Below are 72,089 nucleotides of genomic sequence, written 5' to 3'. Positions count from 1 at the left end.
GGGGGTCAGGATGGACCTCTCCAGGCTGTGTTAAAACTCAAATATTGTGCCTTTTTAACCGTTGATAATAGAATTTAGTTAAAGTCAAATGTTCGCAGTTGAATGTTCTATAATCAAACAGCAATTTGAAATGAATGCCAATGTTTTTAGACTGTCCTGTTTTATACACATTTTAGTTGCAACAAAGTCTCTCCTCAAATCAAATTGTTATACTAAACAAAATCTGTGCATATCAGTTACTATATTTATTGTATAGCTCTGAGAGACCCAGGCTTGGACATATCTGTGGGAAAGAGAAGGTGAGAGACTAACGATAGGCTTAAACCAAAAATGGGCTCTTTTTTGGCCAACAGGAAATGATTTTGTAACCGAGTCAACAGTGATCCCATCTCAGTGACGGCTCAGTTCGCAGTACTTAACCTCCACTTTGCTTGCTGGTTGCAGAGAGGACATTTGTTTTTTCCAGTAGTTACCTTCTTATGATGCACAGTCTGTGCCTGGTTTTATGCCCAGGTGGGCAATCTATCAAAGCAGTTTCAGCTGCTCTGGTCTCCCATTAGTTTCAAGTGCTGTGATTGGGGTTGGCTGGGCAGCCACCTGTGCCTGCTCATAGCCCCTCCCTAATCTGATGACCAAGGGAGATTGTGGCAAACGATGAGGAGCCAATGTGGGACAGGCCATCTGCTTTTCCATGGAGGAATTTAGCTCAGTGCTGCACTACAAAGCAGAAAGTTTGAGAAACCACATGGCTATCTGAGAACTGATGGACTCATGTCAGTTTCTAAACACTTAGCACAACTAGAGACTGAGGACAATCTCCCAGCTTTAGTTGTTCAACAATTAGAAAGTTGTTAACCAAGCAGTAGGCATAGGTTTATTTGCACCATTCTTGCAACTGCCTTGTATTTGGAAGTCCCCAAGAGTTCAAAACTTAATCCCTATCTCAGAGTATCAGATTTGGCTTTTACGTAGTTCAAAACCAAAAAACAGGATTGGGAACACTTTGATATCTGATCTTTTATCATAGAATTATCTCAAACTGTCAGTAAGAAAATATGTTTGTTTGATTAATCAACCAAAAAAAGAAGACACCCAAAATCCAAATGTGATCCACTCTGGGATTAAAAGTTTCAAACTCTTGGGCCCAGATTATTGGTAGGTGTTAATCTCCATTTTCTGGTATCACAAGACAAAGGATTTGTTTCCCTGTCCAGCCACTAAAGAGTGATCTGTGACCAGGGTGACCTTGCAGCCCAGCAAGTAAAAGTGCAGGAGCTGCAGTGTCCCTGAACAGCCTTCACTGCTGCCACAGATATGAACTGAATCCTCTTTTGAGGTTCTTGTGCTGTTGTTTCTTCTCCAGCTTGTAGTTGCCGCTCTGTTGGCCCTTCAGATGTAGTTTAGAGTCCTGAAGCTCCACCGTCAGTCTCCAGCAATTGTGAAGTTGCTGGCATTCTGCATGTCCTCATTATCTGTCTGCATCTGCAACATCCTCCACTGCAGATGTCTGTTGCTCGGTCTCCAACTCCCAACTCTGTCTTCAAACTCCTGCTGACGTTTCTTTTTGGGGAACCGCATGTCACAGATGTCCCGGTTGTACTGTATATTCCACTTTCCACCAACACCCTGTACAGCTCTGCCATTTTCAGGAGCCAAGATTTCGTTACCTCCATCTGCTTCTTCATGGCATCAAACATCATCATGGTTGGTAGAGCTGCCATGTACTTCTTCAGATGTAGTCTTTCCAAAGTTTCAGTCTCTAATATCTGCTGCGTTGACTCGCCAGTATTTTTCATCAGCCAACTCCCCTCGTCAGTCTATCAGTGTTCATGGTGATCCTGGCTGGGTGAATGCACAGTGTGCTGGACTTCACTCTTCGCTGATGTCTGCAGAGAGAGGAGTAATTCCTTGCAGAAGTTCTCTCTCCCTTTGCCTGGTTTTATGCCCAGTCGGGCAACCAGTCAAAGCAGCTCCAGGTGCTGTGGTCTCCCTTTTGCTGTAATTGTGGTCATTGGTGCCAGCTGGTCAGCTGCCCCGTGCCTGCTCACAGCAGATTTAAGCTTTGTCAACATATATACAGATATTTTGCTAAACAAACATTTTCTTCAGTCTTTGGCCCTCTCATCCATACGCAAATTGTGTTTTAGGTCACTAAAATGTGTAAGATTTTTTAAAACTCATTCTAAAGTAAAGACTTGAGGTGTGGCCATGTAAACGGTGTATGTGGGAAATGGGGATGTCGCACCTGAATTCGAGCCTGAAACATGGCGTATAAGCAGCAATTCCACCTCGACTTTCCGCACATAAGAATCACATTTTGTTTTCTGGTTCGCCATAGCTTGTTTTTCTGTGATTCATCTTTTGATTTAAATCACTACTGCCAAAGTAAAATAAGCTCATTACGCATGCTCAGAATATTCTTCTCTGGTATGTGACGTATCATTGATGTAGAGTAGACAGATCATTTTTTTACTTTTATGGAGGGGTAAAATATCCGTATAGAAAACTGTTTAAAACTGGCAAAACTCCTGATTTTAGGAGCAGCTTTTACAGAGAATGTCAAAGAGAAATCCTACATGATTCTGAGGAAAGAGGAAACTTCATTTCTACAGGATCCTAGATTTAATCTTGATTTTATTAGTGCCTTTTTAATACTGCTGCCTTGTTGAAGCACTTTATACAGCAAAATATGTATAATGTTTAAATGGATAAGACTTTTGCTTTATTAGCAAAACACCCTGGGGATGAATGTGGTGTTAGTACTGTGTATATAGTGGAGAGTGAGAAAAGGGTCAGAATACAGACGAGTTAACTTGTGTGTTGTAATTCTTTCCAATAATTTCCACATACACTTAACCCATACAATACCTAAATAACGAGGGAGGAATCTGTTTGATTTGAGAATTTGTTTCATTTTCTCTAAAGCTTATACTGTGTCCAGGAACCAGCTGTAAATATAATTTCCTCTATGCATGATTGTGAGGTAGATCACAGGATGAGAGGATGCTGCAGGCATTTTATGACGTGCATATTTATGCTTTATTATGTCTGTAATTTCTATCAAAGAAATCGATGTATCTTTGTCTAGATACTAGTTTGACCATGACAGCAGGCTTGGTAATACTTTGAAGAATATAACAACTGAAAACTATGACACTGGTTAAACATGGTAGGGCCCTATTACGCAACACTAAAACACTCAAAAAGGTGCTATGTTGTCCATATTAAACCATCTCATCACTACCCAAGAATGATGGTTAGTGAATCAAGCACATGTTCTTAATTATGGCTTTGTAGCAGGTAAATATAACATGGACTAAGCAGACACTTGATAAGAACTCTGAGCTGTCCCCCCCTCCTTTTTATGGATAAATGTGGCAAAAGCACTTGCATACTGATTTTCTTTGATATCCATTGCTGTGTCAACCCCTAACAGACCAATGAACCATTACATTTGTATTAAATATCTTTTACGTTTGTGGGTGTTAGAATATTATTGGGGCCACCTTGACCTACTTAGCCTGAATATATGTATATGGGGGATTTCACTTTTCAAACATAATTTGAAACATGTTAACCTTAACTAGGACTGAAAGAATAAGGAGCCATAGATGGTTAGGATAGGAAATGTCATCCCATGAATCACTAAGCTGGAGCTAAAGGTTCTGATTGTTTTTATTTTATTTTTTTAGATTAACCATTAAAAACTAAACTAAACTTGAACTAAATCAGAAAAAGAAGAAAGTTCTTAAACTAACCTTATTTAACTGCCATCTGAAAATCTTAACTGAAATTTGAAAATCTTGGGATCTCAAAATTAGAATCCTTTTGACTTGTCAATAGTCTAATAATCTTATTTTTAGTTTGTGTACACAAAACACTGTTTTGTGTGTCTACATTTGCAGTAATTTTCTTCAAATGCTGCCCACTTTGTTAATGGCCCTCTTCTGATTCATCACTGCAATTGTCAGCTTATTTTTAACTCTTCCCAATTTGTCTTTTGTTCCCAGCCACTGAATAATTACATTCATTTGTTTGCTCTTGTTGAGTAACAAATTCCTATTGCATTTAAGGGCACAACAATGCTGGGAAGATTTAAGTTTAAGGGTTTAAGATGTGGGAGTTTTATTTTCCACTTATATAATTTATATTGAGCCCTTTTCAGAAAGCATGCATTACATCATGTTACATAACAGTTTTTTCCCCAAAAACGCTTAAAAACTTTACTTTCATTTGTGTTACACAGTGAATAGCTACAGCTACTGTAACATAACAGGTTGTATCCAACAAGTGTTTTCTGATTATGAATAGTCAGTCAAGGAAAGGGGATGCATTTAAATATTTTACAATAGACCCTAAGACAAGTCATAAAGCCAAGGCCAATGACTTCAATGTCAGGCAAATCAAACCTCACTTCTTGTAATGCCAACCTTAAGTTTTATGCACACTTTTGTTTGTCTATGTTCTGTTTGAGTCTGTTTTATATCAAGTCATTCATAAGGCTTCTTCACCAACCTGGATTTTTATTGTTTTTTATTTTATAACTTTTACGATTGATGTCAATTCTTGTCCTACTGACTGAAAGCCTATGGGAGTGAGAAACCGATACAGAAATGGCGATTCTTCTCTGGTCAAACACTGTGCCATACCAGAGTTGCCAAGCCCAGACACCACTGCATTGTCTTTTCTCCATTATACCTATCATTAGGGCTGATGGCATGAAATGTATAGAACATGTGCCAGCTGCCAGTTAGTTCTGGTCAAGTGGCCAATATAAATAATGTGGCTTGAAAAGATGTGGTGACAGGCAAATTAAAAGAGAGATTGCATATCTTTGAAGATGTCAGTATTCTTCCTTGACACAGCATTACCACTACAACTCATGTAACCTGTATTAAAATGTATAGATGGTGAAATGTCTGAAAGATTATGAAGATAAGAGTTGAAAAAGTACAAGTGGATTTAAATTGTGTAAAAAGATTCATAAAACAGAATAAAACTATAGATCAAATGTACTATTGTTTGTATTATAATTACTATTGCGTTGGCAGAGGGATATTGAACAGAAATCAGCTGTAATAAAGTAATTTTAGTATATAAATAATTGCTTTGTCTTTATTTTTGCTACATTTTGTTTTGATTACATACATACTACGGTTGCATGCAAGGAGATCAAGACCTGAAATGTACCCTTGTTGCCTCATCTATGTTAAAACTCTTAATATTGTGGCTTTGAGAATGTAGTTCAAGTCAAGTGTTCGCAGTTGAATAATCCAATTCAATAATTGAATCATCCAATTTGAGATGAATGCCAGTTTCTTCCCCTTTTTTGTCTTTTTAATACATACAATTTTAGTTTCCACAAAATGTCAGATGACATTGTATTATGTGCTACAAAAAAAATATTTTTTTATGTGGCAAAAATACATACGGACCCCTGCACCATGGAATTTAAACCGTTAGATTTTCTCTAAACGTTACAATTGTGTCAGTTAGAATATTATTGGGGCGATTGGGGAACTTTCATAATAAATGTGTTTATTTGTTTTCATTTTATTCAACAAATATTGTATCTTTAAATTACTATACTGTAATTGAACCAAGATTAAGTAGGCAATAAATAAGGCGGATAAGATTGCACTGTATCATGTTGTCTTGAGGGAAGAGTGTAGCTTACTGGGGAAACAAAAGCACAAAGTGTTACCAGGCATTCTTGAAGATTTATTTTCTGTAAGTGTGTGTCTTTGTTTTTGTACAGTAGCAGTATTCAATGCATTTAGTTAGAACATCTCCAGTATTTTGTGCTTCCATGTGCCAAAATAACGCAGGCTACTATAACATCCTCTAAAAAAAAAAACAGATGTTCAAATGAAATCAAGAGGGGTGATACGAGGTTAGGGACGTAGTAGAGTATATTTAGGGGTCGATTCTCTTTGTAGGTTGTGGATCCAGTTTCGGATACGGAAACGGTGCGTGCGTGCATGCTAGGTCCCGTCACGTCACATGATTGGTAGTGTTGCCATGTCCGCTATTATATGCGACTTTTGGGCTTCTTTTTCTGTAAGGTTGCTTGTAAAAATTGGTAGGTGCGGTTTTTGTTTTGGGCTTGTTTCTTAAGTGAACTTGCTTTTTTAGGCTTGCTTCCAAAAAATATAATTATTACTTAAACAGTGGTTCTCATATTTCAAAAATAAACAAATATTCCACATTTTATTGCAAGAGTTTTTGAAATGAGCAGATCTACAAGCTCACAACGCATGTGGTCGCTTCTTTTGGGTTTGTTTTCATAGGCCTGTTTGCTTGTTTCACTCGCAAAACTTGGCAACACTGACCGGAAATACATTCAACGTGAAATGTGAGAACAATGTAAACAAATATAGAGCACAGTTTGCATTTGCAACACAACACACACACAGATAATATCACTTTGCCGTCTATTTACAGTCTCTGGTCCGTCGGGGTTCCGTGTAGACATAGTTTTACATTAACACACACAAGGTTAACGATGATACTGAAGTGAAGTCGTTGCCATTCTTTCCTTACATTTACTAAGCACCGCAGTGGAAGTAAAGGGACCAGTCTGAGAAAACGTTTTGTTTCCAGTTCTAGTCAAGCTAACCAAGCTAACGGTAGCTATTATCTCTTTAAAGAAAGGGGACGTACGCATTAGATGTGAGTCAGTGTTTCTGATCATCAAGCTCATTGATACATACGGGGTAAGTGACAGTGGTGGAAAAAAAATATTCACATGTTTAATACTGCAATGTAGAAATACTCTGTTACAAGTAAAAGTCTGGAATTAAAAAATCACCTGAGTAAAAGTACAAATGCATTGGCATCAAAATGTACTTTCAGCAGAAGTGGGTAATGGTAGTTTTGTGATGAAAATAATCTAAATCTGTTAAGTAACAAATAACTACAACTGTCAAATAATTGCAGTGGCGTAAAAGTACAATATTTGCCTAGGCTCTGAGATGTAGTGGAGTAAAAGTATTGAAAATGGGAAATACTCCAGTAAAGAACAGGCTGGGTAGCTTACTGTAAATGGAACCTGATACAGTACAATGAGAAGATATGTTTTATATATACATATATACATATATAATTATCTACATTAAAAAAAAAAACATTACTGTCATTATTGTTAAAACATTGCATTTTGCTTCTTGTTACCTGTATGAGTAGTGACAAGTAAAACCTTGATTCTTGTTGTGTTCAGGGTGTAAACTCATTCAGTCTGTGATGGTATACAAAGCTCTTTCAGGCCTAATCCCTGCCATCACTGTGTGTGTGTGTGTGTGTGTGTGTGTGTGTGTGTGTGTGTGTGTATGTTCATTCTCCCACACTGTGTCCACAGACCACCAGGATGTTGTGTGAGCTCCTTCTTTCATCACTATGGTTCCTCTTTGTCATCTTCTGGCTGGAGACCATAAGCGTGTGGCTCTTTCTATGTATATTCTATCAGGACCAGGCGTTCTACCACTGGGGAGATGGGTAAGACATGTACTGTGCCCGTGCAATGGCTTCTTATATGTGCAATGCACAACTTTTTTAATAAGGACCCCCCAGTTTGATATGCAATAGGCCACACAGACCCCCATCTGATATGATTTTGTTTTTAATCTCTGACCCATATCTACACTGTAAAATCGTCTTAATCTTGTCTGAGTTACAGACCCCTAAGGTACTAATTATTAACCAACTGAACCCTATCGTCTGGTGCAAACATTTGGCAAAAATAGCAGATCTACAAGCTAACAGCACATCACAATGCAATGCTATTTATCTTAAATATGTGTTACTGTGGATATTCATGTTAAGATATTTTGTTTGTGTTCCACACTGGAATGAGTACAGTCCTAAGAGCATTATCAGAGAGTTGACATACTTAATGAATATGTTCCATGTGTAATTTTTTTGTTTATTTTGATGTTTCAGGGTTTTTGGAGATGACCCTAGCCAAATGCTAAATATGTTGAACAGGTGAGTTGAAATTTGTGTTTAGTATTTCACTTTGAATACTAGCTCTATGTCCTTTTCTGTGGATAGTCAAATCCAGTGGTTTTCAAATGGTTTGTATTCATAGCGAAAATATTTTCCCTATTTGTGAAAGATTGAAGATGAATTGTAATTATCTTTTTTTCTTTTAATCTATAATGACATGCTCAAAATAGCGATGCCAAGTTGTAAGTGGTTAACTTAAAATATATTTTTAGCATATAGATATTTTTTTTTACAAGTATTGATATTGTAAATAAGAAAACAATTCATAACTTTTTTGTATTTGTATACTATGTATTGCTGCTGCAAAAATATCTATGTGATTGTCACAAAATCCCTGTGCACACCTGGACTTATCTCATGGCACACCACTGTGCCTTGGAACACCGTTTGGGAACCACTGGTCTAATCCCGTCTCTGTATCTGTTTCCTTCTTTCTCTCTCCCTCCTGGTTATCCTATTATATATTACTAGAGTTTCGGGGGGCTACGCCCCCCTCAACCCCAGCCGCGCACGGGGCCCAGCCGTGTGTATATTGGGGGACCCAAATCGCCGGAGTGAAACTGTGGAAACGTTTTTTTGAAAAAGGAAAAAATTTGAAGAAATAATATTTCTTATGTTTCAGGGGGTCCACAGGGGGTCCGCGGACCCTCTGATGGTCCACTGACCCCCTGTGGAGTGTTGGGACGCGCGGGGACACCCCTGGAACATTGCGGACCATTTCGGTGTTTTTTTTTTTTTCATGAAGGTGGTTGCTTGTTTCTGGCGCAGGCTGTGCAAACCTGGCAACCCAGCGCATGCTGCCGCACGTTTAAGTGGCGTAGCGTCATGAGGGTCAGTGGGGCCGTGGCTCGGTCAGTGAAGACCCTGTAGTGCGGATGATATGTGGCATAGAGGGGCAGATTGTAAATCCACAGAGGAAACATCCGTGGGCTACCATTGGTTCAGCGATGTGTGCGGTCGCCCTGCGGCCCCTCCTCCTCCAGCAATGTGCAGTATTGAGAGCCCTGACGTCACAACAATTGGAGCGATGGGCACTGCACTGTGGTTGGTTAGGGTACACCTAGGGCGCAGGTAGAAGCCAGTTAAAGCCTGCATGGGCAAACCCAGTTAGGACCCGCCTTGGTCCCACATAAACATGGCTAGTTGGGGCCCACCTAAGGGCCAGGTAGAAGCTACTTATAGCCTGCATGGGCATCGCAGTTGGGACTGAAGTGGATGGCGCTGACATTGCTGACATGGGGTCCATATGGTTTAGCCCACCTTGAAACCATATGGGAACTACGCTGGCATGCTGGCTGTAATGCAAACGCTGCATCATACCTGCAGTGTGTAGTTTGATGTTGTGTGTGTAGCAGATATACCTGCAGTGTGTAGATCAATGTCCATAGGAAAGTCAATGCCCAGCAGTGTTTTTTTTCCCCAGCAGAGTTTCTAGTGTCTCTGTGTCTCTCTGGAAGAGGTTGCACATGAACTCTGCAGCCGCACTGAGGCGCTCCAACACAAACACTCTGACATTAAGCTGTTTCACACAACAAACATCAGCACCACGCTGCTGTTTGTCCAAAAGACACAATATCTGCTCTCCCACCGACGTCATGTGTTCATTTATCGGCAGCCGTACAGACTCCTTTTGACACATTTTACGTCGTTTATCCAGCTCTCACTGACTCTCCACATCGGGCTGTTATTTTGCTGCGATGAAGTCAACGATGTGAGAGATTAGCTATCACAGACGGACGGACAGGGGGTGAAACATAGTCTTGCGCCATGCCTTTCGGCCTGGCGGAGACAATTAAAAACCGAAAGTAAAGGAAATGGCCATTTCTGCAACAGAAGTAGTCAATAAACTATGCTATGAAAACATGGGCCACATTGGCAAAGAATGTAAGAAAGAGGCAATCATGTAGAAAATAGCCGATGTCCAAGCTTACAAAGCCTCTGAACGTGAGGCGTTTCGAGCTTGTAGATCGGCTATTTTCACAATATTTACTTGTGGAACGGAGTCAAACAGAATGGGGGGGTCCCAGATCAAGTACGTGTATTTGGGGGGGGGGGGGGGGGGGCGGCGTGAAAGGGTTGATAAACACTGCTGTAATCGGAGCGAAATTATCTGAAATTACTACATGACCATAATGCAGGCTAACATGCGTTGCACGGGGCGGTCCTGCCATTACGTTAGTTACTGTAGTTGCTGTGGAGCTACATAGTTCTCCAGAAGACACACACAAACATACACCATCTACAATGGACGAACTGAGCAGCAATATAGACATTCACCACACGAACGTGCATTGTTGACAACGTGATTGCACAGCCGCTGCAGGCATGACAACCAGGTTAGCGTTAGCGACATGGCAGCTATCACAGCGCCCTGTCCGTCGTGCTGCAACTGCCTGTGATGGCTACAGCAGTGACAGCAAGCTGTCTGCGATGCCATTGTCTGGAGACTGCTCTTAGCGTGACACGACCAATGAGAGTGAGCGCTGTAGTTGTTGCTAAGATACGGTGGCGTCTCTGCCCCATAGCTTGTAGATCTCTCACACATGATTGGCGTAGGCTGCGTTGCCAGGTCTGACTTTGTGTCTAAGCAATGGTCGGCTGATTTTTGCGCGCCTTTGGGCTCGTTTGCATTGTGCGCACGGCAGCGCTTGTTTAGCGTACGTCAGCGCGACGTGGCAACGGACGTGGCAACGTGAAAGGTGATTGGCTGGTGAAAAGAAACACCCGACGTTACACCAGAAATGGTGCCTGGAGAAAATGGTGACCAAAAAAATAGTTTGGAAAAAAAGGAAAAAACCCCCGCAGCGGCTGCGTGCTGTTGTGGTGATGAGGTCGTGCGCACGGTAAACGGTACGAAGCTGCCTCCCCTTCCGTTTTGTCCGACATTTGGTGAGTAGAATTAATTATGTTGCGCGGTGGAAAAGGTGTATTGAGCAGTGAGATGTCCCCTACGCGAGGCGTAAATTCAGCGCGGCCGGCGTGGCGAGTCAGTTGGCGACATGTGGTCTGGCGGTGCGTTGTTTAGTCGATAACAGAGCTGTGGGGTGTGGACACCGAGGGTGCGGAAGTTGGTCGGCATTTATATAGTTAGAAGGAAACCTCAGTCAGTCAGTCAGTCTCTCTCTCTGTTCCGCATGGTTCTCTTCAGTGGGTTGAGCAATTGATCTCAACTTGCACACCTGCATTGACCATTAGCATATGCAAACAGTGAGGAAGCCCGTTTTTCACTTTCCCAAAATGTAAGCAAGATTCTGGCAGGAGTTTGGGCTATGGGGTCTGTCGTCATGGTTACAGTCCCGCAGGCTATGGGATCTCTAGCCACTGGCTGCACTTGGCTTACACACACACACACCGGCGCAGAGACAACGGCAGAATATACAGACGCTACAAACTTATAAAGGACTTTCATTTAGGGCCCGTGCCCACACACTGCGTTTTATGAGCGGGAGGGCGCTTTGGATATCATCTCCATAGCACAAGAACATTGACACGTGCACTGTTTGAATCAATGTTGTGTTATTAGCACACATAGCTTAGCTCAAACAGCGTAAACATAAGCTTCTCATGGTTGTGGGTGACAACGATTCGAGGTTGTAAATGACTGGGTTGTCACACACACACACACACACACACACACACACACACACACACACACACACACACACACACACACACACACACACACACACACATGCCAATAGGATTCAAACTGAAACTATGAATACCGAGCACATAACCCAAAAGGCTGCATATAGTTTGGCTGTTCACATCGCTGGGTATAAATTATTTATTATAATGTTTTTAATTATTATAATTTTTCTGTTTTTTTTAATCGTTATAGCAGAGTAGGGATCCCCTTCCCCAACCTCTTCTGCACCAAGTACCATTTTTATATAATAAACTTTTTTATAATATTGGAGGATATTTGGATATTTTATATCATCCTGTTATGTTACTTTTTCCATTGTTTCTTATATATTCTTATCACTATTGTTTTGTAACTGCCAACTGATGTGCTGCCAGTGTAACTGTCAGGGTAGGGAGAATTGCATCTCTGTCACACTAATGTTTTTTTAGTAGCTGTGGTTAATATTAACATTTAGCACAAATTGAGATGCTGGACAGACTCGGGCGTTCACCATGAGCCACACATGGGGTTTCAATGGGTTGTAACTACCTTGTATTTTGTTAGGTAGACTACCCAAAACATGAGTGAGAGAAAGCGGTGTGAGATTGGAGTGGATTGAAGTCGACTATCCTACAGATACATAATGGTTGTATATTATATATCAAATAATATTAAATTCCTTTCCGTGCGGAGTGGTATCGTGGACCACCAGCGAATGGGCTGCAGCTGACCACAGGTTGGGGACCTCTGCACAAGAGTACATTTCTCAAAGAAATGATAAAGAATAATAGAATAACTCGTTCTCTTGCTCTCTCTCACTCACACTCTGTTTGTTTGTTTGTTTCTTTTTTTCTCTCTCCCTCTCTACAGAGTTGATACTAGCTACAGAGTTGATACCAGCATGCAAAGATCAGTGCAGACCTGAGCCAGAAGAAAAAACACCTCTGAATTAATTCACAGAAAGCACTGTTCACAGAGATGGAGCTGCGTGTATAATGAACATATGATGATGACAATCATATTATGCTATGTTTCCCTTGCACTGGCTACCTGTACACCATAGTGCATGGTCACTGTCGATGTAAATGGCTGATAAGCGGATGGAAATTTGCAGTGGCAGTAGCTGTTGAAGAACAAACTGAGACTAGGAGGAGATTATTAATGATAAGTGCTTCTTGTCCAAGTATGTAACATTCAACACACATCTTTTCACTCTTGGTATTCCTGGATATTGGTGAAGCAGCATGTATATGATGGAAAATGCTTTTGTTGGCAAAGATTGAATGTAAGACCTGCACAGAGGTCAGTTTCCTCATACTGTCATGCTGTGCAACAAATATTTTTGCTGCTGTGCAACAAATACTTTGCTGCTTGCAGTTGCATTTTTATAATGGTTTGCTGAAAATGTGTTGTCAGTTAAGCCTATGAACGTTTTACCAGTTAAAACAGTCATTGTTGTTGAATGATTGATTTTATAACCTACAATGAGGAGTTAATTATCAACTCTGTGGGACTGATTCAAATGTTATTATACAAAAAGTACCCTTGTGTAGATAAACTTGGGCAACGGTCCATGTCATCATAGATAGAAAAATAATGTTTGTAGAGTGTTCTCTCAATATAATCTGCTGGGTTTCGAGACAAATTAAACTATTGGGTCAAGAAACAAATGCATGGATTGCTGCTTGGGTGTAAAACGGTGTTCCTCTGGTGCTCTTCAGTTTGGGGATCCTAATAGACATCTGAGGCACGAGTCAAGAGGGAAATAGATCTTTAAAGGCTGGAAATCAATAATGTGAAAACAGTACCAATGTTATCATTTGGCATCATCATAAACAACAAATATAAATGTTGGGAAATTGTGTTTTAACAGCTAATCTTTTTTATCCTTTAGAAAATGTTGTAAACCGAACCCCTGGAACCGTTGAGTGCTATAAGCTTGGTGAAAGGGTCCAAGGGTGCTCCCGCAGGCATCTCATTAAGCCCTGTTCATAAGTGTAACTGATAACATCAAACTATGTTTTGTACATGAGAAGGTGGGGAAATGAGGTCATTGTTAAAAGTATGAGTGTTTGTGTAAATAAAGAAAATATTGCACTGATGAGATTGAATTGTGTTCTTTCCACTTTAACCCCAGCAATGCATCCGTATGATAACAGAAAACAAAAAGAAAAACACTAGTAGTATTGAGCCCTGAGGGACTCTGGTTATCCATATGGGGTACAACCCCATGAAGCATTGAATTCATGGAGATTGTTTTGTTTTTGTAAAATTCCTAAGCCAATAATTTGATGACCGGCGGTCTCTAGTCTACAGTACCGGAACATTAGCATTTTTCCACCGGTAATCAAATTATTGGTTTAGGAATGCGACAGAAAATCTCCATGAATTCAATGCTTCATGGGGTGTGTAATTGATAGAAAACAAGTAATTTTGGGTGAACTATACCTTCAAGTGGTTAAATGCCAGAACAGCAGGTGGCGCTCTCTAAAATTGTGCTGCTGCTCAACGTCTGTGACCCGTAAATTATATCCGGGGTCAGGATCCGGTGGGACGGAAAAACTGAAGTGCGCGTTGTGGTGCGAAGTATAACGTTACACAATAATAGTTTTATTTAAGATAAGGATTGCGGGATTGTTTTGTTCATATATCAAAGGCTACACTTTGTTCCTTTGTACCTTCAAGAAAGAAAGAGAGCAATAAGAGCCGAACAACATGGCTCCAACTATCCAGACTCAGTCTCAACGAGAGGACGGTCACAGGTAAGAACAACAACCAAAACAATCTGCGCTTTTCATTTCACAGCTGCTTCATGTTTGGATTAATTGGCCCACTAAACTCGGAATGGAACTTGGTTTATTAATCGGCCGTACTAATGTAATATAAAATACCTTTATGTTCGGAACTGGCCCCTGTGTAAAAAGTCCAAGCCTATCACCAGAATGCCCCCCCCCCCATGTTTACTGTACATGTTTTTCTCTGTGATTACTACTCGTTTATATGATGTTTTTGCATAGTATTGTATTTTTGTCTGTCATTAAATGTTTCGATGAATTGAGTACACATGGACCCCAATGGAAACAAGCCATAGTGCTTTCTTGGGTTTTAATCCCAATAGCAGACCTTAATTGTATAGAACTGTACTTTATGTGCTTTTTTGCAAACTGTTCATAGAGTGTTCAATCAGTCAGTCAATTACAGTATGCAAAATATTATCCTTGGATCTGAGAATAATTGGACCTGAGAATAAATCATGACATAAGCATGGATCATTATTAGCTTATTAATGAGTCGTACTATTGGAAAACGGAAGTAAAATGATCTTTTATTTTGTCAAGTGCATCTCAAAATTAATCTAATGTGTTTAGTTTAGTGGTGGTAGGTAGTGTAGTTAAGTTACAGGGACAGGTGATACTCAAAGATCGCTGTAAAATTCTGTACAAACAGAACACACTTTCAGTTTTACACATTTTAAATAAACAGTTTTAACAGATATCGCTGTTGCACATGTTACGCTGGCAGAGACCCAATGGCGATTCCTGGAGCGTGCGGTCAGACATTACAGGTTAAGTTCTTACTGGACACATCTGGACTGCAGCGAGCCGGTTCAAACTATTTAACCATTTAGCTCGTTTTCACAGATCTTGTTGTGGGATGTGCAGGGTCCGTCAAATAGGCTTTCTTGCTTACACAGAAAGGAACTGAGAAGAACTGTCTGTAGGACAATAGTACCCAACTAAACTTGTGAACATTAAATGTTAGGCCAGTTGGTAACAAATGTGTGTGCTATTTTCTCTTCCAGTCGGAGCTCCTCGCATAGAACTGTTCCAGAGAGGTAATTTAATGTAGTGGCATTAATTTACAAATGTTATTATCTATCTGGAAATGTATTATTTGTTTGTTTATTCATTCAAAAGTAGTGGTGAATTGGTAACATGCTTTGGACCCATTACAGGTCAGGAGTGGTCTGTCGGGTGAAATACTGCAACAGTCTACCTGATATCCCCTTTGATCCAAAGTTCATCACATATCCATTCGACCAGCACAGGTAAATGTCCTGTCCGACTGTCTTCTCCTTCCACGTAACAGCAGTAGACTGTTGAGCCAACTCAGACATGGCTTCACATGTTTCTTCATGTGTTTGGACAGGTTTGTTCAGTATAAAGCCACCTCTCTGGAGAAGCAACATAAGCATGAGCTCCTGACAGAACCCGACCTTGGGGTCACTATTGATCTCATCAACCCAGACACCTACAAGATAGACCCAAGCAGTAAGTCTTTGATTGTAGACACTTAACCGCTGTTGTATAATTTCCTTTTAGCCCATTAAGACCTGGGACGTCATTTTCTGTGTCATTTTTTTTATTTGAGTTAAAAAGCATTATTTTACACTTTGGCTATTCAAAAATAGCAGATCTACAAGCTCATAGCGCGGGCTTGTATTTTTGAAAAATCGTGAAAATGTGTGCAAATCTTTGAATGTATACATTATTTTAAAGCGAACATTTTAACTCAAATCTTTGCTTCTGGGGGGTCCCTGGAACAACATATTTTGAGATGGGGGTCCGTGGCCAAATACATATCATTTTGGGGGTCCTTGACATGAAAAGGTTTGAGCACCACTGATATAGAAACATACGTTTTTCAGAATATTGTTGGGATTTAGAAGACATTTGTAAAATCGGCTTCAGGTCTTAATGGGTTAAAGGTCCACATTATGTTGGTGACTACATCTGTTGATCAAATACTACTTGTTTATGTTTTGTTTCTTCAGTTCTGCTGGATCCAGCTGATGAAAAGTTACTGGAAGAGGACATCACAGCTCCATCTAGTTCAAAGAGGTATGGACACAAAATACATACAATACATGCATGTAGCGTTTACATTGTGCGAGTTATTTTCACACTAATATAGTGTTTGGTTTTAAACCCCTTTTTTCCTGTTCCTTAAGGTCTCAGCAGCATGCCAAGGTGGTCCCATGGATGAGAAAAACTGAGTACATTTCTACAGAATTTAACAGATATGGAGTCTCCAATGAGAAGGTTGAAGTCAAGTAAGTTAGTTGTAGCAAGGTTAATGCTTTTGGATTAGTGCTTTTACATTGAAATGTGCTCATATTTACCAATTCTGTGTAAGACTCTTTAATCTGGATGTCATCTGTTGTTAGGATTGGTGTGTCTGTCAAACAACAGTTCACAGAAGAAGAGATCTATAAGGACAGAGACAGCCAGATTTCTGCCATTGAGAAGACATTTGAGGATGCACAGAAGTCGGTGAGTAATTGTATTACTATAATGCGTTTTAATTAAGGCCGATTCTACAAATGCCCACTAAATCAGTAGTTCTCACACTTTCAAGAAATGTTCAAAAAATAGCTGATGTACAAGCTCACAGCGCAGCACGAAGTGACTCGCTCTGAGCTTGTATCTATCTGCTATATTTTAATAGCCAACGCTAAAATCTAAAATAACAGAAGCTTTCCTGGTTTTAATGGTAACCGGAAGGCTCGCTACAAAACACACTCGCCCCCTTTTGTTTTCGTGGACCGCTCGCCCCCAGTGGTTCTTGTATTTGTTTTACTGAGGTTAAGGTTAGGAATAAGGTTAGGTTTAGGCATAGTTTTACTGAGGTTACGTTTTGGAATAAGGTCAGGTTTAGGCATAGTTTTACTGAGGTTACGTTTTGGAATAAGGTTAGGTTTAGGCATAGTTTTACAGAGGTTACGTTTAGGAATAAGGTTAGGTTTAGGCATAGTTTTACTGAGGTTACGTTTAGGAATAAGGTTAGGTTTAGGCATAGTTTTACTGAGGTTACGTTTAGGAATAAGGTTAGGTTTAGGCATAGTTTTACTGAGGTTACGTTTAGGAATAAGGTTAGGTTTAGGCATAGTTTTACAGAGGTTACGTTTAGGAATAAGGTTAGGTTTAGGCATAGTTTTACAGAGGTTACGTTTAGGAATAAGGTTAGGTTTTTAGGCATAATTTACTGAGGTTACGTTTAGGAATACCTGGTGGCGACCGTTCCAAGGTCGCCAGATTTGACCTGGGGCGAGCTTGTTTTGGGGTGACCGTTCTTGTATTCGTTCTAATGGGTCAATGTGTAAGATAAGATCTACAGGTTAGCAGGTCTACTACTTTTAAACCTCTCCAGGGGCACAATTCAATTGGGGGACTGGTTTGTACTGTTTATACTTTCAATATGAATAGTTTTGTCTGGCATTAAAGAATGAGGACTAATGTAGTATATGGATGTATAATAATATACAAAATTAAAGGGGGGGGGAACAGGCTCGTGAACATGAGGTAATCGCTTTGAACCCCCAGATCAACATGAAAAAACAAAGAGAACTGAATCCTCAAATAAACTGTAGCAATGATTAAATTGTAGCATTTACATACAGTACATAGCATTTGTGAGATTACATCAATAACCCAGTTGTACAACTTTATTGTGGTTAGGTGATGCACGCACATCTAAATATTGCAACGGGTGCTGGATCCAACTGAACAAATATAAATAAAGAAAAAGAGTCCGCACACCGTCTTAATGCTCCCGATGATTTAATGAACAGCTTGCGGTCAGATACAACGTTTCGGCTGTGTGGCCTTCGTCAGGTATACTGAGAAGTGTGAGGAGACTGGTATAAAAAGACAGAGGAGGGCAGGATACACTGATCATTGAGTGCAAGCACCCGGGGACAACACCCCAATTTGAGAGTCTATGACTCACAAGTTAACACAGACCTATGACAATTACATAGAATAGCCATTATTCTTTGGTGGCCATCAGGAAAGAGGAAAACATTTGCAGTAAATATTGTCTATACCCATACAAAATACCAGTCTACCACTATGTATAAACAAAGCTCTCTGTACAACTTTATTGTCACACCGTAGGTTTACAGGCGTAAAGTGGGTGAATTTCGTTTTTGGTGCAAACTCCATCATTGATAGTTTTCTGATTTATATCTGATTAAGGCTGCACTCTTTAACTTTCAAGTCCTACCCGAGATTCAAATCCGGGTCCCCCACTCAAGTACTGACATTTTTACCACTAAGCTAATTGAGCATGTTCAGTGGCCAGTTCAGTGGGTTGTGGTTAGAGTATCCGCCCTGAGCTGAGATTGGGAGGTTGAGGGTTCAATTCCCTGGCCGGGTTATACCGAAGACAATACAAATGGGACCCAATGCCTCCCAGCTTGGCACTCAGCAACAAGGGTTGGAAAACACAGTTATGCTTTTGTGTTTTGCTTACCCCGATTAAGACCGTATTCTGATTTAGAAATCAGGTAACGCTATTTAAGTGACCATTTCAGAGTATTTCCTTAATTGGGGGGAGATTGGTGTGAATGTAAACTCATTCAGTGGCAGGCTTCGGTAACATTGGACAACTCTCAGGTGTGTGAATTTGCATAATGGAACCTTCATTCTGTAATGATTCCCTCTGGTTTTGCTATAAACCAGAGGGCATGTAATTAGTCAGCCTCCTAAGTTAAATAAAGATTCTATAACTCATTTCTCCCTCCAGATTGCCACGCACTACAGTAAACCCAGAGTTACTCCAGTAGAGGTGATGCCTGTGTTCCCTGACTTCAAGGTGCGTCACAAACTGACATTCCATGTATATTACATGAACATCGAGGCATAGGCGTACGGGCCAAGCCTCTAGTTATTACATAATCGCCTAATCACAATTATTTGAGATAATCACGATTATTTTGCATAGTCGTCATACTCATTTCCATGTTGAAAAGTTTTCATGCTCACAACGCATCGTGACGTGTCACTACAAGTTTGCACTGTGTATCAAATTGTGGGTTAATATGAACTTTTCTATTGTTGTTGTCTGGCAAAAATATGATTGTCCATATTTCTACTTTTTTATGTTTTTTCATAAATGAATGCCCTACTTCATCATACAAGAGTGTCACCCAAAAGTAGTGAAAATAGCAGCTCTACAAGCTCACGACGCATCGCAGTGCGATGCGTTGTGAACTTGGGGATCTGCTATTATCACTTTTTTGAAAATGTTTTGAAAATAATAATAAAAAAGCAATGGTTTTGGACAAGGTTTCTACCCAACAGCGACAAGATAACATAAAAGACACATTTAAAAAAGCAAGATTATGTCCAGAACTTCATTGAGCAGTGATATAATGTAGCCTTTAGGTAATAAAGGCAATGCATGCTACAGGATAGATGTTCTTGTGTGAATCTATAGTGTCATTTCACTATGAATGCGTTATGTGGACTGCAGACTTTTGGTTTTAAGTTTGCTTTTTTTCTGTTCCCCAGATGTGGATCAACCCATGTGCTCAGGTCATCTTTGACTCTGATCCTGCACCTAAAGACATGTCAGCACCTGCAGGTGTGGACATGATGTCTCAGGCCATGATCAGGTGTGTAAACATCAGCCTTTTGCAATTCTGCACAGTATTAGTTTCTTTTGTGACTGTCATTGATTTACATTGTGTGTGTGTTTTTTTTTTTACATAACAGAGGTATGATGGATGAGGAAGGAAATCAGTTTGTAGCTTACTTCCTGCCCAATGATGAAACTCTTCGTAAGCGCAAGAGGGATGTCGACGAGGAATTGGATTACATGCCAGAGGAACTGTAAGTAAATATTTTTTTTCTGTATAATAATAATAAGCACAGAACACCAAAAATTAAATTCTTACATTACAGGGATACTACAGTACCAAGAAATTGATAACAATGTTTGTTCTGTTGTCTCTGTGTTACAGGTATGATTACAAGATAGCTCGGGAATATAATTGGAATGTGAAGAACAAAGCCAGCAAGGGCTATGAAGAGAACTACTTCTTCATCTTCAGAGATGGTGATGGTGTTTACTACAATGAACTTGAGACCAGGTGAGTCATGAGCAGATTATGTGATTGCTGGTTGTGTCTACCTCCTGGCATTTGTGACATCAAAGGTTTCTTTTGATCCTCGATACAGTTGAATTCTGAACATCTCTTAAGTAATGTAACTTGGTTAAACTATATGGCCCAACCACTATCAGGCTCTAGAAATTGCTTTTTTTCTTAAATGATTTGATTTACATGCATGTATGTATGTATGTATGTATATGCTCATTCTATTAACCCATTTGCCCTGCATTGTAGAGTGCGTCTGAGTAAGAGGAGAGCCAAGGCTGGAGCACAGTCCACCACAAATGCTGTGCTTGTGTGTAAGCACAGAGACATGAACGAGAAGGAACTCGAAGCCCAAGTGAGTCTTCTACTTGCTCTAGACTCTTTGCTTTACTTAAATAATGTAAATTCCCAGTGCATTACTTTTCAACTCTGTTCATCCAACATGTTACTTTGAATTCAGTGGCAGTTGTATTAGTTAATTGTAGTAGTAATTTAATGGTGTTCAATCTCTCCATGTCCTCATCAGGATGCTCGTAAAGCTCAGCTGGAGAACCATGAGCCTGAAGACGAAGAGGAAGACTTGGAGAAACTGCTGGACCTGGCTGGATCTGGTTAGTTGACTTTTGCCGTATCCACTCTGCTCACCCACCCTATCTTCTCTTTACTGGCTACAGCATACGCCATCTGTCTTAGATGACAATCACTTAAAACAGCGGTACTCAAACTATGGGACGCAAAAACTCCCTCATAATATGGGGTCGTGGTATAAAAAAGTTTGAGAACCCCTGACAAAAAATATATATTTTTGTCTCCGCCAGGCCGAAAGACATGGCGAGAGAGTATGTTTTGCCCCCTGTCCGTCCGCGTGTCCGTCATGGTGTCCATCCATCCGCCCGTCCTGTCCGTGTGTTAGCAGCTAATCTCCGGCACCGTTGGCCCAGTCGCTGCAAAACTGTGCACACACACTCCCTGGATGCCAATTCAGAACCTCTGCCCCACATTTTTCACATGGGCCTGACATAGCGCCACCAGGAGGCCGATTTTTGCAAAACCCATTTTTTTCCCCATTACTCCTACAGCTTTTAACTAACGTCATGCAAATCGGTACACAGTATCTCTATAGTCATGTGATCAACCCGGATATGTCCGATTTCCCATCCTCATTGGCTAAGGTTGGCTTCCAAAGTTTGCAGGATTGGTCCGTTTTGAGCAAACTGCCTCAAATCATGAACGCAGCTTGCCATTTCCATAAAATTACACACGCACATTCCCACTAGGCAGAGGAAGCAATGCCACCCCTTTCACATTGGCCTGTTATAGCGCCACCAGCAGGTCTAATTTAGCAAAACACATTTTTGGAACAAAATGCTTCAAATCATGAATCCAGTGTCCGATTGAAAGGTCTAAGAAGAAATTACACCCTTTTCACATATTTCCCTATTATAGCGCCACCTGGCGGAGACCTGTGCTCCGAGGAGCACTTTTTCTAGTTTTTAAAATAATATTTATTTTCTCCTTTTTTCTTTTTCTTTCCCTAGGCGATGAGAAGGACAAGGGCAGTGAGGCAGAGAACTCTGACAGTGAATCGGAGAGGGAGGATGAAGAGCAGGAACGGAGGGTGGTGGAGGGGGAAGAGGACGAGGATGAGGAAGGTGGGGCGAGGAAGCGACAGCGTAAAGCCAGCGGCAGTGAGAGCGGTGGCGAGGACAGGACCATGCGCGACGAGGAAGAGATCTTCGGAAGCGACGACGACAGCGAAGACAACGACAACGAGAACGACAACGACAACGAGCCCAAGAACTCGGCCAGGAGCAGCGGGGAGGAGGGCAGCGGCAGTGAGGACGAAGGAGCGGACAGAAGGCGCAGGAGGAGTGGCAGTGCGTCTCCGGCACACAGCGATCGCAGCAGTGACCATTCAGAGGCTCGGGCTCACAGTGGAAGTGGTAGTGAGCAAGGCACAGATTCTAGTGATGCCAGTGACAGTGAATGAGATTACTGTTGTAGACATTCTGGTGAATTCCACCTGCCCGTGACAGACCACCTGGCTCCAATCAGCAGGTTTATAAAGCGTTGGCTGTCACATGACAATGCTATGCTACGTATCTTAATTGGGCTAATCCCTTGATGGTTGAAAAGAAAATGATAAACTGTGAGTAGCTTTTGGGCACCTGTTAATAATACTTAATTCTGCTGATATTTTCGATTTATAGATTTAGCTTATACAGTACTTATTAGAACTTATTTGTACTTTCCTTCTTTTGATGTTGACAAAAGCAAGTTCTCTTTGCTATGTCTTCAGTGCTGGAGCATGGCATGTTTGTTTCCTTGTTCATTGAGATCTTATCACATTATAGATGTGATCTGATAATAAAATTCTGATGTTTTTTAAGGAGAAACAAAGCATCAAATCATTCCCAGAGAGACAGACTGACACCATGAATACCTAAATATTAATTAATCGTATTTAACTTGAGTCTGGTCTGATCATAGTTTATATTAGACAAATCAAGTTTGTTTATGTTGCCACTGCATTCTGACGTCTGGTGCGTTGTCCTAATAAACTGTACAACACTAATAAAATGAGTGTCCCACTCAGAAAATAATCTGTATTTAATCATCCATTTCTGTCATTTTAACATTTTAACGCCACAAACGTCTCATCAGTGTTAAATGGGTGATTAAACACAGATTTTTTCTTTTGTGTGACCCCCTTTTATTACTATTATATTAGACAAAAACATCTACTCATTGTAATGCACTGTTTGTCAGTGCATTACAACACAGCAAGCCCAGGTCTGCTATGTTAAATGAGTAATCGGTTATGGTGCAAACGGCAACCTCAGAGAAAGAGAGAAGAGATTTGATTTAAAAAGACATTTTATTATGTTTGCAAATGCTGTCCAAAATGAATTGGCAATTTACAAAACAAAAACAGTTGAATATGAATAACACAATTCAAAACAATTCATAAAATGTATGAGTGGTGTAGAATTGATGTTGCCATAAACAACGTTTGAGGATTAGAGGACATGTTATGCATATTCATTTGAAGAATGAGAGTTGGTCCTTCAGCCACTGCTCTGACAAGTCGTCATTGTTCCTTGTTTCAAACACCTAATTAAAAAGAATGTTATTATATGAATGGCATTTGTGGCATCTTCAGAGGCAATTACATTAAATGTTTTATTCAACCAGAGGTACTCTATAAGTTGAGTACGATTGGTAAGAAGGCCGATAGGTAGAAGTATGGGTAACGAGCCAGGACTATATTAAAAACAATACTGACAATCGAAACATATGTTCAATAACACTAACCCAGAAAATTCAACATTTTAATGTGGTAAAAACATTTGATAAATTTACTCAAGGTGACTCAGTGATTACATTTAAATGCAGACATTTAACCACATGAACCTTTGCATCCCTATTTGGGGCATAATAGGCAAACATTCTGCAAAATGAGGTGAACATTTGGAGGAAATATGTCATGATTTGGTGAAAATAGCAGATCTGTCGCAACGTGATGCGCTAAGAGCTTGTAGATCTGCTATAGCTATTTGACATACCAGGAACTATATAGGGTTTAAGTGGTTAAAGGTCTACTCATTGAGTGCTACATAAAAATGTACAATAAGAGGAACCTGAAAATCTGTGCATCTGGAGGTGTATCTAAAACAATCACCTTTGTCAGCTCTCCAACTTGGACCAGTTGGTTTTTGCTGCCTGCATACATCATCTGCTGCTCAGGCTTGCATCCTATTGAAGTGAGTGACACAAGTTGAAGCTTTTCCTATAACAAACATTTAATGCACAAAGCTGAGGAACATTACCCATGTGAACCCTAGTGTCCCTAGTGTCCTCAAAAATATATACAAGCTCAACACAGCCCATTGCAAGCTTGTAGATTGGCTAATTTCTCTGACAATATTCTAGTGTAGAGGGAAAAAAGGAGGGGTCCCAATATAGACTCCTTGTGGACTCCCTTCGGTCAACTATGTGCATAGGGTTCAAGTGGTTAAATATTCAATTCCATATTGTTATAAGTTTATAGAACTGGATGTAATGTTTTTTTTTTCATTACATTTTTGTTGAGCAAACAAACAAGAATCACACAAGTAGTCAAGGGAAAAAGCATAAATAGAATTTGATGAAGTGAGGGATTATTACGCACCCATTGGACTGGAGAATATGAAACACAGAGGATAAGACACTCTGCCATCTTCATGGATATATTTGTAGCTGTAAACAATGAATGTGCAATTTTGTCAAGGGAAGCAAACTAATTGATAGCAAATATTTATACAGCTACTGTAGTATTAATTATGTTTGTAAAATGTTCAAATTGATATGTGCAGGTTGTTTATGACATTTTTCAAGGATATCTGGGTTGCCGCTCTGGAAGTTCTTCTCTCAGCTCATCCAGTGAAATGTTCTGAAAGAAAAGGTTATATTAGGTGATTTTCATTTCTACTTATAACCTCAAAATCTAATTTTACATGTGATTTAAAAGACAAAGCTTGTAAACTTTACTTGCCTCATATTCCTCCTCTAGGATGACCAACTGTCTTGCCATATCTATTTTCACTATGAGAAATTAAGATTTATAATTAATGCATGAGTAGGGTAGAATTCCACTGCAGCTGAAAATGTTCAGAGAGCCTTTCATGACATCATGGATTCTGGCTGTATTTCCCACAGCGAGATTTCACAAAATATTTTCCCAGCTCGGTCCTGATAGAGCAAGCATAATGATTTGCCATCAAATCGCATCAAACACAGTCTTGAGAAACCCAGTAGAATGCTACCACAATCCCCTACGACCACGTTATTTTCCAAACGTTTTGAATTTCTTTATAGCAATAATAGCCAATCTACGATAATGATGATGATGTGATTGACTATGTCAATCTCTGTACACCTGTCTGAGTCAGCAGAAGACTACAGCATGGTGCAAAACATTGCAGCCAGACTCACAAGGACCAAAAAAGGGAACATATCTATTTTAGCTTCTCTTCACAGGCTTCCTGTCAGTTTTAGGATTGATATAAAGATTGTATATTGTAATTATAAACATTTGCATTTAAATGTGAAGGCGAAGCACTTTGTAATGGTGTTTTGATGAGTGCTATATAGCCTACATCAAAATAATTGTATACAATGGATTCACAATTCAGCATTTTGCAGATATTCTATTTTATTTATCTATTTTGTAAACATCTGATTTTACTCTGGTTGCACAATTGCCAGAGGTGTTTCTTGAAATTAAATCAAATTCAATAATCGCCTCACTTGATTTATATGGGATAAGCAGACTACAGTAAGTGATATGCACTGCTATTAAGTGCTACTTACTCAGTATGGCAGCATTGTTGGTCTCTTTGCGGAATCTGAACTTCCTTAGTTTTTGTTTCAGACTTTCATCCACTTCACACACAACCAGAGAACTTGACTGCAATGTGATGGCAGAGTTAGATTTATTCAAATAGGAAAATCTTCAATTCAAATGTATGAAAAATGTATCTCTGTAATCTGTGGATCCCCTCGAAAACGAGATGGTACATCTCAAGGGGTTATTTCCAATAAAGAATTTCTATATATATAGATTATCAGATTATCATTTTGTGGATTATCAGATTATCCACAAGATTAAGATCTGTCGCATAAAGATCTGATGAAGATCTTTAATGCTTCATCCAGCATTAAATATTCAAAATGTTAACATGGCATATTGAGGGCAGGAAGTGCACCATAAGAGGATGCAGTTTCCTGTGTCAAGATTTGTGTAGCAATATTTTAGAGATCAGACACTGGCTGAATATAACTATATTTTGTAAAACAAATATGACTGCTCACCAAACCGATCAAATTTCTGCAGAAGCCTATAAGCATGCAAGTAATTGGAATAGTCTCTCATACCATTCTGAAAGGAGTCCGTGTGTGCCTTATTGTCTTCAAGGTGAAACTGCCAGATCAAGAAGTCGCTGACAACTAGCTAGTCACAAGCAACTGTTACTTTCAACATCCTCCTTTAGATGGCAGGCATGCAGTCACTACATCCCCCTTCCCTCCCCCCTTCCCCTTATTAAATGTGAAATCACCAGTGTGCACACTCCTGTAGTAGTCAACTAGTGTCCCAATTCCCAATATGTATGTATGTATGTATGTGTACTGTACATGATGTATGTTTGTACACGTCTCTTGTTATTTCATACTACAATTGTATTTTTTATATATGAAATACAATAAAAATTATACATTGGATTATTATCATTAATCATGAATTGCTTCGTATAATTAAAGGTTGACATAATTCCACGTTTGTCAGAATATAACTTCATGTCACAGCATCTCTGCCATGCCTATGCTATCTAGCATCAGTTCTTTACGTGGTTCTCCCCACTTCGAGGAAGGTCCCTGGGGAGGATTCCAGGGGTTTATTTCAAACCACTAGAAGTTATCTTAATGAGTGAATGTATAATAGAATCACATATAGGCCTCACACTCAATTATCTCACCACCAAAGGGGGGATTTGTCTTTACCAACATGTAGAAAGAATTTAGTACTAAATCAAACCCAACAACAGAAATATTCTCTTGTGGGGGTTCCCGGCACAACATCTTTCTAATCTAAAAGGCATATGGAAAAATATATAATAAACTCCTTGATCTTGTAATTCCTTTTTTTTTTTTTTACAAATATTTTTATTAGTTTCACAGTTTTGACATGAAATCAGGTAAACATTTTGTATTTTTTCATTTTCTCCCTTTTCCCATCCCTCCCCCCTTATTGTTATTGCTGTCACATTTTTTCCTTTAAAAAAAAATAAAGACAAAAAACATTCTGTAATTCTGAGTGACCCTTCACTTTTCAATGATTGTTATGCTTTAAGAGGTAAGGACAACGACGCACTAGAAGAGTCTAGTGGAGCACGGTGGTAACAAAAACAGTTTGTTTGGGGTCCTTTATTTGACATGAAAACGTTAGAAAACCACTGACATAGAAGAGCATCCACTCCACATCAGATGTGCTTGTGCTTGTATTGGTTTATACAATCTTTCACAATCAAACAGAGGCATAGATATCTATGCCTCTGCACCTATACAGTTCTATTAATTGTTTTATGATTTTACTATTTCTAAAGTATCTAGCTAGGAGGTCCATGCTGACTTTAATTCAGCAAAAAACAAATGTGTTTCTTTTTGTTAATCATTGCCTCAGTATCTATCTTCCAGTTCATCCATAAGGCTGCTGTTCATGCTGTAATGGGACATAGGTTATTAATCATGAATGTACTGTATATTGTAGGAATAACTGGAGATTAATTATACACTGTAAATTAATATATAAATGAATGGCTATGATGAATACATTAATAACTGGTAACATAACACTTAAATTATCACAAATGCATCTTTAACTAATTAGTAATTAATTACTAATGAACCAATCATGTGTTCTGTTAACATATTTATTGAGACCAGTTTTTGATTGATTGAATACTTTATTAACAGTTTGCAAGCAGACAAGCACAGTAGTACAATACAGGGTCTGTTAAGAGGATTTTAAACCCAAGAAAGCACTATGGCTTGTTTGTACTCAATTCATCGAAGTCCACACCAATGATTCAACGCAACTAGTTGCAACTGCAACTACTTGCAACTATATCCCAGAATTTGTGCCGACTGCAATTCTTTGCAACTGGTTGCAAGTTGCAACTAGTTGCGTTGCGAATGATTGGTTGAATGGGCTTAATTACAGTAACATTACTGAGCCAGTGGTTGGGGGGCTGTTTTGATTACTGTAGTAGTAGGCCCTATTATAGATCAGTGGGCAGCACTGCCTGAAAACCCAAAAGGTAACCTTGTCTGTAATGGCACATATAAAATATGTATACACGCACGCACGCACACACACACACACACACACACACACACACACACACACACACACACACACACACACACACACACACACACACACACACACACACACACACACACACACACACACGTCTTTAATTACCAACATGTATTTATTTATGTATTTATTGTAGGGGCAGACAGTTTTTTCTTTCTTTTTCCCCCCCAAAAACTTTATTTATAATAATCATGACATACAATACAAAACAAACCAAACACAAACAACAAACACAGACAAAGACGTTATTAATACATCAATACAACAACATCAGAGCCAGGGGGATGTACTAACAGAAAACATTAAAGAGTGACCACAAAAGGACAGTTCTTGCAGCTTTCTTATTTTTTTGAGCCATACATTGATTTAATGTACTGCTTGGCTCCAATCTCAATTACAATGAATGACCAAATTTGGATTTATGTATATGAAGTTTAGCTAGAATGGTGATCAAATTAATTATGAATACCTACCTCATTATATTATTACTATTACTATTATTATTGAACCCAAACATTTTGCCAATAAAGACAAACGTCAGAGTCAACATTAACAATATACCGAGATACATCCTTCCAACACTTGTTAGTGTGGGTAAATAAAAGAAGTGCAAATGTTGAGCAGAGTTGTTGCCTACAGTGTTGCCAGATTCTGTGAGAGATGCACCAGGTCTAGGAAAACCAGCCCAAAAGAAGCGCCTATGGGCCACATGAGCACTTTAACATATACATCAGCTATTTGAAAATAGCAGATCTACAAGCTCACAACGCGTCGCGATGCGACGCGTTGTGAGCTTGTAGATCGGCTATTTTCAAATAAAATATTGCGGGGGGAAATTATAATTAGCAGATCTGGCAACCCGGGTTGCCTACCGCCCAAGCGTATGACGTCAGATTAACGTCTTACGTCATCTCTGAACCCAAGTAGATTTCTCTCCCAGCAGTGTAACTCACCCTATTATCTCTGCATTGCAATAAACACACTTTTATACAAACGTAACCCCACACATTATCATCTCCATCACGCGAGCTCGTCGACGTTAAGGAATACAAATGACCGTGGAACGCCACGCAGCGGACGGATAAACCTACGCCTCTTCTCCACACTAAGCTAATGTTATCATTGCATTCAGAAGAAGAAAACCTGGCTAGCCAAAGAGGCTAGTAGCGCTAGCATTTAGCTACGAAGCTAAGCTAAGCTAGCGTATTAGCACCGCTAGCCTCCGCCTCGTTAACAAGTGACTTTATTGACAAAAGGCAAACAACGTTGGAAGCGTTTGAATCCACACAGTGGATGCATCACTAGTACCAGCTACTACTGTGTGGCGTTTTGGTAGGAATGAGCTGTGGTCTGACAGCCGGAGGACGAGCAGAAAAAGCGGCATATTAGCTAAACAATACAAATACTGAACCCAGGGTTGCCATGTCCGCTTATTACAAGCGACGTTGGGCTTGTTTTTCTGGTAAGTTGCTTGTAAATAATATTGGTGGTTGCGTTTTTTTGGGGGCGGGGGCTTGTTTCTAAAGTGTAGTTGTTTATGTGGGGCTTGTTTCCTGTTTGTTGTTTAAACATACAGTGTTTAATTTTCAAGTCAAGGACCCCCTAATTAATATGTATTTGTCTACGGACCACCCCCCGATCTGAAATGTATTATTATCATTTTTGTGGTGTTAAAATAATTCAAAAACATGTTCTTCGAGATTCTTAAAAAAAACAAAACAGATAATGTACTTTGTATAAAAGGCGAATGGGCTCGCTTCGTTTGGGCTTGTTTTCATAGACCTGGTTGCTTGTTTCTCTCGCAACATCTGGCAACACTGACACTAGGAGGCCTAGCTGTCATGCTAAGGCTAGTTAGCTAATGCTAAACACAATAAGAGAGGTTCATAAAAGCAGGGACCAGAACCAAAACAACACTCTGGGCGGGCGAACACCACACATTTTGTACCATCGTCCCCCATAGGTTGGTTTATTATTGAACGAAGCTGGAATTAACGTGTGTGTGTGTGTGTGTGTGTGTGTGTGTGTGTGTGTGTGTGTGTGTGTGTGTGTGTGAGAGAGTGAGTGAGTGTTCATTTAACGACGAGATTGATTGAATACTTTATTAACAGTGTGCAACAACAAAAAAGCACAGTAAGTACAGTTCTATACAAGGTCTACTAAAGGGATTAAAACCCCACAAAGCACTATGGCTTGTTTCCATTGGGGTCCTGTGTACTCAATTCATCGAAACATTTAATGACAGACACATATACAATACTATGCAAAAACATCATATAAACGAGTAGTAATCAAAAAGAAACAAATGAACAGTAAACAGTGATGATTTGACTGTACATATATATATGGTGATGGGAGTTGATGACCCTGAGACTGAGTGTGAACATTGACTATTTTAATATGTATTTAAATTAACACAGGATTTTACTGTGCCTATAGCTTGGTTATGTGTTCTCAGATAATCTCTACATTATAATTAGCTCTGCTTGCCTGCTGCTCCAGGTACATGATGATTTAAATGTCATTAGTCTACTCTAATCTGGCCAGTGGTAGCCTATTTGATGACTATGCAACCTTCTGCATTAGCGTTCTAAGTGTTGTGCAATGTCCATCCATACCTGTGGTCACTTAGTTACCTGTGTTATTAGGGTTGCCAACTACCTTGAAATCTAAATAAGGGACACTTGGCCTGGGCGTCCCTTATTTATTTATTTAAGAAAAATAAGGAACGTCCAGAAAAGGGTGAGCATAACCCAGCATCCATATACTGGGGGGAACAGTAGCCAAAAATAGCAGGTTTACAGCGAGTTACGTTGCAACGTTGTGGGCTTGTAGATCGGATATTTTTGTAGACAGAAAAAAGCTGCCCAAGTACAGAGACAACTCTGGTCCAGTTTAGAGGTCTTAAGTCTAGAGGGTTTAAGTGGTCAACCTGTATTATAGTATACTATTGTGTATATGATCTGTTTGAAGTTGTAAGATGTGTCATTGACTGATTCCCAAACATAAGTATATAGTAATAAGTTAAGTGTGTCCCTTAGTTTCCAAATGAGGGACAATTCCGTATTTCGGGACCCTACCTACTGGTGATCACTTATTAGTTACACTTCATTATGTCTCTTGGAAAAACCTTTACTAATTTCAGCACCTGCTTTTTCTGTGATCAACACAGTCTCTTAAGTTATAGGAAGTGGAACAATCTACGGACATTATATGTCTATGGAAAGAAGTCTCAGTTATGTCATAAGAATTTCATGAAATATTTAATAGGATTTGCCCAGAAATAATTAATCGGTTTTCTTCCCAGAATCTCAACCATGACGGGATTGATCATACTTCATTTAACTACTGTTTAAGAATAGAAAATGTCGTCTCGCTGTCTTGTTACTAACTTTGGAAGACACAAATGAATCCCCACAAATATATTACATCCACATAGCAAGACATTTGTTAATTGTGCTTAAGGATGGACGTTACCTCTTGCTGGGTTGATCCAATTTGTCAAAAACTCCCTATCAAAGCAAGGTGTAGGTTATCATCTTAGGCCATGTTTTTTTTTTACAGAAGTGAACATGTTAGGCTGGCAAACCTTTGAATATGGATTAATGCCATAGACTATTAACATTCTCTAAACTACTCTTTCCCTGTGTTGATGCGGTAGGATGAAGATGATGTGATCCTGTGTGCGCCAGAGTGAGATGACCCCTTCAACCGTTTGAGTGACAATCCATTCTAGACACTGACCAGTTCTTCTCACGACATCTCCATCTGCAAACTCCTGCAGCCACTCTCGTGCCTGAACCATGTGAGGGCCCTTCGCTCCAGTCTGAGGGGACCCCAGGACTGTTCCAAACAAGCCTCCGCTGTGCGGGGCTAGAGTGACCCTGTGTGTGTGTGAGAGAAAACTTCCCCATTACCCTGCCTCCTCTCCCGCACATTCCGGTTCTCCTTCCCGAGGAGACACGCCATGATGTTCCGAGACCAGGTGGGAATCCTGACGGATTGGTTCAAGGGCTGGAATGAGTGTGAACAGACGGTGGCACTGTTGTCTCTGCTGAAGAGAGTGTCGCGCACCCAGGCTCGCTTCTTGCACATCTGTCTCGAGCACTGGCTGGCAGACTGCACAGAGATCCACATCTTAGAAGCTGAGGCCAACAATGCAGGTAGCAGACAGGTTACATGATGTATTCAGTTAATTGCAATTATCTTTGTAAAAACCTTGCTGTCAACGAATAATTTACAAACATTTTGACCCAAGTCCTTCTCTGTATGCTTCCTCCTCTATGCTTCCTCCTCTAATCAGCTATTGTCAGTCAGTGGCACCAGGAGCCCAAGGAGAAGGTGGTGTCTCTGCTGCTGTCCCACCTGCCTCTGCTGCAGCCACGAAACAGCGAGGCCAAATGTGAGTACATGAAGCTGCTTCAGAAGGTGTTGAGTCACACCATTGAGAGCAGCCTGTTTGTGGAGGAGAGCAGGCAACTGTTATCGTACGCTCTCATCCACCCTGCCACCACCCTGGATGACCGCACATCCCTGGCCATGTGGCTGAACCACCTGGAGGAGCACCTCTCTAGTGGCTACGCACCCTCCACACGGGCCCCTTCCAGCCCTTACCACCCACGACAGGGCTCTGACGAGTGGCCCAGCTCTGCTGAGGCCCTGGACCCTGCCCTTGCCTGGCAAGACAAGTCCCCTTCCTCAAGCACGTCTCCAGCTGGCCAAAACGGACACATGCCTTTTCCAGGTGGGATGTCTTCTCCCATCAACAGCAATAACACAGGTAGCATTTTCGTTTTTTTTTTACCTTTTTCTTCAAATATCAGTCCCCCTTTGGGAAAGTAGAAGTTGAAAATCATAGACTTCAATGATATTTTCTGTTGTTAATCTTGTGCCATCCTATTTTTTGTTTTGTTTGTTGTATGAATTTTGATCTCTATTCACAAAACGATCTATGACATTTCTTATAATCTCCCTACGTGGATTGCCATGCTTCCTTGCCAGGTATGGGTGGGCAGCTACAACCCAGCCCTCTGAAGAAGACCCTGTCCCTCATCCCTTCCAGCCCTCAGGCATGTGGAACTGAGTGGATTAGCCAGGAAGACCTGGGGGGCAGGCAGGCCTATGCCCCAACAGACCATGCACCCCTGTCCCCCCAGAGCAGTGTGGCCTCTTCAGGCAGTGAGCAGACAGAAGACCAAGGCTCTATGCGCAACACTTTTCAAGAGGATGGCAGTGGCATGAAAGGTCAGACTTCACCATCTGATAAGGCTCAAGGGCAGTCACATTTTACTTAAGTAAAAGACATGCATTACCAACAACAGTGATGCTGATATAGGCCTGCGACTGCGTCCTGCGTCAGCAAATTACATGTTAAGAGAAATCGCGGTTAAAGAAATCAAAATCCACGGACACTGCCATTTTGCATGGCCAGCTGGCCTCATCCTACTTTATCCTAAGTTATGAACAACAAAATCCGCGTAGAAATCGCCTAAAAACACGATCGATATAGGTTTAAAAAAGTTAGAGTAGACAATTATTTTATACCCCCTTTTTCTCCCCAATTTAGTTGTTATGCCAATTAATTGGCATAACACATTTCTGTGTTGTCACTGCTGTTGTATCCTACTGACTCACATGCCAGTGAGGAGCCCCCACCAGGAGGACGTAGAGCCTTCGTCCTACTCTTCCCGCCCAACATTCCCCGCTGACAGGTGCCGCCGCAGCCTGTTGGAATACATGCTGGGATATTTATCACCCTCCCCGACCGGCTTCCCTCCCCCGAACACCGGCCAATTGTGTTCGCACAGACGGCTTACAAAGCCGGATGCACCATGGTGGATTCGAACTCACAACCTCCGTGGTGGTCGGCAGGGATTTAACCACTGCGCCACCCGAGCGCCTGGACACTTAGTAGGGGCTGTTAGTGACACAATACTTCACTTTGTGATACAAGCGCCAAATATTCCACAAAGTTTCTTCGGGACCTACTTTTTCACAAAAGCCCGTTAGCCACCCAAAAATTGTTTTTTCCAAAATTCCGGCGAAAGACATGCTATGTGGTTTTTGACCTGGATTGTGATTGGATTATCCAATTTTGCTTATTTTGGCATCAGAATATAGTTTTGACTCCTGACAAAATACACATAACATGCCTTTTGCCTGAAGCCATTTTGGAAAATGGCAGCCATATTGTTTTTTTTTTTGGCGTAGCTAACGGGGGGAGGGGGCGGGGGGGGTCAAAACTATATGTTAATACCAAAATAATCTAAATCCAATCACAATCCAGGTCAAAATACACATAAAATGTCTTTCGCCAGCAGCCATTTTGGAAAATGGCAGCCATATTGTTTTTTTTTGCGTGGCTAACAGGCTTTTCTGTAAAAGTAGGTCCTAGGCATTGTTCATGCCAAATTTGGCGCTTGTATCACAAAGTGAACTATTGTAACATAAAAATGGACTTAGTGGCCCGCACTAACTGCCATTTTGACCAGATTGTATAGGGTCACACATTTAAGTATAACACGGTACGCTGGGCAACGTATCTGCTCTGTACTGCGCACCCGAGCTTTACCACCGAGCTTGGGCAGACGGCTGTGTTGTTGAAGGACAACGGACGCGCACTTATGAGTAACAACAAAAATAAAACCTGGCGAAAACAGTTGCGTGCATTAGCGCTTATGAGGATAAAGTAATATGCCAGTCTACATGTCTAGTTTGCTACTACTAGTACTTGTGTTTTTCTAAGTATAAATATTTCACGTATTTCACGACAGGCTAAGTACAAATATCATTTATGAAAAGGCTGCTACAGTGAAGTTGGATTTTTTACTAATCATTTATTAGGCTACTTATGACTGAAACGTTTTCTTTTCTTGGTGTTTTGTTTATCTTGTCTAGGGATTATCTTGCGTATGTATCTGTTATGAAAGACAAATGGTATCATGAGTAAAACAGCTAGTCCTTATATGTAAACTAATCTATGATAGCCTTTCCATAGGAGTAGCTTTTTATATTTTTTGGACATTTTGTTATTTTCATATACAAGCGGATTTTCATTATTTCCAAAAAGAACACAAACAGCCAATAGCATATTAAAAGTTATATAATGTTGAACCTAAACGACGCAGTGACTAGGGGCGTCGCCAAGTTGAAGTTACTACGATCCGGTTGGAAAGCAGGGGTCGCCTCTGTACCGTGTATGCCGTGAGCTGACCAGATTCTATGGGTCACACTTTTTAGTATAACACATTTCTTGTAAAACATAGTGATTGTTCATTGTTGATATAGTGGTGTCTTTTGTGAAGAAGGCCGATGCACGCCTCAAAGGTTGGAACGAAAGTCAAAAAGTTGTTATAGTGGTGTAAAATGCAACCATATTTAAATGCCACCAAAGTATTTAATTTGCAATGTATATTTATTTTACTTTACTATATTTTGGTGCTATTTCTTTATATAGCCTACTGTCCTATGTTTGCGTACTTTTATTAGGCAAATATTAACTCTCAGTGCCACACAACGAGATATCCCGAGTTTCTTTGGAAAAAAATGTTCAGAACCCAAGATATCATTATCTGAAGATTTGCAGCTCCATCCACTCCTTGTTTAACTTAACTGAAAAAGGCTGTATCTCGCTTCCTAAGCACTTTTTTTTACTCTGAAAAAAAAAAATTGCTCGCACAGTATGAACATATTTTTGCCAGACCCAGGGGGTCGGCCTACATGAGGCTTTGTCGGTCGGTCGGTCTGTCTGTCCCTCTTTTCCTCTGTCCCTCTTCTCCTCTGCACACACGTCATGCGAAGTCCGGCCATTCAGATTTCAACCACTAGGGGTCTGGTTTTTATTTCATTGGCACTGAGAGAGTTAAGGTTGTAGGTTTAGAATATATATATATATAGTAATATCATTAGTTTATTTCTTTCAGATACCACGGATGCGTCGACCGGGTATGGTGTAGTACTATATAACCATAGTATCACCATATAAGATCAAACACAACTTAAACGCTGCACTTTTACATTTTATTAGGACATTTTAAATGTCCCTGGGACCCATCTAAAAGACCACCCTTGGGTCCCGGGACCCATTACATTGCAAACCTAGCAACATCACTGCAACAGTCATACAAACAAAGTATTTGTATTTTCTGTCCCCTCTGCATATTTGTATGTCATCGGTCAAGATGTCCCCACGTGGTTGAAGAGTCTCCGTCTTCACAAATATGCATCACTGTTCTCCCAGATGACATATGAGGAAATGATGATTCTGACAGAGCACCACCTAGAGTCGCAGGTTTGTCATTTTTACATTATCATTCACCAGGGCTAGGTTTTGATCATTCCACCCCTCATTAGTTGTGAATGTTATCCTCAGACCCCATGATACACCCACTGCCAACGAGGCATGAAATGAAGCAGTGCACCCTGCAGTTACATAGAGCCATTCTTGTTATAAATGGTGTGATTTTTGCCTTTGCGTCATAGCTTTAATGAAACAGATGGTCATTAGGTTTGCTATTTAGCAACTATACGCATTGTGTAGCAGCCCAATGAGAAGTAACTTTCCTAATTTTCGTGCAACCCATTTTATCTTCCCTGTTTCTCCCTTTCAGAATGTTACTAAAGGTGCACGGCACAAGATTGCCTTGAGCATTCAGAAACTGCGAGAAAGGCAAAGTGTGCTCAAGTCTTTAGAGAAGGTAATGCAAATTATTTGCAGCGTTGATGATTTTTATTTGTGCTACTGCTAATCAAAATCGCCCTTGGTTATTTACCTGCTGTACCTCCTTTGGCAGGACATCTTGGAAGGTGGAAACTTGCGTAATGCCCTCCAGGAGCTACAGCAAATTGTTATCACGCCCATCAAGACCTACATCCCACCCAGTGCAGTTCAGACCACCTCAGAATCCTCCTCAGAGGGCAAGGTTGGGTCAGATAAAGAGCTGGCCACAGACGGTTTTCAGTCCCACAACCCCCCTCCTTGCGATGGAGAGTCCTCAGCTACACCTATCTCGGACGGTGACATCGCTGGACAGTTCACCCGTGTAATGGGTAAAGGTACGCTGGACATCATGTGTTTTTTAGTGCCGTGTGCCAGTGGGGCCCTGCAAGGTGAGCTGGCCTGGTGTGTCTGGTGATTAGATTTGCTGCGTTAACATTTATGTAGTGATGTGTAAACCTTGCCTCTGATTTGCAGTATGCACCCAGCTGTTGGTGTCAAGGCCAGATGAGGAGAATATCAGCTGCTACCTTCAGCTCATTGAAAAGTGTCTGACACATGAGGTGAGAATGAGTCAAGCTTTTTATTTCCTGTTTAAAAAAAATTACATGTTGAATTTTGAAGAAAAAAACCCCACCAACCCTAGTCATATGGATTGAGTTCGAAACCCTTTTAGTGTTTGGAGTGCTAACATCCTTCTCTCCTGTCCGTTACTCTGTCAGGCTTTCACAGAAACACAGAAGAAAAGAGTTGTCTCCTGGAAGCAGCAGGTCCTCAAATTGCTCCGCCTGTTCCCCCGAAAAGCCATGCTGGACATGCCTGTGTACCGACAGAAAGGGTGAGAGTGTTGGCTCTGCATCTCCTTTGATCTATTACTTTTAGCCGGAGAGATGTCAAACCAGCTGAGTGGAGCATTCCCTGATGCTTTTCCCTGCTGTCTTAACTTTCTTTAGCGTAACTTTTCTATTCCTCTTTCTCTGTATGTTGCTGTCAAATAACACTGTGCAGTATTTGACATAACCATACTCTTTGAATATCCAGTTCTCTACACCAGTGGTTCCCAAACTTTTTAGCCCGAGATCCAAAAGATAAATTTGATGTCTCATGATGTGTGAGCTTGAAATGTGATCATTAAAAACAAAATTTAGAAAACCAAAAATGAAGGGATATTTACTCGTGACCCATAAAAATGGGTCCGCGACCCACAAATGAGTCCCAACCCAGTGTTTGGGAAACACTGCTCTATACCCCTTCTCATTGATGTCTCTTATAAATGTCTAATGTAGTTTCTTTCCTCTCTGTACTTGATCTAGTTGGGCGTATGGGTCCAACTCTCTCCCCACAGCAGGCTCTGTGAGTGGAGCTCTGGCACGCCGGGGACAGAGGCAGTTCCAGTTGGCCCCTCGTGGGCTCCCAGCCGGTCGTATGGGGCTCCTGAGTCCAGGTGGCATCGGAGGAGTTTCCCCACGCCACAGCCTCACTAACCCTGCTCTGGGAAGTCAGGGTAGACAAGTCAGTAGCTGTGTTCCTGGCTAGTCAAAAGCATCATTTATACTTCAGTATATGTTTTACACTCGGAAATCATTACTGGCAAGGGACATGGTCGTACAATCAAATTATAAATGAGGTTACGCCACTTTTAACACAGTGGTGAAGCTGCATTGCCAAATACGATATTTTTCAACTTAATCCTGGAGGGGGAATTTGGTCTTTTCAGTTGGCAAACATTATCCATCACCAGGGTACCCCAGTGGCTCACCTGGTAAGATCGCATGCCACATACATTATGTTATAGTCTTTCCCGCAGCCAGCCCTGGTTCGAATCCGACCCGAGGCCATTTATTATCATTATCGTAGCTCAAAGATCATTTGTTTTTATATTGACTTTGCTGAATAGACGGGAAAGAAAAGTTTCAAACCCATTATGAGTGACAATTTCTTAATGAGAACTGGTGTTTTCCATGTTGTAGAACTTATGGTTTGCCAACCCCGGGGGCAGTAACAGCATGCCAAGTCAGAGTCGCAGTTCCGTGCAACGAACCCACTCGCTGCCTGTCCACACATCCCCGCAAACCATGCTTCTGTTCCAGCAGCAAGGTATTGTACAGTGACTTTAATCCCATATTAACATGGTTGGCCCACCTCCATCATCACACCAACACTGCACCACAGCATTAATCACGTTCATTATGTCCCACCCATGTTGTTAGTCATTCACACTTTCAGGATGGAATATGTTTTCTAACCTCACGTCTTCATTAGAGAAATGATTCCACAGACCTTAGCAGTAATTTGAATAGTGTATTATAATGGTATTATTATAATGGTATTATTAAGGGTGTGTTGAGAGTTTTTGATGCCATTCCACACACGTTACCATTATAATGAGAGGACCTTTGTTTTACCCATTAAGGTTCAGTCACACAGGAACTGAATACCCTGTTGTCAATAGCTTGTTTTCTTTAATGTAGTGTCACAGGACTGGGTAATATATTGAATCCTCCAATATCATACAGATATGTTATTATCTCTACCTGGCCGAAAGGCAGAGAATACCGATTGTGGTCAGACCTTGCATGCACACTCCCAGTAAGACGAGGAAGAATCCACCCAAAATCTTTCTTTATGTTTTGGCGCATAACCTTTGACCCGTAGATCGTACAATCAAAAATGTTGTCCAAAACTCAAAACACAAATCAGTGCACATGATATTGGGAGTCGTGATAAACGCATCATTGAATGATGATGACAACATGATTTTTATGTGTGGCTTTATTTGTAAATTCATTAATGTGGCAGTTATATAACGTTGCCTAAAATCAGGCAAAGCCTATTTGTGGTCTAATATATAAAATATTATTTCAGAAGATAAATTGTGATTTAATCAGTTTTGGATGTCATTTGGTGTGAATGAAAATTCTTTGTGCATGTAGTTCTGAAAGTTGCTCTAATGGTGTTTCTAGGGTACTGAGTAATATGTTGTTTCTCATTCCTTCAGAATGCCAAGTTCCAGGTGCCGATCTGGAAATCAACCCCACGCTGGAGTCACTGTGCCTCAGTATGACAGAGCATGCCTTAGGGGGTAAGTGTCCTCAGCAGTTCCCATAGACTGTAAAAAGGATATGGACGAAGGAAACCATCATTTTTTCTGCAATTTCAAATCCCCCCAACTTGGAATCGAAAGGCAACCGGAAACGGCTGCTATTGGCTGCAACCGCAGCGGGGGCGGGTCTTCACTCGGTAGAACCAATAGAAGCCCTAGAAACACACCCTACTTTATCATTAATTTTAATGGGACCATAAAATTAATGGGACCATAATTTACTAAACGCATTGAAATTGAATACTTTAAACTAGCGATTGAAAACAAAGTATTTATGAAAATGTTTACTGAGGTAATAAAAATAAGTATAAAGTCTGGCCAAAACCTCATTCACTTGAATGGAGTGAAAATGCTTCTGCAGCCAACAGGAAGGGAAGTAGCGACATCTGCTGGGCCATTGATTAGAACTGCATGCTGATAATGACTTCCTATTTTGGTCTCAAATCCAGCGGACCTTCCTTGCCGCCTGGCAGTTCCACACTGAAGCCCGATTTATGCTTCAGATCTACAAGCTCACAACGCGTTGCATCTGTGAGGCGTTGTGAGCTTGTAGATCTGCTATTTTCGGTGTGACGAAAATAAACATTAATGAGGCATAAGTAGGCTCACCACCTCCAGACAAAGCACACACCTCAAAGAACGGGAAACAACAAATTAAAGTTCATGCACATGATGTTCTCTGCAGGCTAAAGACTGAGTTAGACCATTATCAGGATTTCTACAATAGTGGGACAGGTGTACAGACAATTCCCTATTTTATTTTCATTTATGCATTTGCCCTCAATTGTTCCTTGCATTTCCCTCTCTCTTTGTCAACTGCATCACTTTAGATTACACCTGGAAACGTGTCCTGGCTCTCTAGAATGATGCCATCAACTTTTGTTTGCACAGTTAAGTCAAGTGTGGAGACAGACATGTTTTTTGCTACACTTTGCCACAATAATTTTAATGTGGCCATTAAAATCTCACGTATGAGATGATGCCAATCTTTGTCCAAATTTGTCCTGAAAATATCTGCTAACCGTCTTATGGCCATATTTAGTCCAGTAGCCTTTATGTTGACATTGCGGCATATTTTCTATGTTTTGTTGTGTGGCCATTATATATTGGTCTTGCCCACTGTAGTTAATGTTGCTATTCTCGTCTTGTTTGTAAGCATAAACTAATACGCCAGAGTTTCTGAGGAGTGCTCATTTTGGTGCACCCAACGTCCTGCATATTTGCACGGTTTTACAATAAATGCTTGACTTTTACAAACACAAGCAAGGGACACCTTTAAGCTGGTGAGGCTTACCCAAACAAGTCGCTCGGTGAGCGATTCTCCGTGCCAAGCAGCTGATTGTTAGTCAGCGAGCATGCTGTTTGAGTTGGCAAGCCATGGCAGATGTAATACTGTAGGTTATCACGGGAAGCAAATTGAGCGCTCCCTCTGTGATTCCCCCATGTGTCTCAGGTACTGCAAGTGTGGACCGGACTTAGGATGCATAAAGGACGCATCATTCCAAAGCCTATTCACCTGTTTCCTAGGCTGTGTGTTTTCCACTTCCTGTCGATTTGATCCAATGAAATCCAATGAAACTGGTCAGATGACCTATGATATCCAATGAAATCGACAGGAAGTGGAAAACACACAGCCTAGGAAACGGGTGAACCACGCCCCGTTTCTGTGACGCGCGTGGAACTGCCTTTCGTCTACCATTTAGATAACTCCCAAACCCTAAATTACCAGCTAAATTGGTGGCGTGCCAAGGTGAGCATTAGACTTTCAGTCCCAACATTGTGGTATCGAATCCCACTCCCGATGCTATTTACTTACATATCTAAAATGCGTCGCAAAGTCTTTTATTAAGGTTAGGTATATAGTTTGTCGTCCCCAGCGAGGCGGACCACTTGGCCCTCTTGGTGAGAACACACTACAGCCCTTAATATTAAGTTAAGAAGTAGTTAGGCATAAAAACTGCGGACTTGGGCCACGAGAGGCACCGCCGAGCGAGCGGCCAAGCCGAACATTGTGAAGTCCGCTTCAGCCGACTCAGTGCCGTTCGAGTTACGTCCCAATAGAGACAGAATCGTAAATCATCGTTCTGGTGGCTAGAAATATCTAAATCAAGCGTGTTTTGGGGTGAGCGTTCTTGTATTGGGCACACTGCCTATCAAAGTGACTACTGGCCAATCACAGCACGTCCTCGCCCAAGCTCTGTGATATCCTCCAGATCAAGGCAAAAAGGGTTTTTCAGTATATTCAAATGAACAAGGAAGGGGACACAACAATAATTGAAGCAAAAGCATACAGATCTCAATCAAAGAATGAGAAGCCCCAGAAGCTCATCCTTAAATGCAACCAACACAGCCTTGTGGACCAGTCGTGTCCTTTATACAACATTTCCCCATTTGGCGACAGCTTGATCGACCTCCTTCTAGTAACCGGTTGCTTTTGCCAAGGTATTATTGGACATGGATGTTTGTGTTTGGGAGTTTGTGACAGGCCAGTTAGGCATGGAAGACAAATTCAAGCGACTTTTGCCCTTAATGACCTGTCACTTAATGCTCTGGTGTAAATCTACAACCAAATTTGCTTCCAAGCATCAAGTGAAACTGGTGTCTCGGTTGATCTGTGTAGTGATTTTGGTCTTATAATTGGGTCTCTTTTTCATACAGATTGGTTTACAGAGGGTGGAACATTGATGGTGCAGTATATTTATGTCCACTTATTTTCATCTCCAATCTCCTTCTCAGATGGAATAGACCGAACATCAACAATATGAAAAGCAGAGAAAAGGAAGAAAAACAAACTTCACTTCAAGTGAGGCCTGTTCAGCTTCTCATCGCCCAGCACAAGATATATGCTTCAGAAAACAAGGCAAAATGGTCACTACAAAACGACAAAAACTGTGTATATGTTCTCTGATATTTTTGTACTTTATTATATACAACTAAGTTTATTATAAATGGAATACAGATGATTATTATATTGCCGGAGGGAGAAGAGGTTAATTGTGCAACTGCTCCATGTTGTCTGCAGGACTGTGACATGATGTGCAGACTCAGTTTGCCGTAGTCTGAGAGGAAAATGGCGGATCGGTGCTGTCTTAAAGGGGTTCTGCCCTGTGTTACTCTTTTTCTCCTCCCAGCAAAAAAAATAAACAAACACTGACAGTCACGGCTCACGCCCCATGAAATATTTAAGTCAAACCTTTCCCAACGAGGAATAAGGCACTTTTCTCCTCCTCACATGCACATATAATCTTTGAAATTGAGCTCTAATTGATACACCGATACACTCACACAGAGGCTCTACCTGTATCTAGGGATTTATTCAGAAACACAGCCACAAATCCCACCCATACTGCTTGTTCTGTAGCCAGTACTATCAAGGGCATGTATTGCTTGAAGCTTAAAAGGCTTTCCTTGGTTCTTTGTCTTATCTCTCTGCCCCGCTCCCAAATACATTAGAGGAAAATGTATGGGCACCTATAACTCCTCTTATGTGTTTTGTGACTGAGGCAAGCAAGTAGGACTAAAGGTATTGAGGAGAAGCGGGTTTGCAATTGAATCATGGATGATACCCATTGTCTTGGTTCATTTCCTTAAAACACAGACAAGGTATAACGACTGTGTCCTACTCTTCTTACCTCTACAAAGCCAAAGAGAAGGGCTGCGTGATTGTTAATTCAAGAATGATGCAGAAAAATGCAACAGAATGGTATATTTGTTTAAAAAAGGAATAACGGAAGTTTAAAGAATTCATGCCAACTGTGGCATGTCTGTTTAATATTATGTGCCCTACTACACAAATGATGATGAATCTCAACGTGTGCCGAGGCATCCCCACAGGGTTGAATAAGGACTGGTGAGGTGTGAGCTGTGAGTGCTGATGTTATATTGCATTGATAAGAGGGGAGGGTAAGTGTCTGTTTTCAATTTACAATTTAATGCAGGTTGAGGAAACTGAATGAAACCCATTTCAACCCTCTGGCCCCCTTATGATTGGTTCTGTAAATTGCAGATGAAGCTCCATCAGTACTCACCTCCTCGCCCTCACCATGCCCTCTCCTCAAAATGGCCAGTGTAGAGATTTGATGATTCATACTTTTCAAGGTGCTTGGAAATGTCCATATTTTCCGTTTTGAGTCCTTCTATGTTTCAGTCACACAAAAAAAAACTAACATTATCATGTGGTATCAGTGTTGAATCTCAAAAACTGTCTAATACAGCCTCTGTGTTTGAATGTGGCAGAGCGGAGGTGCATGTAAGTGTAATATGGTCTTAACTTTTGGATCACTTTTGGTTGAATCATAAGGCAGGGATAACCATTCGCATATTATTTCTGCAGAGCCATAGCTGGTCTGTTCAGTAAACATGGTTATTTACAGATTGTCTTTTCCACTTGTATTTTTTACTCTCCCTTGATATCGATAACTTATGCTTTTTTTCTATAATTGCATGTTTTTGCCACACTAATTCAGCACTGTTGTAGATAGAGGACAGAATAGTCATGGTGGTTGGTGATGCTCAGGATCACCAACAAGAGAGCAGAAATGTTGCAACTAATGTTCTATGTTAATACCGCCTAAATGTCACTGTTTACATCTCGCTGGGATATGCCCGTTTCATGCTATGTGATGTCATTCATCATTGTCTCACTATGTAACACATTAAAGTACTGAAGCCTTCTCATAAATGAGCTGGCAGGGTAGAGCTTGACAACAGATACCTTCTACCCCTTATTTACCAACTCTAGTTAAGTGTCTTGGTAGATATTTCAAGTGAGGTATGCACAGCCTTCCTATATGGTTGTGGAGTGACGTGAAAATAACAGTTTTCCAGGCCTTATGATTAAACTGTTCTCACATGCTGACAGAACTGTTCATGTGGTGCCTGAAATGCACAGATGGCCACATCTTCCTCTGTCGATTGCAGAATGATCCTGAATAGTGTTCTAGTCATGGTTTTCTTCAGAGCAGGCTCTTGGATAGATCTGACTTAGTGAATGCATCAGATTCATACCCATGAAGAGACTTCTATGGTTGACCAATTTAAGATTCTGTTATCTTATTGTAAACGATGAAGCGTATTAGCTATACTGTATATCGATGCTCTTATGTTATATGGCTCAGATACTCATTTTGATAACCTCAGCAAAGGTTGGAACCTTGTGAGACTTGTAACAGTACAATACTGTTAATAAATACTACAGATAGAGAAAAAAAAGGTATTGGTGCATTGCTACAGGTGCCTATGCATTATGGAAATATGCAGCAGGAGATGAAAATGGTTATCTGAGCTGCAAATAATGTGACTATGTGTATAACCGAACAGACACTAATAACAGGCCAAGGAATATGTTTACTCCGTGTTTACATTCCAGTGATGGGCGAAATGGGTTAGAAAATGCACTTCATAAGTTCAGCCTTGGATATATTTTCACATACCAAGCCACCACTATGAGGTACAAATCCTATGTGATATGATGGCTACTACCAAGTGGTCCGTCAGATATTGTCTATGTCCCTGCCTGGCTTAGTGAATAAAGCAGTCAGTTGTAGGCTATATTGCATCTTTGTCTTGTACAATTTATATTTAATTCTAATGACTCCCCAAACATTTTTCTAATATTTTATGAATGAACATTTTGCATCCCATGCTTACACACACTACCTTTTTACTGTCACTCATTGTATGTTTGACTGGTCTGAACTGCAGCATTCATGAGATGGACAGTCCAAATAAAGGAGTTAAATTCTTTTGCTACTTGATTCATGGCTTGTGTTCTATCTCATCTGTGTACTTGGAGACACGATTTTGGTGCCTTTTCAGTTGTCTACCAAGTCAACGTTGCCTCTAGACGGGTGGTTCTCAACCTTTTCAGGCCGTGACCCCCCAAAATAATCATATTTGAACTGGGGACCCCCACCCTGATAAGCACTTGGAATGTAGGTGTTGAGGTTTTCAGTTCTGACTCGGTTCTACAGATAAATATTGTGAAAATAGCCAATATACAAGCTCACACGCCTCACGCTGTGAGCCGCTGTGAGTTGTAGATAGGCTATTTAAAAAAATAATCCTCTTATATTTGACAATTTGGCCAATGTTTGACCAGTTTTTGGGCCCACAGGTTGAGAACCACTGCTCTAGAGTCTAGAGAACCTGATGTGGTTAAAATGTTTCACAATGTTTGGAAAATGGCAGATCTACATCTACAGGCTCACACTGTGTCGCACTGCGATGCGTTGTAGAGCGGCTATGTTTTAATAAGTATGTAAGGCCCATAGGCAGGAGCCTATCTCCCTTTTCTGTATCGTGATGCACCTTGATGCACAATTACACCCCCTGGACATGGCGGTATGTCACAGGGTTACCCAACTTACCCCCAATCCAACCCCTTGATGCTGAGTGCCAAGCAGGGAGGCATTGGATCCCATTTTCAGAGTCTTTGGTATGACCCGGTATGACCTGACCTCCCAGTCTCAGAGTGGAGACTAACCACAAGTTAGTAGTTTTGAATAGCCAAACTAGAAAATAGGGTTAAAATGGTTAAACTGATTTTGATTATATATAAGCAACGGTCATTTTTACCCCCTGGAACCCTCACAGACCCCTGGGGGTCCCAGGACCAAACATTGAGAACCACTGCTGGGCTATAACAATATCAATGATAGACAAAAATAATCCATTTATCAAGCTGATTTTATCTTAATTTAAATTCCATTGCACGAGAGTGTTTTTTTTAAAGAAACGAGCTGTGGCCGGCCAGTGGTCGTAAAAGTAGCCTACCATTTTTTTAAACTTAAATAAAAGTATCAATACTGCAATGTAGAAATACTCCGTTACAAGTAAAAGTCCAGAATAAAAAAAATACTTGAGTAAAAAAGTAAAAAAATATTGGTTTCAAAATATACTTAAAGTACCAAAAAGTAAAAGTACCCATTTTTCAGAATGTCCTAGTTCACAGGTTTCAAATGTATAAACATCACAAGCTTGTAGATCGGCTGTTTGAAAACAAGCCTAGTTGCTTCTTTTGGGCTTGTTTTCATAGAATTGATTGCTTATTTCTTTCACACAACCTGGCAACAGTGATCGCTTCCGGATTGAGTGTTTTGAGTGGTCTCAGCTCAGCTGTGTGAAGCTAACATTAGCGGCTATTATAAATACTAACTAGACAGAAGTTCAAACAAACAGCATGAAAGGACGCTCCTAACACAGGTAATGGAACATGAACGACGTGTGTATATTGACATGTGAATCAGACAAACAGTGATGGAATGGAACAACTTACCTTTCTAAATGAAAAGTGGCTAGCTGGCTAGCAACTAGCTAATGTGTACCGCTGAGTTTCACTGTTGGTTAATAATAATAATAATAGTAATAATAATACATCAGATTATATAGTGCTTTTCTTAGTAGCCAAAGTCGCTTTAAAACAAAACAAAACAAAACAAAATAAAATGAAATAAACAACTTTATTGAAAGAGAAATGGTTAAAAGGCAAACAAATTAGGAAAGTATAAATACAAACATTAAGCTTAGACTAAAAGGCAGAATGGTGATGATTTTGATTGATTGAATACTTTATTAGCAGTTTGCAGGAAAAAAGCACAGGAAAGTACAGTTCAATACAATGTCAGCTAAGAGGATTTAAACCCCAAGAAAGCCTATGGCTTGTTTCCATTGGGATCCTTTGTTCTCAATTCATAGAGGTTAATCTATCTATGAATATGTCTGTTAGAATTCCACAAACATTGCTCTTAAGAAGTATAACACTACGTTGTTGGTGGCCTCAGTGTTTAATTAAATCGAAAGGGGAACGTCAGTGTGTCAATAATAATAGCATAATATCTTAGTATGTCTGGCCACTACATTTTACATGAGAACTAGCCTATATTGCAAATGACATCAATTTTGACTGTTGTTGCATTTCTAGATCAAACTCTTAAATGTGACCCTGGGAAGCCAAATTAAACACCACCGTGCAGTGATGGAAAAAGTACTCGCATTCATTACTCAAGTAAATGTATCAATACTGCAATGTAGAGATACTCTGTTACAAGTAAAAGTCTGGAATTCAATATGTACTTGAGTTGAGTTAAAGTACAAAAGTATTGGTATCAAAATGTACTTAAAGTACCAAAAGTAGAAAGTACTCATTATTCAGAATGTCCAAGTTTTCAAAAGAATAAAATGTATTAAAATCTTTTGAAAATGGCAGATCTACAAGCTTCTGATGCATTGTGAGCTTGTCAAGGTTCCCACGGTCATGAAATTCCTGGAAATATTTTGAAATTAGAAAAACCTTTTCCAGCCCCTGGAAAAGGTTTGGAATTAATCAAATGTTTTGGAAAATCTTTGGCTATCGTCTCTGTCGGTCGGAAACCTCATATGTCCAAAACTGTTACTTTTCAGGATTCAAATTCTAAAATGGCAAAAGTAGCAGATCTACAAGCTCAAAACACGGCACGAATTGGGCCTGGAGATCTGCTACTTTTGATGATTTTGTGTGACTCTGTATGATTTACAAAAAGTTAAAATATGGAGATATTAAAGAGGTTTCTGCCCGACAGCAACAAAATACATTGTTTTTTTCTAACATTACATGAAAGATGGGTAAATTGTGGTAACATGCAGTGCTACTTGATACGTTGTTAGCTTGTAGATCTGTTCTTTTTGTCACTTGACACCTTCACTCGAGCCTGTCTTGGGGCATTGATGGCACACTGTTTTAAGAGTCTCATTATTGTCCTGTTTGATTTCTATAGTCCTGGAAATGGGGTAAAATACTTTGGAAAAGTTATGGAAAAGTTTTGAAAATTCATTGTTAAAAATGTGTGGGAACCCTGGCTTGTAGAGCGGCTATTTTCAAATGGCCGAAATGTATATAGGGCTGAAGTGATTAATGTCATTTTGTAATAATAATCAAAATGTACAAAGTAACTATAAAGTTTTTAAATAATTGTAGTGGAGTAAAAGTATGATATCTGCCTCTGAGATGTAGTGGGGTAGAAGTCAAACTATTGAAGTACTCCAGTAAAGTAAAAATACCTCAAAATTGTACTTAAGTACAGTACTTGAGTAAATGTACTTAGCCATTTTACACCACTGCTGCTGTGTGCTTTTAAGTTAACACCACTTACCCCAACAGTAGGAAGTGTTTGGCTTTCTAGGCTTGTGTTATTATTTCTATTTTGCTATTGTTGGCCCACTGTCCGTTGTATGCATCTCTTCAGATGTATGTATTATCATGTAATATATAAAGCAATGCAACATTAGATAACATTGCATGAAACGCCTTGCCGAATGAGAAGAACGGTTATTAAAGATGCTATTGCAAGAAAGATAACATTTTTAACTATGGCATTAAACACAACTATCTAAGTTCTTGAAACAACTAAGAACTAACTGACCAATCTGTGATTTCATCAAGTTGTATGCCAGAGGCCTGTCTGTATTGCATGGTAACACTTTCGTCTTACAGACATTATCATCACTTTGACCAAAGAGTTCTGTTTGTCAGAACAATCCTAAAACCCCAATTGAAGCCTATAACAGAGCTGACATTTTTGTTTTACAGAACAGTGATGCAGGGCCCATGACAGTGACTGACTGAGCAAGACAACTTAATGGGAAACCTGCCACAGAGAGCCGTGCAATCACAGGTCATCAGTCGACAACTCCCTGAAGTGGGCTCATCCTGTGCAACTGTTAGTATTTCAACACATAATTAAACATGTCGTTACCAAAGGAATCAGGGGATCGAGGGAAAGACAGAGAACGGGGCGCCCGTCCCAAGGTGAGACAGAGCCGCTCGGAGGAGAGAAGAGACACAGGTGGAGGCCGCAAAGGTGGAAAAGGAAAGAAGAAAGGTCTTGCATCTCATGAGCTGGCTGCTGAGCGACCTGTCAGCGATGGCTTTGAGTACGGTGAACTGTTAAGTGGCCCAGAGCCCAGAGAACGGTGTTCCTCTTCGCCCCTTAAGGAAGGCAGGCGATGGCAGGGCTTGGAAGTGGGTCCTTCATTACCGGGACAAGAATGGGCAGCCAGTTCAAGCCAATTCTCCAAGCCAGGACAGGGAATAGGGGGATCGGTCACCGAGATACCTCCCACTGTTGAGGCTGAGGGCAGAGGGGCAAGTAGCAGCCGCACACTCCGCCAAAAGATCCAAGACGCCATGGGGCAGTGTTTCCCCATAAAGACACACAGTACAACAGCATCAGCACCAACTCCTCAGTCTCTTACATCCTCAACTTCTTCAGTCTCCTCGAAGCGTAAGATCCACCTCAGTGAGTTGATGTTGGATGACTGCCCGTTTCCCGTAGATTCGGAGTTGGCTCAGAAGTGGTACCTCATCAAACAGCACACGGCCCCCATAACTCAGCCTCCACTTATTGATCCCGTGATGGCCAGCAGTGCTTCAGCAACACCTGTGGCCAGCGCTGCGGTGGAGGATGTAGACGACCGGCTGCGAGAACGCCGGCGTATAAGTATCGAGCAAGGTGTTGAGCCGCCACCCAATGCAGAGATCCACACATTTGAAGTGACGGCCCAAATTAACCCCCTCTATAAATTGGGCCCAAAACTGGCCCACGGTATGAATGAGTTAGCAGGAGATGACAGAGCCACTATTCATCAGCAGCAGCAGCTGCTTATCCATAGCCAGCAGCAGCACCAACTGCTACTACAGAGCTGTCTGGACACCCTAGATGAGGTAGCAGCCTCTGCCTCGACCTCTGTCGCAACCTGTGACACAATCCCTGACCCTGTGGTCGACCCAGAAGTGACAGCGAGCCAAATGGCATCTACGCCCACGCCCCCGCAGACTGATTGTCCCAAATCTCAGGATGGCTACCGTGTTCACACTCAGATTGATTACATCCACTGTTTAGTTCCAGACCTGCTGCAGATCACTAACCTTCCGTGTTACTGGGGGGTAATGGACCGCTATGAGGCAGAGACTCTGTTGGAGGGGAAACCCGAGGGAACCTTCCTCCTCCGTGACTCCGCACAGGAAGACTACCTCTTTTCCGTTAGCTTCCGGCGCTATGGCCGCTCGTTACACGCCCGTATCGAACAGTGGAACCATAATTTCAGCTTCGACGTACACGACCCTAGTGTGTTCCATGCACCCACGGTCACAGGCTTGCTGGAGCACTATAAGGACCCCAACTCCTGCATGTTCTTTGAGCCGCTACTGTCCAACCCCATCCATCGTACACAGCCCTTCAGTTTGCAGCACATCTGCCGAGCGGTCATCAGCAGCCGCACCACCTACGATGGTATCAACGTGCTTCCCATTCCAAATACCTTGAAAAAGCACCTGAAAGAATACCATTACAAACAGAGAGTGCGTGTACGGAGAATGGACACCTGGTGGGAATAACAAACTGCTATATTGTTGAACAAAAAAACCCTACTAAAGTCACATTCTTGATGCAAGTCCCTCCTACTGAACAATATGTTGACTTGTTCCTTACTAGGCTATGTTTGGCTATGTTAATCTACACTGCACTGTATTTATTTTTTTTGCCATGTATGTCTTTCACCATGTCTTAAACTCTGAATAATACAGCATCTTAGTTACTTTGTCATGCACACTCCAAAATTCCTTTATGCTCACATTAAACATGAAGCTAATTTAAAAATATATCTGGTGTTCAGAAATCTGTTATTGCTGTGTTTTTTACCAGCTTGCAAAGCTGGTCTAAGAAGAGACAGACCTACTTTCAACACGTTACAGATTTGCATTCGACAGATTTGCAACAGATTTGCGTCATTGGCTGTCCTTTAAGCCAATGGGGATACTTTCCCCTTTCCCATACTCTGAACGCCCCCCCCTCCCGCAGCGAGCCTTAGGGCCATTAGTGGTCTCAGCTGTGCAAACAAAAGACCTGATTGAATGGAATGTTAAGGAGGCAACTTGCGCTGCTCTATGAAGGCGCCTCTCTCTCTCTCTCTCTCTCTCTCTCTCTCTCTCTCTCTCTCTCTCTCTTGGAATGGCTGAGATTTTATTTTAAAGACAACTTTTACATTTTGTGCTGCAGATTGGGGCAAAAAAAGCCTGCCGCAAGCTGGTATATTATGACTTTGTCATTTCTTGTTTCTTTTTAGTTTTCCAGTAAGATTTACAAGGTAGCTTAGCAAAATCTGCTTAATTATCTGACAATGGGGGGGATGTATCCTAGTGTGACTGTGAGATGAGATAATTATGATAAAGCTGCTCATCAGTCAGACTGTAAGGAGGTGGAATCATGCTGAGGTGCGTTCCATTTTGTTTTTGAGACAAGAACTGCAAGCATTGAGCATGTATTACTGATGTTGAAATAAAAGCTAGGGTAATATTTTTGGGGGTTAAAACTAAAGTTTCTCCTAAAAAGCTAAAGCACTATATTGTGACGGTGATTTTTGCTATAGAGTGTTAAGTAAAAGGAGTCTCCCTGTCTCTTTTTAGGTCAGTTGCTAATTTCGTACAACCAGGTGAGAGTACCCATTTATGAGCTTCAATTATAGTGTCTGTATCCTTTTACTGTATGAGTTGTCTCCTGATTGGATAAAATTGGTATCCCGACCTGTAAATGGTACTAAAGAGCTGGAGTGACAGGGAGATGGAAACCCCTGCTACTGAACAAACACTATAGCAATGATTGCTATAGAAATATTTTGGACAATAAAAAAAATCACTTACCTTTAATCCTCATTAAGGGAGACATGGTCATCAGCAGTTAAACCGATAATATTCAACTAAAAATATTAAACGGTTATTGCCATGTGTTTAGATAGAATCTGCCACTTGTTGGGTATTGATGCTTGGTGTTTAAATGTCACAGGCACTGCCTGATGTTTTGATAAGACAAGTGTGTGTACACACACACACACACACACACACACACACACACACACACACACACACACACACAGTATTTATATTCACTTACACTCCTTTAAATGACAAATTATTTGATCATAGAATAACATGCAGTGTCTTGCCACTATATCTGGAGGAATCCAGTCTCTATACAGACATGAAACATTTGCATATTCAAATTGAAACTTTGTTCCTTAGTAAATAAAATGAATGAATTTGGCATAAACCTTCAGGGTACAAACTGCATTTCATGCTAGAGGGAATTTCATTTAACTCCTTATCTTAGACCTATTCAAGGATTAATTGCGTAATTTACCTATGCATTGAAGTGAGTATTATGTGTGAACAAAGTTTGTAATGAAAAAAGATACCTCTGTGCTAATTGCTATGTGCGCCAAGCAATAACCAGAGTGGACAGGTGTTCCAGTTTTAATGAGAGAGCATGGAGAATGGATCTGTAACCATCTTTTGAATCATCACCATGGTGCTCAGTGCAGTGTCGCTGTATTTGGTGTACAGGCTCCAAATGATCCATGGCAGTCACGTCGCTCACTCACTAATGAAGCCTCCTACCTGAAAGAACAGTTCGATGATAGCCTTCAAGTTTGCAGCCCAGAGGCACAGTGAGATGGACAGAAAACGTCCTCTGATTGGGAAACATTTGAGCTACCAGCTACCACACTCTTTGGATAAAGTGTGGGGCAACTGGTTAATTACTAGACTATTAATAGGCTACTTTACTCAATGGATTATGGCTTCTTGGTACAATGATGTTTGCCTATTTGTCCTGTTCAGCACAGTTTACAGTAGGCCTGCCTACTGTAATTGACAGCTAAGATATTTCCCCATAAAGAGAGAAAGAGAGGTGTGGCTACAGTCCTACTATGGAATTTAGTCCACTGCATGCATGAGGTCATGCTGTCGAATCTCACTGCTTTGTTTGAGTTTTGAAAGGGAACAAGAGTATTTTGGTTTAACTGATTCGATGTCATCTGTTGCTGGATGTTCGACTGACAGTAGAGAATTTGGTTCTACTCCCTATTGATTGTGCGTTTTCTGTTGCGCCCAAACTATGGAAAAGCCTTCCCTGTTGGGTCTGCACCTTCTCTGGACACTTTAGAATCAAGACTCAAAACATAACTTTTCTCCCTGGCCTTTGAACCTTTCTAAACTGTTCTCCATGTCAGGCACGGCTCTTTTTTAATCCTCTGTTCTTTGTGTTATTGTATATCGGTTATATATTATGCAGTTTTAACGCTCATGTTTTTAACCCTAACCTTCAGTTATTGTTGTACTTCATGCTGTCTGTCTTTATTCACATGCACAAGTTAACTTTGTTTTTAAATGAGCTTTATGAATAGAATTGACTTGATTGGGGTTTTTACGTGAAACATTTTCAAATTTCAACTATCGAGGCACACATACCAGGGACATATTACATTATTCTGAACAATTGCTCAGTTGTCAGATCATAGGTCTGGCTGAATCTAGCATAATCAGAATGAATTGTGGCTCTGTGTTGTTTAATTGGCTCAGATTTCCATCTCTTTGGCCAGCCTGGTCATGTTTTCTTCAACACGGTGGTCCTGGCCGGCCTCATTATTTCTTTAATTCTTCTTCTTCTTCTTCTTCTTCTTCTTCTTCTTCTTCTTCTTCTTCTTCTTCTTCTTCTTCTTCTTCTTCTTCTTCTTCTTCTTCTTCTTCTTCTTCTTCTTCTTCTTCTTCTTCTTCTTCTTCCTCCTTCTGTTATACAAAACATCTTCCTCCTTCTGTTATACAAAACATCTTCCTCCTTCTGTTATACAAAACATCCACATATATTATTGCTATATTTGCTATACTGCAAAGTGTACAGTAGGTGGCTTCAAAGAGCTTCAGAGTTTGACACTGGCTGCTTGTTCTGTGTGTGTGTGTGTGTGTGTGTGTGTGTGTGTGTGTGTGTGTGTGGGGGGGGGAGGGAGGGGGGGGGGGGGGGTTACGGTAGAAAGAAGATACTGTAGGCTGCCAGCACCCTGGCTCTCATCATGCAGGTTTTACAGACATCAGGAGAAAGGAGGGACTTTACCGTGGCTAGATCAAGAGGCCCAGAGGGACAGTGTGCACCAGCAGAAACCAGAAAGCTGATTGGCTACACATGCTTAGCATATTTGTGTCTGTTTGGTCTTCTTTTTCCTTCCTTCAATTGAGGAAAAAAGATTTTCCTCTGAGTCTAATCTCTAGAATGGAACATCATGAGGGTGGAGAATAAGCTTGGAACTTGCACAACACCTTGGGACAATAGCTACTTTGCCCCAAATAATCTGTTGGTTATAATCAACCAAACACCCCGAAAGGGCCCTTCTTTGCTGCCAACTCAGCACATCTGAGAGTGAGGAAGTGCACGGAGGGTGAGCTTCCGTCTGTAGTGGTATATTGTGTGTGTGCTGTGCAGAGTCATAAAGTTCCCTGAGCTGGAATACGATGAGATGTATTGCGTATTTAGGACATGAATCCAGCGGAGCTTGTACCAAACTGATTTGAGGCACAAAGTGATTTCTTGGAGCGAGCACAACATGGCTAGAGGTGATACCTCTTTTCACCCAGAGAGGGGGGAATAATGTTTCTCTGGCTGTGGAGACACTGCAGCTGAAATTCATTTATTTGTGTTCTGTTAATGAATCCCTCTGAAATGTAGTCCTGAACACAAATTGCCTTTTGAAACGGTGCACTAGTCAATACTAAATTCCTGAGTCATTAAAGCTTTGGTTCTTAGTGTATTACATTCCCCATTATGAAGTATATTCTTTCACATACATTGTTTGTCAGTGACATGTTGCATTTGATATTTGTTTCCAGCACAACCCAACATTCTCCCAGTAGTGTTTCATAGTCATCATAGACACAGAAAAGTGTTGCATGCTGTTCAGCTGCATTCAGCTTGCTTGTTTTAATCCAGTTATCCTTGTGCCATTGTTGGCCATGTCTGGCTGAGGATGATGAGCCTGACTGTAGACTTGTTGACTGAGCATGTATGAACTTTTGACTTGAGAGTTTGTACAAATATTGGCAATTTGTGAAATAAAGTATTCTTGCTATGGCATTTGGCCTTTGTGTCCTCAAAAGAATTAGAGCCCCAAAGGTCAAGTGGCTTTGCCCTAAAATATTCTCAATATTTTCAAATAATTCTCCAGAATTAAAACAAATAGTGCAATATATGTTGTAGTTCAGCTCTTTTCGCTATAGGCAAGGCAAGGCAATTGTATTTGTAAAGCACATTTCAACAACAAGGCAATTCAATGTGCTTTACACAAAACATCAAGCAAAGGAAACACAATAATACAATTATAAAATGACATTAGGATGCATAAAACAAAAGAAGTAAAAGTTAATAGATACAGTTACAGTGCAGAGGAGAGGAGAAAAGAAAAGAGGATTTAAAAAAATAAAGAACTCAATCAAAGGCAGCGGAACAGAAAGGTCTTTAGTTGTGCAGCTTTAGCTGCTTCCCCATGCTTATTTGTGGTTCTAGGAACATAAAGCAGACCTTTAGATGACCTGAGAGGTCTGGATGATTCATGATTTCTTACAAGATCGGAAATGTATTTTGGCCCTAAACCATTTAAAGCTTTATAGACCAACAGTAGTATTTTGAAATCAATTCTTTGACACACAGGGAGCAATTGTATACTAGAAGTTCAGTCGCACCGCCAATCCGACTGATATGTGAGTCATGGATGTATTAATATTACTGTTGTACTGATTTGTACTGTTTGTTTTAGCAGTGATGTGAAATTTTTAATCTGCCCCTTGGCCAGTTCCCACTTGTAAAAGAGATTCTGTCTCAATGTGTTTTACTGGTTAAATAAAGGTTAAATAAAAAAAAAAAAAAAAAAAAAAAAAAGCCCATATATGGAGATGTCTGCATTTGTCAGTCCATGTCCCTTTTATGCCCATATATGGCGTTCACTGATATAAATACGTGGATGTCACAGAAATTTCTCCAGCTTAACCAGGAGAAAACTGAGTTATTGGTCATTGGCGAGAAAGAGCAGAGAGAAAAACTGTCTGCACACCTAAAGACCCTCGCTCTTAACACTGACACAGTCAGGACAGAAATCTAGGGGTCATACTTGACTCAGCAAGATAAAAAGTTTGAGACTCATATAAAAAATATAACCAATATCTCTTTTTATCACCTCAGAAACATTGTTAAGGTGCAGCAGCTTCTCTCTCAGGCCGATACTGAAAATCTGATGTATGCCTTTATTACTAGTAGGTTAGACTACTGTAACGCTCTTTTAGCTGGTCTGACAAAGAAAGCAATTGCAGAATTACAAGTAGCCTAATACAGAATGCTGCAGCACGTATCCTCACCAGGACTAAACAAAGAGCACACCTTTATTAAGATCTCTGCATTGGCAACCTGTCACTTCTAGAATTGATTTTACGATTATTTTATTTGTCTATAAATCACTTAATGGCTATGCACCAAAATACATGTCAGATATGATCAAAGGGTATGAACCTAGTAGGTCGCTGAGATCCTCTGGCACTGAATGTTTAGAAGTTCCAACTGTCAGTGATAAGAGACATCGAGAGGCAGCTTTTTGTTTTTATGCCCCCAAACTCTGGAACTCCCTGCCAGTCAATCTGAGAAGAGGCTGAATCAGTAGATATTTTTAAGCGTAATCTTAAAATATTATCTATTTTGCCTTGCTTATCACAATGTCTGTTATCTGACAGATATTTTGTAGGTATTTTCTGTTCATTTTTGGGGTTTTTCTGCTCATTTGATTTGTTTCTTGATGCTTTCCTTTTTTATGACTTGTTTTTATCTTATTTTTGTGTAAAGCACTTTGAGTTGCATAGAGAATATGTATGAAAGGTGCTATATATAAATAAAAATTATCATTATCATTTGTTAATTGCATGGTCTTCTTTCTCTCAAGTTCAGTCTATTATGTTTCTATATGGCTTATTGTGTATATTGCATATTCCCTTTTTCATATTGCATTTTGCATTGTTGGCCCCTGTATTGCTGCTTGCAATACAGGGGCCATATCAAACGCTGAGTCAGGTTTTGCACTGTTCTGTTCCTTTCATACAAACAAACTGTATGTGGCTGACGTTTGTAAATCCTCTGATTATGGATTTGAGTTTGTATAACATTTACTTTAGTGCTCCCCAAATGCTTTTGAACATGCTTACAGTAAGCTTCTAGGACCAAAGAACCTAAATTAAACCAAATTGTTCCAAATAGGTGTTTGCATTTTGTCCTATTAAATCCAATAACTCTGCTGTAACTCTCTTTGTATTTGTTGCCTTGAGGGTGGCATTGTGATAAGAACATAAACATGGAAGCTACTGTGATGGATGGGTTTGAAAATAGTTAACTTTGCAAAATTCTTTCTATTCTTTCAACAAATATGGACATCCGCATTGCGGTAATGTTGGCTCCCAAATGCCCAAATATGAACGTCACGTCTAGCCCAGAAGGTGTGACATCACGTTTATGTCATTACAGAACTGTGTGGTCAGTCAGATCTCATCAGTTATTGTCCGAAACTTCTCAGAACCAAACCGAACCTACACGCCGTCTTCAAATCTCTTGACCAACTTGAACGATAGCATCCCTATTCTGGGCATGTCTGAGCAAACATTCGATCTTCGCACTGCGAGGCATTGTGAGCCTGTAGAACTGCTACACCCTGAAGTGATTGGTTGCCCCACTTATTGATCCATAACACCCTCTATCCTACATTATCTCATAATCTAATCTAACAGGAAGATTCCAGGATAAACCCTAATAATTTTGGTGATCCCATGGCTTTTCAAAATTCTTTCTATTATTGATAACGAAGTATGCTAAGTTCCTCTACTGTTATCAGAGTTTGACTGGGTAGATGTCAGAGTAATAAAACCTATGCCTAGTGATGTGTGACACGAGGGATGGTCAAATTTAACACAGACAACTTGATTTATATGAATTGTTCACCTTAAAATATAAAGCAACATGCAAATGTTTGTTTACCCCTTTGTGTACGCAACAAAATAAGTGTGTGTATGTGTGTGGGGGGTACAAGATTTAATACTTAAGTCAATTGAAGCTAATTCTAGAAATAGATGTGAATTTACAGTGTACTAAATGTAAATGAAATTAAAGTCTAATATATTTATAACTTTATTATACAAAATAATTATAATAAACCTTGGGAAAAAAATAGTTTTCTTTGTGATACCGATAAATATGAACGTATACAACATTAGTTCCATTGACAACATTAGTTCCATTGCCAACAAGTGGTTAGATGGGTGGGCTGCGAACCTTTTCGAGATTTGAAGTGGGCCCTGATCCAGAAAAGGTTGCTCTAGTGCTGCTCTAGTGCTACATTAAGCCAAGAGTTCCAGACACACATTTTGCGCGATCAATATCTTGGAAAGTACTTACTTGGACTGCCATGGAAATGGTTGATTATGGTGACCCCATGGCCTATTCTCTAGGTACTCTTATGCCAAGATTTATATTTGCACACACATTATCTCAAAATGTAAAGGGCAGATTGCCATGAAACCTGTTGAGCATATTCATGCTCCCTATAACTATTGGGTGACCTTATGACTTATCTATCCTCTGGTGTCACCCACAGGCCAAAATATCACATTTTCACAGAAGATAATGTACAAAATGACAAGCAATAGGTGCATGTTTCCCCTGTTTTCCTCCATCAACAAATATGGACATCTGCATTACGGTGATGTTGGCTCCCAAATGCCCAAATATGAACTTCACGTCTGGTCCAGAAGGTGTGACATCACGCTTATGTCATTACAGAACTGTGCTCGATTCATGGTCAGTCAGATCTCATCAGTCATTGTCCGAAGATTTTTTTCCCCCCGAAAAGTGTTATTCCACGATTTTGTAACCCATTTTTTCACCCAGTGCCAATTGCCTATGTAATCCTGGGCGCTACTCTCCCTCTGCCAGCCCAGGGAGAGCTCATGCCCCCTTCAATGCATGAGGAGTGAGCAGGCCACTTCTTATCACCATACAGGGGGGAGTTTCCCCGGTTGGACGTAGCACGTGGAAGGAACAAGTTATTCCAACCAGTTCTTTTCCCCTCCATCAGGCTGACCAGGGGGAGGCCGTATAGAGACCAGGATTATCCTCAAATCTCTTGACCAACTTGAACGTTATAGCATCCCTATTGTATGTCATCCTGGGCATGTCATACTGAGCAAACATTCGATCATCGCATTGCAAGGCATTGTGAACTTGTAGACTTGCTACTTTCAACAGAGATTAGGTGTTGAGGGAGAAAAGTATATACATTATTGATAACCTCATACTGTAGCTGTCCCTGACCTCACACAGCTGCTCTTCGCATCACAGATATAGCAAAGAGGTTTAAATGGATCCCTGGACTGCATTGCCTTGCTTCATGAGCATCGAAAATAGTGTTGTGACCCGACACCCTGAAGTGATTGGCTGCCCCACTTATTGATCCAGAACACCCTCTATCCTACATTATCTCATAATCTAATCTAACAGGAAGATTCCAGAATGAACCCTAATCATTTTGGTGATCCCATGGCTTTTCCTCTTAGCAGCACCCGTCAGGCAATGTCAGCACAGACTATAGAGGCTGCTAGCTGGGCTTTAAGACTCTTCTTCGCTAATGCGTCACCAGGAAAACTCTTCAGCATTTCATAAATAATGTATTGTGTTCTACACAATGTGACAAAATATTCTACAACAAAGCTAGTACCATATTCCTTTTGACACATATCCGGGGAAGTTTAGGGTCCTGGGTAGACTAACATTTTTCAACCGTTTTTTATATTTATTGTATTATTATTATTTATATAAAACATGGCTGTAGTTTAAACATGCACCTTGGCTTATTGACTTCTCTTCTTGGCAAACAATTTCATCTTCAGCTCAGCTGCATTTCATAAGGCAACCTCCCTCTAGCTTTTAAATTACTGAATCCTGTCACATTTCCCATAGCTCCAACTTAACCCAGATCGTCCTCATTCACTAATTGATGCTTTGCCTTTTATGGCGTAGAAAAAATAGAAATGTATATTGTTTTCTATTTTATTTATAACAAATATATATATTTTTTTTTGTGTGAATGTATTTTTTGTTTGTGTGTGTGTGTGTGTGTGTGTGTGTGTGTGTGTGTGTGTGTGTGTGTGTGTGTGTGTGTGTGTGTGTGTGTGTGTGTGTGTGTGTGTGTGTGTGTGTGTGTGTGTGTGTGTGTGTGTGTGCGCGCGCGCGTGCGTGCGTGCGTGCGTGCGTGTGTGTATAGAAGCCTCATGGTATCCATTATTTTGGTGATCAGTCATTTGATTGTTGCAAAAGCTATTTGTGGGATATAAAACCCTAAAAGTCAAATACATTATAATGCAATCATACTACAAACATTAATCACATTCATTTGACTCCAGTGTAGATTCAGGAGATGGAACGAGATGGAGGATGGTCTCAACCAAAACATGCATGGGCACTCTGGTACCCTACCTCCGGAGGAGGAGCTTAGCATTGGTAATGGTTAGACCATGGGCTCCCAAACTTTTCAGCCCGCGACCCCAAAATAACGCGGCCATTGACTCGCGACCCCACCTAACCCCACCTAACCCTGCGACATACTAGCGTCATGTCCAGGGGTTGTACTTGTACATCAAGCTGCCTCATGCTACAGAACCAAGAGATAGACTCCTGCCCTATGAGCCTCATGGCTCGGCAAGGCTTACTTTTCGTTGACAACAAGCACCTATAGGTTCCAACAAGCAAGCCCTAAAGTACCTGGATCAGACACTGTCCTTCAAGCAACACCTAGAAATTAAAGCCAAGGTGACATAAAGGGTCTCGCTTATCTGATGTCTCTCTGACACGCCCTGGGGAGCCTCCGCCAAGAGACACTACGAATATCCACGCAAGCCCTGCGCAAATCCATGCGGTACACCCGGGAGATGGTGTCAAAGGTGAAGATCTACAATACCATGCCTGCAATGGACCCTGCTGAACTGCCTATGTGCTGGAGTCAGCTGCTTCAAATCATCTATGAAGTGGGATTTGTGTCTGAGTAAACTGCCAAACATATAATTACCACCTACTCCCTTTACAAACACCTTCAGAAGATGGCCTCTTCAACGTAATGCAATGATGCTGTGGTAACAATCAAAAACATCAGAGCACTTAAAGAACTACAGTAATACAGTACATGTACATTATAGGGGTGTAAATGCCTCATGATGATTCAATGCCATTAGGATTCTTAATTCAAAGCATTGTGAATTTCACCACCATTTCATTTGCTTATATTATTTTGATATGATGATTAATCAATTTCAATACAGAAACATTTTCAAGCAGTGCTAGCACTTCTACAAGTGACTTGTGTGTACGTAAAATAATTGAAAAAGCATTTTTTTCAACAACTGAACAACTTATTGGCACTGAAGATTTTAGGTTTTCCAGTCAGGATTTCTCACACACCACAGCAGTGAGACTGTTCTTGTTATCGTCTTCAGTGACATCCACTTAAACACAGACAGTGGCAGAATTTCAGTCTTAGTATTACTGGATCTCAGTGCTGCATCACAATAGATGAATAAACTGTCTGGAAAACTTGGTGGGACTTTCTGGCTCAGTAGTACTAAACTAATTTGAATCCTACTTACAGGAGGGATTGTTTTGTGTCTATAGGTAATTACACATGAGCAGACAAAAATGACATACAGAGTTCCCTATGGCTCCATTGTCGAGCTTCTTCTTCAACATCTACAACATGTTCCCGCTGGCTCAGATTATGGAAAACAATTAAACATGTTAGCATAATTATGTAGACGACACACACATTTACATAATCATATCACCAGGAGATTATGGTCCAATACAAGCACTGACTAAGTACAAATCAACGAACGGATGTGCCAGAATTTTCTTAAATTAAATTAATTGTTTTTGGAGCCAAGGAGAAAGGATTTACAGTCAGTGCTTACCTTCAATCTGTAATGTTGAAAAGCACAACCCAAGCCAAAAGTCTTGGAGTTATTGACTCGGACAAGACAATTACAAAGTCTGGCGTGCCTGGTAGCTCAACCAGTTAGTGCAATGACCACAGCATGATCCCTGTGAGTTGCGAGGACACTAGTTTGAATAAGATTCCCGGCATTATGATAATTCATAATCAAAAGATAATTACAAAGTCAGTAGCCTACTGCCTTAAAGGAGGAGTTCACCCAAAAAATGACATATTTTCTATCAATTGCACACCCTATTGAATCCATGGATTCTTTTTTGTTTTTGTCGCATTCCTAAGCTAATCATTTGAGTCTCCTACCGGCTAATGTATCCGGTAGGAAACACAAAGTAGATTATTTGTGTCTCCTACCGGAAATACACACGGTCATCAAATTATTGTCTTACGAATGCCACAAAAATAAATCCATGAAATCAAGGCTTCATGGGGTGTGTAATTGATAGAAAATAAGTCATTTTTTTGGGTGAACTCCTCCTTTAACCAGATGAACCCTAGCATCCCTATTCTGGCGAAAATGGTTTGGTTTGGATGGGGTCAAAGGAGTGGCCTATTACAAAGCCCTGGGGGACTCCTATCTACTAAATATATAGGGTTTAAGTGGTGAAGAATATATCAGGGATTAAAGTAAAACACATTTAATAACTTATATTTCAGCTGGATTTGGAAAAACTTGTCCATGCATTGATCTGACCTGAAGCTTCAATCAGTAGAAGTTGTTTCAGAACGCTGCTGCTCGACTCTTCACAAAGACCAAGAAAGTGGATCATACTGTATCACTCTCCCCCCCCCACTGAGTGCTTTCTGTCCACTGAAAGAACAAAATCCCTCAAAACTGCAGTTCTGATACAACTCTCTCAGTCTTTTAAATCAAAGCTGAAGACTTTTCTTCAAGACGTTTGCAGCTGCCTTTATTCTTTTTAGATACATTTCTTGTGCTGCACTGTAACTTTACTCTCATGTTTTATCTGTCTCATTTGAGCAATCCTGTTTTCTATCGTAACTTTTTTTTATTCAATTGCTGAACCCCCCCCCTTGGACTGGTTGGTCCAGGAGATGGTATTGATACCACATGCCTATAACCTCCTCGCCTCACTAGGAGATCTACACATGCCTACTGAGAAACACATGGAATCACCTGCCGCTTCTCTTCACCTGCCATACTGAGACGCACGCACTGAGACATAATGCGTGTGGAGGAACACCCTTTTCCTTACAATTCAACCAGATTTGGATCCCTTAACAAGCCTGTCGGGCCCGGGCCCAGGCCCATGGGCCCAAAGGTCAGGGGGGCCCTCTAGAAAGTTGGGCCAACTGAGACCCACTGTTCCAGAGCCTGATCCTGAATTTTAGAAGCTGAACCAAAAGGATCCCAAGGATACCAGCTTTTCTTCACTGTTCACTGTCAGCTAGAAAGGTGTTGTGAAAGTGAAATAATTTGTGGCTTGTCAGAAACTGTAGTTCCCTTTCTTCACCATCGTTGTGCAGTTGTTGCTGATGAGACAAATAAATACTTAAAATATTGCTGACAGCACTTCCAGTTTCCTGTGCGTTATACGTTTGAGATTACAGTTCTTTCCTTTTCTCTGCAGAAGTCTTGTGAAATGCTTCATGGTTTTGTCAGATAGTGTCTTTCCAAGAAACCTTTCTTCACCATCACTTTTTCTTTGCAGTTTTTGCTGAAGAGACAAATACTTTTCACATTCAACTTGACAAAAAATAAATAATTGTATGTCTTTTCTCTCATGGCATCGTTCCAAAACTCATTATACTGATGTCTTGTCTCATTAGTTGTGGTTAAAAAGTTGACTTGTGCTAACAGGTAACACACCTGGACCACTGATATGCTACCAGGGTCATCCCCGTGTTAATTCACGCTACGCCACTCCCATATGATGATATGATTGGTTGGGGTTTAGGGTTCACATTCAAACCAGGAAACTTGAAGGTCATTAATTGCATTCATTATTATTTAACTTTTCAGGCTGCGACCCCCAAAAATGTATCATATTTGAACTGGGTCTATCACAATGGTATGCCTTTGGCTCATGCAACCTGAACCTAAAATATTCATTAAAGGAATATGAAAGCTGTGTAAATTGTCTACCATAAGTTAATTACATTTACATTAATATGTATTATGACATCCATTGAGGTCGTAGCTATAGACTGTAAACAAGGGTTTCTGCCCAGCATGAATGTAGAAAGATGATTGAGTGTGTGTGATTTTGATTGAATATGAAGTGTGTATTTCATTCTTCCTGCCTGTGTATTCCCATTCCGTATTATGGGTGTTTTGTAAATCCTATAAGATGTGCATATGGGCTATCTACTCAACATTTCAAATAGTTTCATATAAACGGAAATCTGTGTGAAGTATACATTCAATGGTTCTGGCTGTGGCAATGACATGTATAAATGTGTTGGGGGGCCCTGAGGCAGTCTCAGACCCAGGGGTCCATGGACTCAGGATCTGTCCCTGAGTTCAACCTAGTAGCCAAGTAAAGAAAAAAAGAGAGAGAGAAAAAGAAAAAAAAGAGGCATATGCACACACATTAACAATTTATTTATGTCCACACAAGGGAGAACATATCCTGGTAAACCCTCCCTCCGGAAATCTCATTTGTCATTTATTTCAGGAGTGAGTCTGGCACGATCGCCCATTCTGCAATTTTGGCTGTGGGCTGGAGTTGGGCGGGAGTAATACCGTTGACTGACAACCCCTTCAGCCAATCAGCAGTTCCAGACTACTGACGCAACAGGACTTTTGAGACGGCCATGCCCAAAATAGGTTGCCTTATTCGGATACATGCTTGTCACTGCCCGCCCCTGCCGGTTCTCTGAATTTTTATTTTTAAATAGGCTCTGTCATGATTAATTGACCACATATGTGAAGTTAAACAACTAAATTCTATCCAAACGATATCTTAAAAGTAAATTCCGTGCCTCAAAAAAGAAGTTTGAGAGCGTTTTAAAACCGAAAGTAAAAAGTTTAACTGCCCACAGAAAACAATGGCGGCTCGTTCCATTTTTGTCGGCTGCACTCGGTCCCATTCGGGCTCACTCGAACTCGCCACCTGATTGGCCAACTGTCGCTGTCAATCACAGAACGATGAGCAACGACGCTGATAGGCTCGTCCATTTGGTGAACGGGCTAGAAACGCCCAGACAAGCCTTCAGGCCAGACTCCTTCCTGAAATCAAATGGAAACTAGAAAATGTGCTCCTCGGAGCACAGGTCTCCGCCAGTACTGTTCCTGCTTAATCCTGTCTTACCTCACTTCAAAAGATATAAATGATCTTTTGAAGTGACACACCTATTTATAGGTCTCTATTTCATCATGCGTCTCGCTAGCCAATCAAAGCACACCCTTTCAACATATTGTCACGTGTCACGTGAAGCTTGACCAATGTTAGCTTGGTGGACACACGGAAGGACGAGAACGAAAACATAGTCTCCTGGCGGAGACAATGAGATTTTCCGGAGGGAGGGGCTTTACCAGGCTAGGGAGAACATACAAGGACACAAATATTATAGGTGCAGTAAGGTTACATTACACAATTATGGCATACGTCTTCATGATATATTCAATAAGCATGTCACTCAGTACTACAATACTGTTTGTTGACACAGATCAACATCAACAGTGAAAATGAGACTGATAAACGCACAGTGTCAGCTTCCCTTCAAGAGTGGGAAATTGGATACTATACAATTGTATCAATAATGAATGTATGAATGAATATAAGTGAGTCTCAGCTATCCTCAAAAGTCATCATCATGGTTCATTGCTGTACATCCCAGTAGTCCATGTGCAAGCATGTCAGAGTCAAGCAGGGAGTCAGTAATCCCAAGGGACAAAACAGAACATATGGGGGTCAGGCTGGGAGCCTGATGGCTACTGGCATAAAGGACTGTCCAAGTCGCTTTGTGGTGTTCGGAGGGAGCATGAGGTCAGTGCGGGTGAACTGTTAATTAACATGAGAGATTTCAGACATAATGTGTGACTCTATCTGGTAGTGGGACACTACCTTTTTGGTAGATAATAGGCCTTCAAGACTTATGTCTCTGTCGGAGGTCAGTAGGCAGGGAATGTCATCATGAACTGGCTTAGTGTCAAGTTTAGGATACTTCACAAGCCAGGACAAACCAAATTTACCATAGACGAACAGCTGTCTCCTACAAAATCCCATTATCCCGCATACTTCACAGATGTTTTGCATTCACATCAACATAACCCAGTAGCATAGTATGACTACTAACTAACACTAAAAGAGGCTACACATGCACACATGTACACACTCGCACACACACACACACACACACACACGCGTGCACGCACGCACGCACACGCACACACACACATTATATAGAAGAATGCGCCCTACAGGAGTACATTGATTGATTGATTGATTGAATACTTTATTGGATAAAACAAAAATAATCCTGGGACTTGTTTCCATTGTGGTTCTATGTATTCAATTCATCAACATAGCATCAACACATACATATCAACAAATACAGAACACTAGTTTAAAGGAGAAAAAGGCAAAATGGCGGCAGTGAATAACACCTCCTTTCTATGGGAATTTGCATTTACCTCCCATTGTGGTCTCCTGATTTTTAGCGGTGCCAGCCGCTCTACTCTTGACTATGTCCGTCCGTATGTCCGTTTGTCCGTTTGTCCGTTATGTCCGTTTGAGCCCGGATGTCCGTTTGAGCACGGGCTTTAAACAGCTATAACTCCAGTTGGCAGCATGCCAGCAAGTCCAAATTTGGTATGTGGACTTACACCACCAATTGGGACGAGCATTGATTGCTGAAGCCCCGCCCCGCCCTATTATAGCGCCACCAGGAGGCCACTGGCTCGGATGTCCGTTTGAGCACGGGCTTTAAACAGCTATAACTCCAGTTGGCAGCATGCCAGCAAGTCCAAATTTGGTATGTGGACTTACACCACCAATTGGGACGAGCATTGATTGCTGAAGCCCCGCCCCGCCCTATTATAGCGCCACCAGGAGGCCACTGGCTTTAAACAATGCTTTACACAGCTATAACTCCAGTTCGCATGCCAGCAACTCCAAATTTGGTATGTGGACTTACACCACCAATTGGGACGAGCATTGATTGCTGAAGCCCCGCCCCGCCCTATTATAGCGCCACCAGGAGGCCACTGGCTTTAAACAGCGCTTTACACAGCTATAACTCCAGTTCGCAGCATGCCAGCAAGTCCAAATTTGGTATGTGGACTTAGACCACCAATAGGGACGAGCATTGATTGCTGAAGCCCCGCCCCGCCCTATTATAGCGCCACCAGGAGGCCACTGGCTTTAAACAGCTATAACTCCAGTTTGCAGCATATGCCACCAAGTCCAACTAATACCACCAATAGGGACCAACTGTAATTACATAAGCCCCGCCCCCTCTGTCTTCCCATTGGCTGGGCTTTAAACAGCCATAACTCCAGTTCACAGCATGCTACTGAGTACCAATTTGGTACGTGGACTCAGACCACCAATAGGGACGAACTGAAATGTAGTAAGCCCCGCCCCCTCTGTCTTCCTATTGGCTGGGCTTTAAACAGCCATAACTCCAGTTAGCAGCATGCCACCCAGTCCGAATTTGGTTTGTGGACTTACACCACCAATAGGGACGAGCATTAATTGCTGAAGCCCCGCCCCGCCCTATTATAGCGCCACCAGGAGGCCACTCATCAAAGGCACCGCTTCCTTCACACAGGGTGCGATTTTTTTTTTCAGGCCAGTTTTGAAAGAAACCAGTGATTCACAACTTGTAATGGATGGTTTCAGGGCATTCCACATATTGACGGCAGAGTAGTAGAATGTTCTATATTTGGGTACTACCAGATCATTGTCGCTCCCTCTTGTATTGTGGCTGTGGTGTGTGTCACTCACTTTGGAGAAGTAGCTAGTCAGGTATGAGGGTATTGAGGGCACTGCCCTTTTGACTATCTTAAATACCAATCCCATTTTTATTTGCTTTACATACATTACATATAATAATTACATATAATTATGTTAGGACGCTATCTCCTTCCATTACTTACAACAATACTTGTAACACATTTCCTCCCCCACAATAGATCCCTTTTGCATCCATCAGTAGTAAATTACATTGTATCCCAGAATGATTCACCCACCCACATACGACACGTTCCCCTTTAGACAGCATTTCACAATCAAACTTGTTAACAATTGTATCAAGATCGATGTCAGCATGAAAAGAAATCTTGTTAAGATATTCTCACACTGTTAACAAAGCCTTCTGTATCATTTCATTCAAAAGCATCAGGTTACATTTGTGACCGATTTCTTTTTACTTTATTCAGTGCAAACCAACAGAGAAAGCCAATAATGTTATTAATGATGATCATCATAGCCAGGTCTGTGCACACTGCACAGACAATTTGGGGGGCAGAGGTTCAAATCCTCCTATCCTATTATAATTCTAGTAAGCTCACGGTGGTAGGGTGGACTCTTGATCAAACTGCGCATGCGTCGTTGTGTGCCAGGTTTCGCGAGAGAAACAAGCAGCGAGGTCTATGAAAACGAGGCCAAACCAAACGAACCCTATAACACCAACATTGGCCCTAAAGCGCTTACAATCGGCGGACATGGCAACACCGACTCTACACCATAGACCCCGCCCACTCTCTGCTGTGGAAAGTAAACACTCCAGATTTGTTTCCCCACACACGATGCACATTAGCTCCATAAAGAACGGTTCTATGTCGTTCTCTTCCAGGATCGGGCGAACGTCCGCCAAGGCTCCGCTGTTTACCCTTTTATATACATCGTATCCCAAAACTAATGGTAGATTCTAAACCGCACGGATGTTTAAGGTTTGGTCGGCTGCATAATATTTTAGGTCGCCAGCGAAACTACCCGTTTAAATCGCTTATTTAGTCAGCCTGTGACCATGTTTCCCATTGTAGCCAAACCGGGAGCAGTAGTGGCAGCGGACGTAGGGTTTTTTTCCGGGTTCAATGGGAAACATGGCCACAGGTTTCGCGAGAGAAACAAGCAACGAGGTCTATGAAAACGAGGCCAAACCAAACGAACCCCATACCACCAACATGCAACCTGATAATAATGTCCAAAGCATGTCTGTGTATGTTTACATCCATTACTGTGTTGGCGTTAGTTGGGATTAATGTTTATTAGCCAAACCAAGTTACTATGAGCCGTTAGCGTGATGCTAAGCTAACGGACGTTTGGCGCTAGCATGCGGCTAACGCTAATGCTAACGTCGTCATCGTGACTTAATCAACAATGTAAACGTTTCATCAACACACTTTATGAACCTTACTGTGGTTAATATTATCAGTGCTACCCAAGTAGTCCATTGAAAAGTATTATTTTGGTGTATTTTGTGTATTGTAACTTGGACACTGTAACTTAATGGTAGCTGGGGCGACGCGTTGTTGGCTCATGGTTCAGAATGCCTCATGGGTATCGTAGTCATTTTCTGCTATTTCGGTTCTACTGTGATAGACTGTGCTACATTACCTGCTGTTTAATTGTGAATCATATATGCTATGAATATATGGTAATACAATGTTTATTTTCCTGTATTTCCAGGTTTATGACCTGAGTCATCTATGACCTGTGTGTCATCTGTGTGTCCAGTACTTTGTACTGTGTTGGTTAAAAAAGACAAAACACGAGTTGTGACAAAGACGTGTGGTTCGGTTCTACTGTGATAGACTGTGCTACATTACCTGCTGCTTAATTGTGAATCATATATGCTATGAATATATGGTAATACAATGTTTATTTTCCTGTATTTCCAGGTTTATGACCTGAGTCATCTATGACCTGTGTGTCATCTGTGTGTCCAGTACTTTGTACTGTGTTGGTTAAAAAAGACAAAACACGAGTTGTGACAAAGACGTGTGATTCTCTGATTAATGTTGTTAGTGGTGTAAAATGCCATCAAAAAATATACTCAAGCCTGCTGCAGGGCAACAGAAAATAGCAAGCCTATTTTGCTATTTTATATAGCAAATGTTTATATATATACGAGGGGACGCGCGCCCTTCACCGGGTATGGTGAAGGGCGCCCTTCACCGGGTATGGTCTAGTCCTCCTATAATTCTAGTAACCTCACGGTGGTGGTGGTGGTTGGGTGGTGGTTGGACTCTTGATCAAACTGCGCATGCGTCGTTGCCAGGTTTCGCGAGAGAAACAAGCAGCAAGGTCTATGAAAACGAGACCAAACCAAACGAACCCTATAACACCAACATTGGCCCTAAAGCGCTTACAATCGGCGGACATGGCAACACCGAGACCCCGCCCACTCTCAGCACAATTCTTTCTGTGGAAAGTAAACACACCAGACAGACCCGCGGCGGGCGAGTAACATGCCTACGCCATTCTCCGTGCTGATATATATATATATATATAACAGAGATGCTCATAGGCCTGCGTCCTTTTTTCTGTCACCAACAGAAAAAAATATGAAAATAATTCGCGGTAAAATATTTTTTTTACCGCGAATATTTTACAAATCCATGGGACACCACCATTTTGGATGGCCACATCCTACTTTATCCTACTTTATAAACGATAAAATCCACGTAGAAATAGTCTTAGAAAGACGATACAAAAGATAATAAGGATCCATGGGAGCCGCCATTTTGCGCATGCTCATTGCTCAGACCGAATTCTTTGGGTAACGATTTTGCGTGTAACACACACACACAAGGGCCGTCTGTTGCGGAGTTGAAAAGTGACGTCTCTGCCATGACGTAGACCTGTAGACCCGTAGCAGACCTGATGGTTAACACGTTTGAAAACAACACACTTGAATTAAAAAATAAACTATACAAATAAAAGAAAAAAATAATAATGTTAGTGTAAAATGGCACCAAAAAAGATTCTCAAGCCTGCTGCAGGGCAACAGAAAATAGCAAGCCTATTTTCTAAACCCAAATCAAGT

The 72,089-nt window shown here is 40.9% G+C and overlaps 5 protein-coding genes across 8 annotated transcripts in view; 4 read left to right on the top strand and 1 right to left on the bottom strand.

The window, feature by feature from the left end:
* taok1a (TAO kinase 1a) overlaps positions 1–4,833 on the top strand; it is a 19,593-nt gene extending 14,760 nt beyond the window's left edge. For all 3 annotated transcript variants that reach the window (XM_084064813.1, XM_084064811.1, XM_084064812.1), the window contains exon 20: positions 1–4,833. This exon is cut by the window's left edge and continues 1,247 nt beyond it. The gene's annotated coding sequence lies outside the window, so the exon portion shown is untranslated.
* Positions 4,834–14,174: 9,341 nt separating this feature from the next.
* Positions 14,175–22,930, top strand: paf1 (PAF1 homolog, Paf1/RNA polymerase II complex component). Its single transcript, XM_084064824.1, has 14 exons — positions 14,175–14,394; positions 15,435–15,467; positions 15,588–15,680; positions 15,782–15,903; positions 16,407–16,473; positions 16,584–16,685; positions 16,800–16,905; positions 19,160–19,228; positions 19,927–20,030; positions 20,131–20,247; positions 20,379–20,507; positions 20,763–20,868; positions 21,040–21,124; positions 22,052–22,930. The coding sequence occupies exons 1-14, from the start codon at positions 14,348–14,350 to the stop codon at positions 22,501–22,503; spliced, it is 1,632 nt and encodes a 543-aa protein (XP_083920950.1). The 5' UTR covers positions 14,175–14,347; the 3' UTR covers positions 22,504–22,930.
* A 442-nt stretch (positions 22,931–23,372) lies between these two features.
* Positions 23,373–26,533, bottom strand: gmfg (glia maturation factor, gamma). The gene is made up of 7 exons (XM_084064826.1): positions 26,430–26,533; positions 25,866–25,962; positions 25,048–25,097; positions 24,896–24,945; positions 24,685–24,767; positions 24,196–24,269; positions 23,373–23,627 (listed from the first exon to the last, which is right to left on the bottom strand). The coding sequence occupies exons 1-7, from the start codon at positions 26,430–26,432 to the stop codon at positions 23,556–23,558; spliced, it is 429 nt and encodes a 142-aa protein (XP_083920952.1). The 5' UTR covers positions 26,433–26,533; the 3' UTR covers positions 23,373–23,555.
* Positions 26,534–29,352: 2,819 nt separating this feature from the next.
* samd4b (sterile alpha motif domain containing 4B) lies at positions 29,353–45,994 on the top strand. Of its 2 annotated transcripts, XM_084064820.1 has the most exons (14): positions 29,353–29,893; positions 30,259–30,394; positions 32,093–32,594; positions 32,735–33,211; positions 33,433–33,675; positions 36,612–36,721; positions 37,041–37,127; positions 37,224–37,485; positions 37,625–37,710; positions 37,870–37,985; positions 38,461–38,659; positions 39,118–39,244; positions 40,146–40,229; positions 42,987–45,994. In XM_084064820.1, the coding sequence occupies exons 3-14, from the start codon at positions 32,399–32,401 to the stop codon at positions 43,013–43,015; spliced, it is 2,016 nt and encodes a 671-aa protein (XP_083920946.1). In that variant the 5' UTR covers positions 29,353–29,893; positions 30,259–30,394; positions 32,093–32,398; the 3' UTR covers positions 43,016–45,994. The 2 variants fall into 2 exon arrangements, with proteins under 2 accessions (XP_083920946.1, XP_083920945.1); XM_084064819.1 differs by lacking the exon at positions 30,259–30,394.
* Positions 45,995–47,321: 1,327 nt separating this feature from the next.
* socs9 (suppressor of cytokine signaling 9) lies at positions 47,322–51,885 on the top strand. Its single transcript, XM_084064821.1, has 2 exons — positions 47,322–47,453; positions 49,816–51,885. The coding sequence occupies exon 2, from the start codon at positions 49,972–49,974 to the stop codon at positions 51,619–51,621; it is 1,650 nt and encodes a 549-aa protein (XP_083920947.1). The 5' UTR covers positions 47,322–47,453; positions 49,816–49,971; the 3' UTR covers positions 51,622–51,885.
* The last annotated feature ends 20,204 nt before the right edge of the window (positions 51,886–72,089 follow it).

This window comes from Gymnoscopelus microlampas (assembly GCF_963454915.1).
Source record: "Gymnoscopelus microlampas genome assembly, chromosome: 8".
Classification (NCBI taxonomy): Eukaryota; Metazoa; Chordata; class Actinopteri; order Myctophiformes; family Myctophidae; genus Gymnoscopelus; species Gymnoscopelus microlampas.
This window is presented reverse-complemented; position numbering and strand designations above follow the sequence as displayed.

Excerpts from the sequence above, each read along its gene's own strand:
- paf1 (XM_084064824.1), top strand. The coding sequence starts at position 14,348 with ATGGCTCCAACTATCCAGACTCAGTCTCAACGAGAGGACGGTCACAG. Across the intron at positions 20,031-20,130 it reads ATGTCTCAGGCCATGATCAG|AGGTATGATGGATGAGGAAG; the intron begins GTGTGTAAACAT and ends TTTACATAACAG. Across the intron at positions 20,248-20,378 it reads GATTACATGCCAGAGGAACT|GTATGATTACAAGATAGCTC; the intron begins GTAAGTAAATAT and ends TCTGTGTTACAG.
- gmfg (XM_084064826.1), bottom strand. Across the intron at positions 24,946-25,047 it reads TCCTAGAGGAGGAATATGAG|AACATTTCACTGGATGAGCT; the intron begins GCAAGTAAAGTT and ends CTTTTCTTTCAG. Across the intron at positions 23,628-24,195 it reads AAGTTGGAGAGCTGACAAAG|GTGTTTGAAACAAGGAACAA; the intron begins GTGATTGTTTTA and ends CTTTTTAATTAG.
- socs9 (XM_084064821.1), top strand. The coding sequence starts at position 49,972 with ATGTCGTTACCAAAGGAATCAGGGGATCGAGGGAAAGACAGAGAACGG.
- samd4b (XM_084064819.1), top strand. The coding sequence starts at position 32,399 with ATGATGTTCCGAGACCAGGTGGGAATCCTGACGGATTGGTTCAAGGGC. Across the intron at positions 37,986-38,460 it reads CCTGTGTACCGACAGAAAGG|TTGGGCGTATGGGTCCAACT; the intron begins GTGAGAGTGTTG and ends TACTTGATCTAG. Across the intron at positions 39,245-40,145 it reads GCTTCTGTTCCAGCAGCAAG|AATGCCAAGTTCCAGGTGCC; the intron begins GTATTGTACAGT and ends TCATTCCTTCAG.